The sequence below is a fragment of the Aquarana catesbeiana genome, linkage group LG02 (genome assembly GCF_042186555.1).
Source record: "Aquarana catesbeiana isolate 2022-GZ linkage group LG02, ASM4218655v1, whole genome shotgun sequence".
NCBI lineage: Eukaryota > Metazoa > Chordata > Amphibia > Anura > Ranidae > Aquarana > Aquarana catesbeiana.
The window spans coordinates 59890041-59950988 of NC_133325.1; the positions used below are offsets into that span (position 1 = coordinate 59890041).

The 60948-nt window shown below is 43.5% G+C and overlaps 1 protein-coding gene across 1 annotated transcript; it reads left to right on the top strand.

Moving 5' to 3' along the window:
• Positions 1 to 13284: 13284 nt before the first annotated feature.
• Positions 13285 to 59197, top strand: TYR (tyrosinase). Its single transcript, XM_073612965.1, has 5 exons — positions 13285 to 14227; positions 26776 to 26992; positions 32030 to 32177; positions 44324 to 44505; positions 56387 to 59197. The coding sequence occupies exons 1-5, from the start codon at positions 13397 to 13399 to the stop codon at positions 56605 to 56607; spliced, it is 1599 nt and encodes a 532-aa protein (XP_073469066.1). The 5' UTR covers positions 13285 to 13396; the 3' UTR covers positions 56608 to 59197.
• Positions 59198 to 60948: the final 1751 nt, after the last annotated feature.

Consider the following 60948-nt stretch of genomic DNA (forward strand, 5'->3'; position numbering starts at 1 on the left):
CACATTCTTCACTCTTCAACACTACACCAACCCACATTCTTCACGCTTCAACGCTACACCAACCCACATTCTTCACTCTTTACCACTACATCAACCCACATACTTCACTCTTCACCACTACACCAAGCCACATTCTTCACTTTTCACCACTACACCAGCCTGCATTCTTCACACTCCACCTCTACACCAATCCCCATTGTTCACTCTTCACCACTACACCAGTCGACATTCTTCACTCTACACCAACACTGCACTTCTTCACTCTCCACCACTACACCAACCCACAATCTGCACTCTCCACCACTACAGCAAGGCACATTCTTCACTCTTCACCACTACACCAGTCGACATTCTTCACTCTACACCAACACTGTACTTCTTTTCTCTCCACCACTGCACCAACCTGTACTTCTTTACTCTTCAACTCTACACCAACCCACATTATCCACCCCTACATCAACCCTCATTCTTCACTCTCCACCACTACACCAACCTGCACTTTTTTACTCTCCACCAGTACACCAATCTGCACTTTTTTACTCTTCAACACTACGCCAACCTGCACTTCTTCACTCTCCACCACTTCATCAACCCACATTCTTCACTCTTCACCACTACACCAACCTGCACTTCTTCACTCTCCACTACTACACCAATCCACATTATGCACTCTCCACCACTACACCAACCCACATCCTGCACTCTCCACCACTTCACCAACCCACATTCTGCACTCTCCACCACTCCACCAACCCACAATCTTCACTTTTTACCATTACACCAACCTGCATTTTTCACACTCCACCTCTACACCAATTCCTATTGTTCACTCTTCACCACAACACCAGCTGACGTTCTCCACTCTCCCACTCTACACCAACCTGAACTTCTTTACTCTGCACCACTGCACCAACTTGTACTTCTTTACTTTCCAACACTACATCAACTGGCATTCTTCACTCTCCACCACTACACCGTGACCAACCAGCACTTTGTTATTCCCCGCCACATGGACTTGCACTTCTTCACTCTTCCCTACTATACCAATGCCTACTTCACTCTCCAATACTATGCTGATGTGCACTTCTTCACTCCCCACCTTTACACTGACATGTACTTTTTCAATCTCTGCGACTACACTAAGGCCTGGTTCACACTTATGCATTTTATAGCGTGTTTTCAGTTTTGAAGAAACACACCACAGTCCATATAATATGGTTTCCTATGGATGTAGTTCACATCTGTGCATTTTATGGAAAGGGCCAGGGACGTTTTTCTGGTTTTTGGTTCCATAAGCTTCAATGGATGAAAAGCATGTATTGAAAAACGCAAAATGCACCTGCAATATACAAACTGCAACCTGCAAAAGTGTGAATTAGGCCTAACACACACTTCTTCACTCTCCATCTTTGCATGACACGCACTTTTTTTACTCTAAGCATTTTAAATTTAATGAGATTTTAGTAGCAGGGTTTAGATCTGCTTTAATGCACAATCATGTATACTTGAACACTAATGAACACAATATCCACTGAGGCTTTTTTTTCCATAGTTACTTTTCCTATTTTCTTTATATTGGCTTTTTAACCAATGAATGCATTAATCAGAAAAATGGATGAAAATTTTAATGCAACATAAAAATCTCTGGCAATTAAAGAGTACATTAATCGATTACAGATCCCCACACCGGAGCTAAAAGAGGGACATTTGAGGAAGAATAAGGTACACAGGTATTTAGTGCCTATGTACAGCGGAGATGGGAAGAATATATTAGCTCAGTGAGTGTGACGCTCCAGCCGTGATTCCCAGGCCTTGCAGCACACAGGATTATTGACCTCGTGTCTGTCAGCCAGTCATGTGCTCAGCTGCTGATCCGGGCCAGGCTGCAGGCTTAGAGCACGGGTCCTCCCATGACCAGGCACTGCAGGCCTAAACAGGGGTTTGTTTCATGAGCCTCCCATTCCTGAACACCTTACTCCAGGGTATGTCCATTCTGCTGACATGATATTCCCATGTCCTAGAATTCCATTACTTTTAATGGTCACTTCAAAGAACTGGCTCTCTGGCAAGCGTGCAGTTAATACAACTGTTAGCGAGCTCTGAATTCCAATTAGTAAATGTAACAGGGACATGAAAGAACCTTGTGATGGGCAATTCAGCACTTTTACGTAGATATTTCTGGAAGTGGAATGCTCAAGACAATCCCCCAATTATTTCTATGCCTGGCTGCTAAAGCACAGAAAGTGGGGAGACGAGCAGCAACCTTCTAGCAAAGGCTCAGTCTGTCCAAAATTGATATTTCAAAGCTTGGTGGATGCTAATTTTTTTTCTTCCCCTCAGAGACCTATCAATGAGATTCAGTTCCCAGGTCTGCACACCTACTATGGCAATTATGAGGGTCTCTCACCATTCCTTACCATTTATTTTACATTATGTAAATTAAAGCAGATGGAGGTGGAACACCCAAAACTTCTAGGTGGAACAGAATCTGTAATTTTGGAAGGGGGATCTTACTATTACCTTTCACACGAGGGCGGATCCGCTCAGGGAACTCTGCCATCTCAGCGGGGGGATTGCTCCTTGATCCTTGCTGAACCGGCAGATGACAGTTCTGTCTCTGCTCACTGTGCAGGGATGGACCTGTCAGAGGTCCGTTGTCCTCTATGGGAGATCAGACGAAAAACAGATCCGCCTGTCCTTTTTCTTCTGCCCCCATCTGATCCGATCCGCTGTTCGGATGGCAAACATATCGCCATCTGTCTGTTTTGAGCAGATCTTATTGGATCGGATGGCAGGCGGGTGTCAGCGGACACATCTCCGTTGATATCTACCTGCCCATGGAAGTCAATGGGTGGCCAGTTCAGATCCACCTGAAAAACAGACAGGCGGATCCGAGCAGGCCTATCGTGTGAAAGGGACCTTAGGCTTAGGGGGAGATTTACGAAAACAGGTTCACACAGAATCTGGTGCAGCTGTGCATAGTAATCAATCAGCTTCTAACTTCGGCTTGTTCAGGTAAACTTTGACTATAAAACCTGGAAGCTGATTGGTTACTAGGTATAGGGAAGGCATAAAAATAGGTTGAGGCAGGGCTGTCTGAATATATGGGCACCCCTGGGAAGTGCCCAGGGGCCATAAGTGCATGGGGACCCCATGATAATCTTGCATTACATCCAGGGCCATCTTTATTATTGACTGGACCCTGGGCAAACATTTTCTTGGGCCCCCTCTTCTATGCAATTTTGCTCTCCACATGCTCTGAGACATACAATAAATAGCAGCTAGACTCAAAATCAGTTTACTGAATAAGATCAGGCTAGTGATTGCGATTGGTTGTCAGAGGTTACAGTGTATCATTAATGCTCACTGACTGGCTGCTAGAGGTTACAGCACACATTATGGCTCACTGTCTATTTTCTAGAGGTTACAGCACATGACTTCTGCTTGTTGATTGGTTGCTAGAGATTACTGTACATCAATAGTGCTCACTTATTGATTGGTAGAGGTTACTGGACATCTACACCACTCACTAATTGGTTGCTAGAGGTTACTGCACATTATTACTGCTCAATGATTGGTTCCTAGAGGTTACTGCATATCCTTACCGCACAATGACTGTTCATTACTGATATAAAGGGAACATGCATCAAATGCATTGGAAGATGCACCCTTGGACTTTGATGGCAGAAGTAAGGTATAAGAAATCAAGATAAATAAAAGAAAGGCACAAAAGTGCCAACTTTATTGAATACAAAAATGGTTATAAAATATATAAATATTATATCACATATAGACACGGTGATTTAAAATGTATTGCAATAATGCATCAATGAATAAACATAAACAAGAAATAATTAGTACATATTGACCCAAACTAATAGTCAGAAGATCACTGGCCAGACTGAAAGGAGGTTGGCCAGCTGAATTCTCTAGACATATAAACATGACATGTTTCGGAAATTATTTGTGCAGTGGTATGCATATTCCTTCTTCAGGGGTAGTTATAGAGTGGGTAATTATGTTCTTGTATATCACAGATTCACTGCAAGTATAGCAAGAGATGCTGGACAATACAAAAGAGTATACATGCTGGCTGTAACATCCACCCACTGGCACGATAGGATTAATAAAGACATGTATCCACAGCCCATTAGTCAAGACGTGTTCACAAAAGACGCCTGACAATCGCCAAGGCAACTGGTTGTGCACTTCAAAGAGTAGGAGCATGGGAGATGTGGACACCAAGTGAGCAGCCGGCACACATTATGGCTCACTGTATATTTTCTAGAGGTTACAGCACATGACTTCTGCTTGTTGATTGGTTGCTAGAGATTACTGTACATCAATGCCGCTCACTTATTGATTGTTAGAGGTTACTGGACATCTATACCACTCACTAATTGGTTGCTAGAGGTTACTGCACATTATTACTGCTCAATGATTGGTTCCTAGAGGTTACTGCATATCCTTACCGCACAATGACTGTTCATTACTGTTCACATGCACCAAAATTCAGGGTGCTGTGACACCATGTTATTTTGAAGAAGGGTTCCACCTCCAATTTGCTTACCTTTGCAGAACAGGCTGATGTTTGGCTTAATGACTATAGTTGTGGGCAGGACTTTCAAGCATGCTTCTTTACCTCCCCAGTGGGCAGCATTCGGCAGAAGTGATGGTAGATATGACCTCAGGGGGACATGATATACATATGAAGGGTGCCTCTATTTACATATCAATGTTGTGGTCCACGACTATTTACATATCAATGTAGGTTATTTACATGTAAACACAAGGTCTGCAGGTGAGACATCTGTACATGGCAAAAGGGCAGAGCTGTGCAGCAGCAACAGAACTTTACACTGAGATATTGGGACACAGCACGGGACTAAAACTTCAAGGGATAAGGGAATTTAAACAGGGATAGTTGGCAAGTATGAGGAAGCTGCTTTGGGCCCCACAACAATGATGGGGCCCAGGGCAGCTGCCCCTTTTGCCGTGCCTTAATTACATCATAGTTGCCAACTGTCCCAGATTTGACAGGTCAGTCTCACTTTTTACTAAGCTGTCCCCGGATGGCCACAGCATCCTGGAACCTGTACTGTGCTCTCCTGGGATTGTGCCTTCCTGACTCCTGCATTTTGCCCTTCTGCACCCCCCCCCCCCGTACTGTGCTCTTTGTGTTGATTGGTCCTTGATTCATGGCATGTTTTCTTATTGTTTAAAATCAATTTTATTGAAAGTACTAATAAATATATATTTAATTCTATGAAATATTTAAACTTTAATTCTTCAGAGTAGGTGTGGGGCAGGCTGGTAGAGGGCCCCCATGCATTACTTTACCCAGAGGCCCATGATGCTATTAAGATGGCCCTGGGTTGAGGCGCGTTTTCATTGCCCCAACCCCTTAACTACTTAAAAACCGCCCGCCATCATTGTACGTCGGCTGTTTGAAGAGGAATACCATTGTTATGGCAGCAGCTAGCTGCCATAACCACGGTATCCTCAAGAGCGGACGGTCCTATTTCAGATAAAAGTGGTCTCAGTGACAGATCCGCTGCGAGATCACTTTTATTGGGCCCCCCTCCTCTCCCGCCATGCTTCGGTCGTCTCTGCCACTTACCGGAGCTGTCGGTAGCGGCGGAGACGATTGAGTCCTCTCCCCTCACAGACTGGATGCCAAGTGAGGTAAAGATGGCCCCCGCTCGGCTCCATAACATTGTAGGGCGGAAGCGACGTCAAACGTCACTTCCGCCCTCCAGTCTTAAAGGGGAATTTTTTTTTCTTGCAAAAAAAAAAAATGTCTTTTTTTTTTATTGCATTTTAGTGTAAATATGAGATCTGAGGTTTTTTTGGCCCCAGATCTCACATTTAAGAGGTCCTGTCATGCTCTTTTTTCTATTATAAGGGATGTTTACATTCCTTATAATAGGAATAAAAGTTACCCATTTTTTCTTTAAAGTACAGTGTAAAAATAAAAAATGAAAAGTAAAATAAATAAGAAAAGAAAAATATTAAAGCACCCTGTCCTGGCGAGCTCACGCGCCGAAGCGAACTCATACGTAAGTTGCGCCTGCGTATGAAAACAATGTTCAAACCACACGTGTGAGGTATCACCGCGATTGTTATCTAGCACTAGACCTCCTCTGCAACTTAAAACTGGTAACCTGTAGAAATTTGTAAACGTCGCCTATGGGGATTTTTAAGGGTAAAAGTTTTGTCGCCATTCCACGAGCGGGCGCAATTTTGAAGCGTGACATGTTGGGTATCAATTTACTTAGCGTAACATTATCTTTCAGAGTATAAAAAAAAAAATTGGACAAAGTTTACTGTTGTCTTTTTTTTTTAAGTCAAAAAAGTGTGTTTAAAAAAAAAAAAAAAATTGCGCATGTAAGACCGCTGTGCAAATATGGTGTGACATAAAGTATTGCAACGACCACCATTGTATTAAAAAAATATATAATGTTTGGGGGTTATAAGTAATTTTCTATCAAAAAAAAATATTTTAACTTGTAAACACTAAGTCTGAAAAATAGGCCCAGTCCTTAAGTGGTTAAGTTGCAAAGGCAGTCAGATGAGGGTGTACACATGCAAAAACAATCCCCCTGTCATGTTCAGCAGGCATTACCGCCCACCAAACCTGACCCATTCAAGTGAATAGGGCCGCGCCATCACCTGTCTGCAATGCGCCCGATTGCACTGAAGTGGTGCAGACTGTTAGGAGTTAAAACGGGGGGGGGGGGGGAACATAATGCCTTCTCACCACCTGTCAAATGCGTCTGAAAAGCAATCAGATAGAGATCACTCTTCAGAGGGCAAAGCATGTGTAAACAAGCCCTTAAAGTAGTGTTAAACCCAAAAACAAACATTTATTACATTGCAGCTTACCAATTCTTAGATGTGATGGCTGCATTAGTATTTTTTTTAGGCTTTCTTTCTTCTATTTTCAACTTGTGATCTAGCCAGTAAGTCTGTTTTTTTAAAAGCACCAGTTCTCCAGGAGAATGTATCAGATTAGATGCATGGGACTGACAGGGTGTTCACAATGATCAGCTTTTATTTATTTATGTAAAACCTTTATGTAACACCCTGGGGTTTGTCAGGGAGCTCCTCGCCAAATTCATTGTCATAAGTAGCTACTGTAGTTAATTATTAGGGATCCATTGACTTCTGCCTAAGTTTGGCCTGGTTGTACTTTCCTCTTCTACCACCAGGTGGCCGGGCATTTGGAGGTATTAGATTGAGAAGGACAACTCAAGGTCAGGTTATGGGTATATGGAGTATCTCAGCCAATGGACAGGGATTTAGTTAAATCCCTTGGCCTGCTGGGAGAGCCTATATATTCGGGTGAGGTCAGGTGATCCAGGTTCTTGTGTGCCACCCAGACCGCCATCTGGGTGGACAGGTGTCGCCTGCCCCTGGCTGCTAGGCTAAAGATTGGGCCTATCCCAGGGGCATCAGGCTGCCAGGCTGTTTGAGGGCCTATCCAGAGTAAGAGGGCAGCGCAGGGTTGGGACTGTGGCTTGCAGTCCAACCAGAAGTGACGGTTCTGCCGGACGGAAAACCTGTCGTGGTCAGAGGTAGAAGGGAAGCTATCGCCACTAAGGGACCAACCACCATTACCAGGGACCACAGTAAGTAACTGAAGCAAGTACTGGAACCATACTCTCACCGAACGGGCACAGTGAAGAATCAGGAAACTTCAGGCTGTGATCAAGTCAGGGACCCAACCAGCGGAGGTGACGCTGGCAGAGCAGCCTTATGTGCCAAGCCAGGGACCGAGCCGGTCAGCAGGGTCGATGCTTGAAGGTATCCGAAGTGCCAAGCTAGGGACCCAGAAGGGAAGCGTGGGTGACGCTTGAGGGAGAAACCACCGCAAAGGCCTTGAGGAGCTCACAGGGTTCAAAGTCAGTGAATCAGAGGATCTAGTGAGAGACCGGGAGCTCAAGGGGCTGAAGAACTACACGGAGAAGTTGTAGTACAGCTGAGAGAACTGTTACTTTGAGTTATAAACTGTTTAAGTACTGTTACCATAGGACAGTGATGGCGAACCTTGGCACCCCAGATGTTTTGGAACTACATTTCCCATGATGCTCATGCACTGTGCAGTGTAGTTGAGCATCATGGGAAATGTAGTTCCAAAACATCTGGGGTGCCAAGGTTCGCCATCACTGCCATAGGAGAAAGCAATCCTGCATGTGCAGAAGTGGCACCTTGCTGGGGCCTTTCCCTGTACGGCTGTCCTCCTGTTGAAGTCTTATGCCCCGTACACACGGTCGGATTTTCCGATGGAAAATGTCCGATCGGAGCGTGTTGTCGGAAATTCCGACCGTGTGTGGGCTCCATCGGACATTTTCCATCGGATTTTCCGACACACAAAGTTGGAGAGCAGGAGATAAAATTTTCCGACAACAAAATCCGTTGTCGGAAATTCCGATCGTGTGTACACAAATCCGACGGACAAAGTGCCACGCATGCTCAGAATAAATAAAGAGATGAAAGCTATTGGCCACTGCCCCGTTTATAGTCCCGACGTACGTGTTTTACGTCACCGCGTTCAGAATGATCGGATTTTCCGACAACTTTGTGCGACCGTGTGTAGACAAAACAAGTTTGAGCCAACATCCGTCGGAAAAAATCCTAGGATTTTGTTGTCGGAATGTCCGAACAAAGTCCGACCGTGTGTACAGGGCATTAGAGTCCACCAATGAAATTGCAACTAATTAAGGGTTTCCTGGCCCTAACCCTCTTTCCCTTTCAAAATATAAAAAGGACTGTCAAAGAAATAAAACCTCTTTACATCCAAGAAGCGTCTGGCGCCCAATGACTTTTACCACCTTTGCACCCACTATGCCTTACAACCCACCACATATTGAAGGTTCTCATTAGACTGGAAGAGGTCAGAGATTCTGCTACATTTATCCCAAAAGAAAAAAAAAAACTGTTTGCTGTAACTGCTTATAAAGTGTTAGCTGGAGTTTGACAAATTTAAATCTGCTAGTGCTAGTGCCACTCCACCAGTGGCCTGGGGGGGTTGTTTGCCGCCCCCCCCCCCCCAAAAAAAACCCACCAGCCACCACTGGTGTACACCCCTACCCACTGCCTCTGTTGCTAAAGAGGGTAGCAGTTAGTGGGTGGTAAAAACAGCTGAACCATGGATTTTACCACCCCCAAACTCACTTGTGAATGAGCGATAAGGACTCGTTCACACAGGAAATTCATCATAGGCAGCGAGTGTATGCGCAGCTGCCGGGCAGGAAATTGCCTCACTGCCTATGAATGGCGGTGAGCAGTGCCGGCTTCCTGGCGGGTTCCATCTGGACACACCCGAGCCCATCACTTCCTAGAGGGCAGGGATTGATTTTAATGTAAAGTTCTGCATAAATTGTCATTGCTTTTATAAATATCCGTAGTAAATTATGAATTGCTTCCTCTACCCCACCGTGTAAAAATCAAAATGCTAACCACAACATACAAGGCCATTCACAACATCGCCCCTATCTACATCACCAACCTCATTTGCAGATATCGCCCAAATCGTCCTCTCCGCTCCTCCCAGGACCTCCTGCTTTCTAGCTCCCTTGTTCCCTCCCTTTCATGCTCGCCTTCAGGACTTCTACAGAGCCTCTCCTATCCTCTGGAACTCCCTGCCCCAGTATGTCCGATCAGCCCCTACCCTGTCCACCTTTAGGAGATCCCTGAAAACTCATTTATTCAGGGAAGCCTATCCCACACCCACATAACTGTGCCTGAGCCACCCTCATCAAATCATTTTCTGCAGCGATTACCTTTTGTACCACCACCCCCTCCCTTTAGAATGTAAGCTCTACGAGCAGGGCCCTCCTGTCCCTTTTGTATTGAACTGTACTGTTATTGTATTGTCCCCCCTATACATTGTAAAGCGCTGCGTAAACTGTTGGCGCTATATAAATTGCATATAATAATAAAAATAAGAATGGCTTTGAGGGCCCATTAGCATCTATGCATTGCCATGGACTTTGAATTGCACCCAATGTATTAAAGTAGAACTTTAGCCAAAACTTTTTTTCAATTTGGATAGAGCAAGGGAGGGTTATAACCCTTCGTCAGATTTTTTTTTCGTCATCTGTGTTCCATTATGAGATTTCCCTTCACTTCCTGTCCCATAGCCGAAACAGGAAGTGAGAGGAAATCTCTGCAAATTAAGGGAGCTCCTTGGGGACCCCCAAGTCACCAGAACTAGTGTCCCCATTGCATACCTCCCAACTTTTTGAGATGAGAACGAGGGACATCTATCAGCAAAAGTATGTAAGCATAGGACACACCCCTTGCCACGCCCCCTTATAGGAGAATTATACAAAAAAATTGTTAATTAAACCCACAAGTGCTTTTTTTTTTTTTTTTACCACTACTCTTCCTTTATATTGGCTTTTGAAATGTGCAAATGCAGCAATTTAGAATTTGGATGAAATGTTTAGCACTGGGAAACACTTTTTGAAGATAAAAAGTGCATTTTATATACAACTATATGGATCAGACCAAAATGAGCAAACAAATGAGTGGGAATGAGGGACAGAGGGACATTGCTCCACATCAGGGACAGTCCCTCGAAATCAGGGACAGTTGGAAGCTATGTTCATTGGAAGATTTCCCCTGTATTACTTTTCTGGGGACAACCCAAAATTTGTGATTTTCTTTTAGGCTACTTTCACACTGAGCGCCTGTGCCGTTAGTGCTTTTTAATGGTGCTTTTACGACGCTTTTCGGCCGCTAGCGAGGCGGTTTTTACCCCCCCAAAAAAATGGTAAAAAGTCCAGTTTTGTGGCGATTTCAAAGCGCTTTTAAGGGGCTTTGGAAGCGCTGCCCATTCATTGCAATGGGCAGGGCGTTTTGAGAGCGCTATTTACAGGGCTCCCAACCCGCCCCAAAGAAGCTGCTTACAGGACTTTTCGTAGCGTCCCGCAAGCGCACCGCTCCAGTGTGAAAAGTCACACTGCAATGAATGGGAGGCGATTTTCAGGTGCTTTCCAGAGGCTATTTTCTAGTGCTAGAGCGCCTCAGTGTGAAAGTAGCCAAATGCCGCGTACACACGATCAGACTTTACGGCATACTTGGTCCGGCGTACCGGATTTCGTCGGACAATTCGATCGTGTGTGGGCTCCAGCGGACTTTGTTTTCTCAAAAGTTTGACGGACTTAGATTTGAAACATAGACTCGAGTCCGGTCGAAAAGTCTGCTCGTCTATATGCTAGTCCGACGGAAAAAAAAACGACGCTAGGGCAGCTACTGGCTATGAACTTCCTTGTTTTAGTCCGGTGTACGTCATCACGTACGAATCCGTCGGACTTTGGTTGATCGTGTGTAGGCAAGTCCGTTCATTCGGAAAGTCCATCGTAAAGTCCGTCGAAAAGTCCGCCGGGCAAAGTATGCCGTAAAGTCCGCTCGTGTGTACGCGGCATAACTTTCACTTTCAATGATAACGGTAAACAGGACAAATAGAGAGGGTTGATCTCCCTAACAGGGACACAGACAGCAATAGAAACTGACAGGGGTTCTAATCCATCTCTGCTCTATCCAAAACGTTAAAAAAAAGTTGCAGATTTTTGGCATGTTTGGGGCGTTGGCGGCCAATAATTTTCAATTGGCTGCCTTACTGCAATGTATACTAATTGCTTTCCATTAACACATGGCACATATGTAATAAAGGCCTGTACTGTTTATTGACTCACCACCCCTACCGGGCGTCTGTTCCACACATCAACTACTCTTTCAAAAAAATAATACTTTCTAGCTTTTCTTTAGAACTTTTTTCCCCCTTGCTTTATTTAGGTCAAGCCACTTCATTCCTGACCCCAGCTGCCTCATTTGCAACACAATAAAATTAAACAGCTTCAATTGAGGAAGCAGTCAACAAGAAGTTACTAATTGTTTAAGAATTTTACATGTAGCCGAACGTTCAAATCTCAGGGTACGTTTTACAATTTACCTATGGACCTTTGTTATTTGGACTTTTTTTCCCATTTTTTTATATTTAGCATTTGCACTCTCACATTTGATGCACAATTTAGATACGTGCTGGTAGATGCACCCTAGTTCAATTTTTGGTCATTTATTTCTGTTATCAATTTGTGTTATGGGTTGTTTTTGTCACTCAATATCTTAGCTTATGCCCATCAATTTATATTACTCACTGATTAGCGTGACTTCTTGCTTTTTATATATCTTTTTGGTGTAGTATAACACTTTTTAGTCGCAGCTCCTTTTGTTTTTCTATTTTATAGCGCAGTATTCATATATTTATTTACGTTCACACCCTGAACGCAGGTTTGAAATTGTGCGAGTTCGGCTCTCAGTGCGAGTTTGGGGGGGGGGGCGATTTGAAAGACATACATCTGTGTGTGTTCCTGCACAGATGTCCATTGAAATTGCACCTCGAAGTTACCAAAAGTAGTACAGGAACTACTGTTGGAAATCAGTCCACAAAGTTGGTGTCGCACCGATTGGGACAGTGCCGTCGCCAGCAATAGGCCGCGCCGATGTGAACGGGGGCTCATACAAAATTACAAATTACAATTGATGACTACAGCGAGCAAAAAAAGTCGCTTTCCGTTTTTGCATGTTTTTTTGTAAAATAAATACTTAGTTGACGCTTGGAACAGACTGCCAGCAAAGGTAGTAAATCAGTCAACAGTAAGCGAATTTAAACATAGATCTACACTCAAAAACGATAAAAAGAAAAAAAAAAAGGGGGGGGAGGAAAACTCAATAAACCATTTTGTCTTTTTCTACTATAACTCTTCTATGTGTTGACTTTTGTGCTTTCACTAAAAATATTAGCAGAATGTCATAAGAAGATTTCAAGTACACTTTCATTTTTATTTTATAATTCAAAATAAAGAAATATAGTAAAAAAAAAAAAACAAAAAAAACCCGTCAAATTCACTAAGTTCCAAATCATAGTTTTATCAGTACAACTTTTAATGAATAAGGACTGGGAGAGCCTTGTCACATGGCAACCTAATAAATTAATTAGTTCCACTTTTCCTACTGTGCTGATGTAATTTGTCTTTTATTATAATAGTTTGCACTATTTTAATTAGAAAAACAAACAGTCATTCAAGTATAATTTATTTATTTATTTATTTTTGGACTACTAAATTCCTTTTGCAAAAGTTGACATTAAAACGTTTTTCTAAAATGTATGAATGCATCTCTGAATATTTTTTTTTTTAAGTCACTCCTTTCATTCATGTGATCATCACTAGTGCTAATGAGGGGTGGGATTGTAAATGTTCTTCAGTGGAGTGAGGAGGGGGAAAAGTGATATAAGCCTGAGCATGTGATTAGCTCAATTAATAAGTGAGAAGAGGAATTTTTTTTCCCCTTGGTTTGTTTGAGAGGTCTGAGGAGGATCACCAGGATGGAAAGTACTACAGTGCTTTTAGCAGCTAGCACCCTGCTCCTGGTACTCCATGCCTCCTACGGACAGTTTCCCAGGGCTTGCAGCACAGCACAGGTCCTCTTAAGCAAGGAATGTTGCCCAGTCTGGTCAGGAGATAATTCTTCATGTGGAGAAGTTTCAGGCAGGGGATTGTGCCAAGATGTAGTCCCCTCCAACTCCTCTGTGGGTGCCCAGTTCCCTTTCTCGGGCATCGATGACCGAGAAAACTGGCCCATTGTCTTCTACAACAGGACATGCCAATGCCAGGGTAATTTCATGGGCTACAACTGCGGTGAGTGCAGGTTTGGCTACACAGGACCAAACTGCACCGTTGGACGCAACATGATCAGAAAGGAGATCTTCAGGATGACCACAGCTGAGAAGGACAAGTTCATCGCCTACCTCAACTTGGCCAAGCGTACCATCAGCCCAGACTACGTTATTTCCACCGGCACTTACGAGCAGATGAACAATGGCTCCAATCCGATGTTCGCAGATATCAATGTCTACGATCTGTTTGTGTGGCTGCATTACTACGCCTCCAGAGATGCTTTCTTGGAAGATGGTAGTGTGTGGGCCAACATAGACTTTGCCCATGAGGCCCCAGGCTTTCTGCCTTGGCACAGGTTCTTTTTGCTGCTTTGGGAACGGGAAATCCAGAAGGTGACAGGGGATGATAATTTTACTATTCCCTTTTGGGACTGGAGAGATGCCCAACAATGTGACCTCTGCACCGATGAGTTTTTTGGGGGTACGCACCCTACCAGCAACGTCCTCCTCAGCCCAGCTTCCTTCTTCTCCTCCTGGCAGGTAAGTTCCACCCTTGTCCTGGAGATGGGCCATGTCTCTTCTCCTTTACCTTGCATGCATAGTTGTCAAGTGTAAATCCACCCAAAACCTTTTTTTTTTTTTGGGGGGGGGGGGGGGGCGGGTTGGATAGAGTGGTGCAGGATCAAAGATTTTCCTTCCCTTACTGTTCCTCAGAAATTCTGTAACAAGGGCACAGGCAATGATGAAAATCTAATAGGGTTTCCTGGTGTCCCTGTTGCAGATTTTTTTTTCCTCACTTCAAGTCTGATAAAACTATTCTCACTGGATTAGTAAGGGCCCATTATTAACCCTCTATTGGTAAAACATGGGGTAACACGGCTTTTATTGCAATGCAGGGGCACATTGCAGTGCCTATCATTCTGAATAGTCCTTAATGTAACACACCTCAATGCACCCGCACGTTCTGTTGGTTGAGATGAGCTATGTTGGAAAAAAAAATAGCATGAGCTTTCCTTGTGGTTTATTATGAATGGGCTGCCTTAAGGCAATGCACACTTGTGAGCTACACAATGCATAGAAAAGACAGATTGTCCCTAAACCCGCCCATAGATGGTTCGAATCATGGCTGGCTCAACAGGGACTGGCTGAGATTCGAACCAAGTATGGGCAGGCTGAATGTAGACAAGTTGATAAGACGTTACATGTGATTATTGTCCCGTGACAATTGCTCCCAGGAGAACACAATGGCTCCGCGGGAGGGATTCCCCCATCAACACTGACTTTGATGGGGGGAATAGAGCGATTTATTTATTTAATTTTTTTATTTTTTCTCCCCCTGTGGTTGCAGGAAAGAAAGTTGCTCCGTCTATGGCCGGCCGTAGTGAAAAGATATCCAATGGGGCTCCGAATATTAAACCCTAACAGGGGTTCCAACTCTTTCCCACCCAAGAACACTTGTGGCTGGACAGATACTTTAAGAGCAGTCCACCCAAAACCGATTTTAGTAAATGTTAAAGTGTAACTAAAGGCAAAACTTGTTTTTTCAATTTTGGATAGAGCGCAGAAGGATTAGAACACCTGTCAGTTTTTATTGCTGTCTGTGCCCCCATTAAGGAGATTCACACTCTGTCCTATTTACCATTATCATTGAAAGTAAAATAAAAAAAAATCCACGTTTTGGGTTGTCCCCAGAAAGGTAATAGAGGGGAAATCTTCCAATCAGGACACTAGTTCTGGTGACCTGGGAGTCCCCAAAGAATTCCCTTAATTTGCAGGCTTTTTCCTCTCACTTCCTGTTTGGCTATGGGACAGGAAGTGAAGGGAAATATCTGCAATGGGACACAGATGGTGGGGAAAAAAAAAAAATCTGACGGGTTAGAACCCTTCCTTGCTCAATCTGAAATGGGGGAGGGGGTTCCCATAGTTCTACTTTAAGAATTAAGCCACCCAACTGTTAACTGGGTTGGGTCACCTGCTGTGTAACCTCCCTGCAAGGAATTCTTATTTTAAATTTTGGAGAATGTAACAGAAGGAGCTGTACCTCACACATGTGTTGGAGACCTTCCAAAACTTTCAGGTGGATGGGAACCAAGTCGGGGTTTATGACAAGATGCATAAGACGGGTTGACTCAACCCAATTGCTCCACCTGGAACTAAATATTACTTTTGGGTGGATTGGCCCTTTAAATTGTTTCTAAACTCTTTACAGTTTAATGCCCTAATAGGGCTCTTTTACATTTGCAGTAGCCTCATGAAGATTGATCCGTGGTGGATTGCTTTTCAGAGGACATTTGATGGGGGGTAAGAATGTGTTTATATCCTGGTTTTAAGCATTAAAAGCTTGCACCATTGCAACCATGTGCATTTCATGAGGTTGTAGCATGGTGCAATTCGCTTCACTTGAATGGTTTGCGTTTGGCAGGCTGTATGCGATGGGGATAATTTTTGATGTATTGAAAATCATTGCGGCCATGGCATGTGTGTGCCTCTGTTGCAGCTTAGGGGGTAGTTTAACCACTTCCGGACCAGCCGCCGCAGTTTTACGTTGCTACTTTGAAGAGGAAGACCGTTGTTATGGCAGCAGCTAGCTACCATAACCCCGGTATCCTCTTCAGTGAGCGGTCCGCATCAAGATAAAGGTGGTCTCTGCGGCGGATTCGCCGCAAGATCACTTTTATCGGCGGTGGGAGAGGCCCCCGCCACTTACAGGAGCCGTCAGTAGTGGCAGAGGCGATCGGACCCTCTCCCTAGTCTGACATGGAGATGAGGTAGAGTTACCACCTCATCCCTTTAAACCCGAACACATATTACACAGGTTCTGAGGCCAATTTGATGCGGATAAGTGAGTTTAACTACCACCTGCCACAGAACCTGTGTAATATGTGTTCGGTTTTAAAGGGATGAGGTGGCAACTCTAAGATGAGGGGTAGATGGCCCCCACCCGTCTTCATATCATTGTAGGGCGTAAGCAACGTCAAAACGTCACTTCTGCCCAATGCTCTTAAAGGGATTTTTTTTTTTTTTAAATGACATAAAAAAAAAAATATTGCATTTTAGTGTAAATATGAGATCTGAAGTCTTTTTGACCCCAGATCTCATATTTAAGAGGTCCTGTCATGCTTTTTTTTTTTTTCTATTACAAGGCATGTTTACATTCTTTGTATTAGGAATAAGTGACCCAATTTTTTTTTTTTAAAGACCAGTGTCAAATTTTTAAATAAAAGGTCAAATAAGAAAAAAACTATTTTTTTTTTTAAACGTGCCCCGTCCCGCCGAGCTCGTGTGCAGAAGGGAACACATATGTGAGTAGTGCCCACATATAAAAATGGTGTTCAAACCACACCTATGAGATATTGCCGCGATCGGTAGAGGGAGAGCAGTAATTCTAGCCCTAGACCTCCTCTAACTCAAAACATGCAACCTGTAGAATTCTTTTTAAGCGTCGCCTATGGAGATTTTTAAGGGTAAAAGTTTGTCGCCATTCCACGAGCAGGCGCAACTTTTGAAGCGTGACATGTTTGGTATCCGTTTACTCGGCGTAACATTATCTTTCACGATATAAAAAAAAAAACTGGGCTAACTTTACTCTTATCTTATTTTTTTCTTAAATTCAAAAAAGTGAATTTTTTTCCAAAAAAAAAGTGCTCTTGTAAGATCGCTGCGCAAATACGGTGTGACAAATAGTATTGCAACGACCACCATTTTACTCTCTAGGCTGTTAGAAAAAAAATATATATATAATGTTTGGGGGTTCTAAGTAATTTTCTAGCAAAAAAAAACGTTTTTAACTTGTAAACACCAAACCTCAGAAAGAGGCTCGGTCCTTAAGTGTCATGTCTTAACCACTTTTGTGGTTTGGTGGGATAGTTTGGTTTTTTAAATAGAGGAAGAGACTTGATATAATAAGAATGGACACTGGTTGGCTTTAAAAAGGTCAGGTGTGAAGTCCTAATTATAGACCTTATTCCCAAGGTACAGGAATCACTTTTTTTTTCTTTTTGTAGTGCTGTCATTCATGTAAAATGCAGCACAGCTCTGCAGTGGACAAACATCACCAGACAATAGTATATCCATTGTGGTTTTTATTTTTTATTTTATTTTTTTTACAAGGGGGACAACGGTTACAGAGCTGAATGGCGGTTACTGTAAAATAAAAAAACCCAGCCTTTATAAAAATGTAGGTTGCCTCTTCGGATAATGCTATTTGCCTGGCTGTTATGCTGATGATTTGGCTTCAATACTTTGAATCCAGCCTGAGTTTGGCAACCGCCATTTTATTTTCTACAAAAAAACAAAAAAAAACTCTATTCCACCTGTATTGTGAAAAGGTGGAAGGGTCACTTCAGTTTATTCCCCCTCTCCTGGGGGCTCCCCAGTTATCCTTAGGGGATTCCCTTAGTCATTGGCGGACAATGGAATTATGGGACAAAGCTGTTTTGGAAAGTGGAACTGTGCTTCACCCATACTCACAGGCGTGCACACAGGGTGTGCCAGCTGTGTCTGGGCACACCCTAATCACCCCATGTGGTGCAGATTCCCCCCTGTTATGATTGATTAGCAATACAGCAAAAATTATCCCCGTAGCATACAGCCTGCCAAACGCAAACCATTCAAGCGAATTGCACCATGCTACAACCTCATGAAATGCACATGGTTGCAATGGTGCAAGCTTTTAATGCTTTAAAACCAGGATATAAACACATTCTTACCCCCTATCAAAAGTCCTCTCAAAAGCAATCCACCACGGATCACTCTTCACAAGGCTACTGCAAGTGTAAATGAGCCCTGATAAGGTATTAAATTGCAAAGAGTTTAGAAACAATTTAAATTTTGTCTTTCTCTCTCAATGAGCCCTGGTTGATTGCGGTACGGGAAAGGCACAAGATTTGCGCGTTTTTTTCATATCGCACTGCGTAGCATTTGCACGGCGTCAATGCGATCTGCTGCCGCTGCTGGGGGGGGCAATGTCAGGTTAACGACACCTTGTCACAGACTGAAAAACGCAGTGCGATTTGCCAGAATTGCATTGCATGGGTGTTTACACCCATATGATACGATTTCAGGTGCAGGGAAAAACAAAAAGGGTCCTGCCCCATTTTGGTGCGATTTGGGCCATACAATTAATCACATGCAGTGTTCCGCACGCACCAGTGTGAACCTAGGCTGAAAATGCTTCCTATTCTCACACTGGTTTTCTGTGCTGACAGAGCCAAGTATGTAACCGCATAGCTGTGCGCAGACTATTGCATTAGGGTGTGCACCCCGAAGCTCAAACATGCATGTCTTTCTCTGCAGCCTCAGCTGCACTGGACATTCAAAGAATGGGAAGTGCTCTGTGCTGGGTGGCTTCCTGTTCAGTCACAAATGGAAGCATAGTAAACAGTTTTTACTATGCTTCGGTCATTGAATACAGTGAGCGTGTTCATTTAGAAAAGGAAGGGGCCGGTAAATGCATATTGATTCGCCCCTTCCCCTGCTCTCCATCCTGAAACATCCCCAAGAGCAGCCGGGGGAGAGGAGAGTAAAGGATGGGGCTCAACAAGGGGGGGAAGCCTGGGCAGTAGGGGAAGTCTGCACCACACAGTGATTAAGGTGTGCCCAGGCACAACTGGCACACCTATGTGTAACAGCCACAACTCTTATTAGAAGAGGCTTCACATAGACTTGTTCTGCAAAAGAGGGGGAGGAGGGGATGGTTATGTCTTTCTAGTTGTGTTGCTGAGTGCTGACTACTGACTGCACTAGGTTGAACACTACAGTAATATTTATACACCATGTGCGATTGCTGGCTTTGACCATAAAATTGAAGGTTGTTGGTAAAATTTCCAACTGCATATCCTTTTTCTGACTTCAGTTGTGCTCCATGGTTACACCCTTGTGACTCCTCTATAAAAAAAAAAAAAAAATTTTTTTTTCATTGTTTTTTATTAAGATTTTCATATTAACAGTAAAACAGTACAATACAATACGTATATAGATACAGGTAACATTTCTTGGTTCCTTCTATAAATGCTTCCAGTATGTAAATCTATATATCTCGGTGTACACTTTATATTAACCTTTTAACTGAATTAAATTGAGTATTTCAAGCTATTTTCATTAATTAACAAGAACAGGACGGGGACTAGGAGTCACCCCCCCCGCCCCAGACACCCCACCTGGGAGCAAACTGCGTCTGGGGAGGCCCCCCCCCCCCCATTCAGTAGCGCAGTCAAGCTTATAGAGTAGTTGTTTCATGGAATTCTCAATTTTACTTCATATTTTTGTATTGCAAAAAAAAAAAAAAAAAAAAAGGTTTTATTGCTTAGATCTCCTCCTCTAATCATCTGTGAGTGTTCTCATTCGATGTGCTTAATAGCAGAATAACCTCTGGCCATAGAACTCACTTGACATTTCCGCTACGTCAATGTGTTAATTCATACGAATTTCCAAGCTTTGGCAATGCTGATATCTATCCCGATTAAATATTTTGGGATGCTGCATGAATATGTAGTTCCTCTATTCCAGTCTGATCGCTCTTATATTCCACATATCTTGGTAGGACTTTGAGTATGGCCTTCTCCTTTTCCCTGAAGCCTACTGAAAGCTAAACTCGTGTCATATACACTCACCAGCCACTTTATTAGGTACGCCTTGCTAGTATTGGATTGAACCTCCTATTGCCTTCAGAACTGCCTTCATTCTTCATGGCATAGATCCAACAAGGTGTTGGGAACATTCCTCAGAGATTTTGGTCCATACTGGCATGATAGCATCACGGTGCTCTATTGGATTGATGACTGCTGGAAGGAGCGATCAGAAGATGGGTACACTGTAGTCATAAAGGGATGGACATGGCCAGCAACAATACTCAGGTAGAATGTGGTGTTTAAATGATGCTCAATTGGTACTAAAGGGCCCAAAGTGTGCCAAGAAAATATCCCCCCCACACTATTACACCACCAGCCTGAACCGTTGATACAAGACAGGATGGATCCATGCTTTTAGGTTTATGCCAAATTCTTACCCTACCATCTGAATGTCGCAGCTGAAATTAAGAGTCATCAGACAAGGCAACATTTTTCCAATCTTCTATTGTCCAATAGAAGATTGGACAATATTGTCAGTTTCCTATACTTACCTGAAAGGAGTGGCACCCGGTCTGTGCTTCTGCTGCCGTATTCCATCTGCTTCAAGGTTCTTTGTGTTGTCTGTTCAGAGATGGTAATAAGATAAAATTTATTGTCATTGTAAAACAAATCACAATGAAATTACATTTCTACTCCACACATTATTCATACATCACAATTTCGGCATACCTTGGTTGTAACAAGTGGCTATTTGAGTTACTGTTGCCTTTCTATCATCTTGAACCAATCTGCCCATTCTCCTCTCACATCAACAGGGCATTTTCGTCCACACAACCGCCGATATGTTCTCTTTTTCGGACCATTCTCTGTAAATTCTAGAGCTGGTTATATGTGAAAATCCCAGTAGATCAGCAGTTTTTGAAATACTCAGACCAGCCCGTCTGGCACCAACAACCATGCCACGTTAAAAGTCAAAGAGTTCCGCCGAAAAAAAAATTAAGTCAGCAGCTACAAAAAGTGTAGCTGCTGACTTTTAATAATCGGATACTCACCTGTCCCACGGTTCAGTGATGTGGGCGCACAAAGCCCAGCTCCTCTCCCCCCTCCTTTCCTGGGCGCCACCACTTTTACTATGGGCTCCTGGCTGTGGATTCACAGCAGGGCACACACTGCGCATGCGCGAGCTGTGCTGCATGCTGTGAATGGCCGGGCAATCTCCTGGCACCTGTGACGTGTCCCAGAAGATTGGAGGGAGGGGAGAGGTGAAGTTCCTTCCGGTGTCACGGAGCCCTGTGAGGAAGTAGGAGCTGGATGCCTCTAAAGAGGGTATCCGCTCCCCCCACACCCCCCACACCCCAAAAAAAGACATGCCAAATGTGGGGTGTCACCATCACTTAAAGCGAAAGTTAAATTTTTGGGTGGCACTCCACTTTAAATTCCCTTTTCTTTCATATGCTAAAGCTCAGTTTCACAACGTGGTGAATACGACTTACTGAAGTTGAAACTGAGCATCAGAATGGGAAAGAAAGGGGATTTTAAAGCAGAGTGTTCTCTCCTGAAAAACTGACCAGAGCTAGGACTACACCAATCTAGGCCAGAGACCCGACCCTCTGGCCAGACACGATGCAGCACCCATCCTCACCAGGAGCACCCTTCCAGACGGCTCAGACTCAACCATTGATCGGCCCCCAGTATCTGTCGAGCAGCTTGATGTAGTCCCTGCTGAAACCGCCCCTCCAGGCACAATTGCGCCATTGGATTTTCATAGCTCTCCCCTATGGGAGTAGCACAGCGCCTCGTTTGGCAACTGATAAGATCAAATACTATACTTGATCTTAACCAAAAGGCCAAGAAGCGTGCTGGTTGTGGGGGTCTGTGGGTGGGGAGGCTTATCGAAATCTGGAAGCCCCCTTGAACTAGCGGGCCCCCAGATCTGCCCCCCCCCTGTGAATGAGTATGGGGTACATTGTACCCCTACCCATTCACCCAAAAAAGAGTGTAAAAATAAATAAAACAAGTACACAGGTGACAGTCCTCTATTAAAGTAGTTTCAGTGTGTCTTCTTCCTTGGGTTCTTCTCACTGCGCTGATGTCTTCTTCCTCTGCCGGTTCTTCTGGTTCTTTTCCCGATGCTAGCTCCCACTCTTGTTAGCTCTAGCGTGTGCCATTAAGTATAAAGCCATGGGACGTTGGCCATCTGGTGACTTCATCTGGAGACCCCGCCTCTTGTGATGTCACCGCCCCATCATTCCCGGGCTGTGATTTCACAAAGGTCTCCAGAAAAAGCACATGATACAAATGTTATAAATTGAGTTGCAGTTCAGTGAGTAAAATAAGTATTTGATCCCCTACCAACCAACAATTCTGGCTCCCACAGACTCGCTACAGTATGTGTTCATGTGGTACACAGATTAGTCCTTTCAATTTAAGAAGGTGCTCCAATGACAACTCGTTATGTGTAAAGACCCCTGTCCACAGAATTTTTCTTCCATTCAAACCTCACCATCATGGGCAAGACCAAAGGACGTCGGGGACAAGATTGTAGACCTGCACAAGGCTGGAATGGGCTACAAGACCATCAGCAAGAAGCTTGGTGAGGAGACAACTGTTGGAGCATCTATTCACAAATGAAAGAAATACAAAATAACCATCAATCGCCTTCGGTCTGGAGCGCCATGCAAGATTTCTCCTCAATTTCGAGATCAGTCCAGAAGTACATGGGGGGAGCTTGTGAATGTTTTCAAGGCAGTTGGGACCACAGTCACCAAACAAACCATTGGTAACACAATACACGACCATGAATTGAAATCCTGCAGCGCCCGCAAGGTCCCCCTTAAGAAGGCACATGTACAGGCCCATCTGAAGTTTGTCAGTGAACATCTAAATGATTCAGAGAAGGCGTGGGAGAAGGTGTTGTGGTCGGATGAGACCAAAATAAAGTTCATTGGCATTACCTCGACTCGCTGTGTTTGGAGAAAGAAAAATGTTGACTGACCCTAAGAACACTATCCCTACATTCAAGCACGGAGGTGGAAACCTTATGCTTTGGGGCTGTTTCTCTGCTAAAGATGGCCGACTTTTTCCGCATTGAGGGGCCAATGGACAGGACCATGTAATATAAGAACCTCCCTCAGCCAGAACACTGAAGATGGGTCATGGATGGGTTTTCCAGCATGGCAGTGACCCAAAACCTATCACCAAGGCTCCAAAGGAGTGGCTCAAGAAGTACATTAACCTCTTCGCACCCACGCTATAGCGAAAAGAGGCTAAGGCTACAGCGTGAGCCTAAATTGCCCAATAAGACTCGGCTGAGCACAGATCGGAGTAAGAGGACGATCCCGACCCCTTACCACGTGATCAGCTGTCAGCCAATGACAGCTGATCACATGAAGTAAACAGAAGATCGTAATTTGCTTTTTTTTTTTTTCAGCGTGAGGAGAAAAAAAAAAAAGCAGATTACAGGCTTCTGTCAGGGACATTGGTCCTGCACACGGACACCCACAGTGCCTATCAGTGTCGCCCATCAGCGCACATCAATGAAGGAGAATAATTACCTGTTTGGTAAATTTTCTAACAATCTATGAAACTGTTTTTATAATTTTTCAAAATGTATGGCTTTTTTTTTTTTAAGCAAAAAATAAAGAACCCAGCAGTGATTAAAAACTAACAAAAGAAAGCTTTGTGTGAAAAAATGATAAAAATGTTGTTTGGGTACAGCGTTGCATGACCGCGCAATTATCTTTCAAAGAGTGACAGCGCTGAAAGCTGAAAATTGGCCTGGCAGGAAGGGGGTTTAAGTGCCCAGTAAGCAAGTGGTTAGGGTCATGGAGTGGCGTGGCCAGTCCCCAGACCCTAATTCTATAGAAACTTTATGGAGGGAGCTGAAACTTTGAGTTGCCAAGCAACAGCCAAGAAATCTTAAGGATTTAGAGATCTGTAAAGAGTGGACCAAAATCCCTCCTGAGATGTGTGCAAACCTGGTACCCAACTACAAGAAATGTCTTACCTCTGTGATTGCCGACAAGGGTTTCTGCAACAAGTACTAAGTCATGTTTTGCTTGGGGATCAAATACTTATTTTACTCACCGAATTGCAACTCAATTCTATAACATTTTGTATTGTGTGTTCTTTCTGCATTTTTGGTTGATATTCTGTCGCTATCATTTAAAATACATCTATGATAGAAATTATAGACCCTTCATTTCTTTGCAAGTGGGCAAACTTACAAAATCTGCAGGGAATCAAATATCTCTCCCCCCCCCCCCCCCCCCCCCCCATTGTATATACTGCTGATGAGAGAAAGTATTTAGCAGTTTATATTTACTAAAACTATTGTATTTCCATATACTGCGGGAGAGCAGATATAGTGAATGTAGGGTCCTAGGTATAGTAACACTTTAATTACAAATATCTAACACCGGATCATGTAAGTAATCCTGTATTCTATAATTTTTTTTCTAAAATGAAGATGGTCTACAAGTAATGAAACAAGTGAAATACAAAATCATCTTACCCACTTGTAAAACATTCAGAAATGTTTAACTTGACCAATAACCATAACCTTTCAATTACATAGCAAGTGTTGGATTGGAAGGGGAGTGATCCATTGTGTATGGGTCACTGGCAATGAAGGCTTGCCATGGGAGAAGTAATGGAACATGCTGCAAAGTCTTATTATTTTGTTGTAAATTGCCAACATTTTTCAATAATAACTAAAATGGACAAAACATTCCCACTAGACATGTGGAAATACAAGAGACATTTTAAGAAAACGCCTTATCAGATTATGATTTCCCTGTCAAGCCACTGCTGAAGGTGTCTGTGGTCTGCATCTTCATAGGCTGAACATAAATGGAGGGCATTACGATTCTGACAGCCTTCCCCTGTCTATATTGGCCTTTGTGTTTTGGGAGTTTGGTTTACAGTTACAGAGAATGGCAATCATGATCATCTGCTATAAACATTAACACGTTCAAAGGTTTGTGTTTTTTGGTTTGTGTTTTTTGGTTTGTGTTTTTTGGTTTGTGTTTTTTGGTTTGTGTTTTTTGGTTTGTGTTTTTTGGTTTGTGTTTTTTGGTTTGTGTTTTTTGGTTTGTGTTTTTTGGTTTGTGTTTTTTGGTTTGTGTTTTTTGGTTTGTGTTTTTTGGTTTGTGTTTTTTGGTTTGTGTTTTTTGGTTTGTGTTTTTTGGTTTGTGTTTTTTGGTTTGTGTTTTTTGGTTTGTGTTTTTTGTTTGTGGTTTTTTTTCAGCATTCACGGTTTAATATCTGGTGATCCTGCCTGCCTTTGTTGAGACTACAGGTGGCGTGTCGGCACATTATGCAAAGGCAAGGTCCAGTAATGTCACTATCAGGTACGTGATCATAGGCGTGTGCACAGGGTGTCTGGGCACACACTAATCATCTCATGCACATTAGCATGATCGCTCTGTGTGCCAGCGAGAAGATGGGCAAGACCTCCCTCTTGCCCTCTCTGCCATAAGTGCTTACTCCTCTTTCACTGTGTTGGCAGGGAGATCAATGTGCCAGGGCCACATATATGTAGACCCCCCCACACACACACACACACACACACACACACACACACACACACACACACACACACACACACACACACACACACACGTGTTTCTGATCTTTAGGGTGCACACTCTAATGCAATAGGCTGTGCACACCTATGTACATGATGTAGAGTATAGCTGTACAGCCAGTGTAGAAGTCATAGGTGCGTGCACCCCGAAGCTCAAACACACATGCATCTGCCTGTGTGTATCTATATGTATAAGAACTTCTTCTCTTATGGCAGAGCAGGTAAGAGGGAGGTCTTTCCCATCTCCCTGTTGACACACAGAGCAATAATGCTAATGTGCACTTGGTGATTAGGGTGTGCTCGGGCACACCCTGTGTGCACGCCTATGGTTGGAGCAAATACAAGTGGACAAGAAGTAGCTAAAAGAAGTTGTAGCATATGATGACAGTCCCATTTTGTACTCGATTTTGCTACTTTAGGTTTTATGGCTCAAACGGCCACTGCCTCAATCTATAACTGGCCTTTGCAGCAAGGAGCACAAGAAAGAGTGACACATGTCAAACAAAACCAAAGAAAATTCCCAGCTCAACTTACCGACCAGTCTGCAACCAACCGAACTATCCTGTCTAACAGTATGCATTAAAAACAGGGGTTTAGTATGCACACGTTTGCAAACACATGCATACGCCGCAGAGCCACTTCTGGGATGTGGCTCTGCAGATTATGAATGTATTTGCAAATGTGTGCATACTAAACCCCTGTTTTTAATGCATACAGTTAGGATTATTTGGTTGGTTGCAGACTGGTCGGTAAATTGAGCTGGGAATTTTCTTTGGGTTTTGTTTGACATGGTTTTTATTGTTATCTGAAATCTTAATATAAAGATCAATAAAGAGAGGTTGTAGCAGCACTGAGATGTAACAACGTTTTAAAAAGTGATTGTTTTGATACAGTGCTTCAGCAAACTAAAGTGGTTTCTGTATCTTTTGTAGGTTATTTGCAGTCAGCCTGAAGAGTATAACCGCCTGGGAGTTATATGTAATGGTACAAATGAAGGTCCCCTACTGCGAAGCCCCGGGCGTCACGACAGAAACCGGACACCTCGGTTGCCCACTTCCGCCGATGTGGAGGCCTGTTTATCCTTAACAAATTATGAGACTGGAGACATGGATCGATCTGCCAACTTCAGCTTCAGGAACACTTTAGAAGGTAGGGATGTATCTCTGCTTGTTCATAGGGACACACAAGATTGAATCCAGACCTTTCCATGGCTGGATGTGAACACAGTTGGCAGCATTTGCACCCCAATTTCTGGGTTTTCTGAAAAGAATGTTACTGTGCACAGGGCAAATCTCAACCTAAACAAGAGCATATTAAAGTGGTGGTAAACCCTCACATATACCCACAGAAGTGACTGGCCTCGGGTGATAGATGAAACCAATTCTCCTACTTAAGCTGTACTTGTTTATCTGCTGCTCTCTCTCCTCTGCAGTCTCCTAAAGCACACAATTTACACAGCATTACTGAGCTCCAGGGGGCAGGGTTTCGACATCACACACTGCACAGCATAGAGTAGGTGTAATCTGACTCCTGAGTGGAGGGAAAGGATACTCTTCCATCTACAGCAGTGGTTCTCAACCTGGGGGTCGGGACCTACTCGGGGGTTGAATGACGATTTGCCAGGGGTCACCAAATCCTGGGCTGTTCCTGAAGCCTGCACCGCTCTCCCAGCCTTTTCGTGGCCACCCAGAAGGGCTGACCGTGGAGCCTGTGACCGCCTAGCTGTGCTGTTCCTGGAGCCCGTGGCCGCCCACTCAGCCTCTTCGCTGCCGCCCATTCAGTTCACGGCTGGGGGGCAGAGACTAGAGGTCAGCTGACTGGTGAGGAATGTGAAGTGGGAGGGGCTGGAGGAGACCCTATCTCCTGATTTCAGCATAGTTGTCACTGCTACGAGACACCACAAAAGTCAGAGACACAGTGAGTAACACTACCTGCGATTATAGTTGCCATTAAAAGTCCCCACTACAGTTCTCAGATCAGCAGATGACCTTGATCAAAAGCACCTAAGTTGGCTGATCAGAACTCCCCCCAGCATTGGAAGGGAGAGGAAAAGAGAGAGGAACAAAGAAAAAGGGAGAGAAAGAATAAGAGAACAAGAAACATGGCTAGAGAGAGGGATGGGGGGGGGGGGGGAGAAATTAGGATAGAGAGAGAGATAAAAGGGAAAGAAAAGAGAACAAAGAGAGAGGGGTACACCCTAAAATGTACCATGAGGGGTTTTAATACTGTACAAGTGGAAGGGACTCGGGGGGGCGGTAAATGTCCGTGGGTTAGGGGCTCAAATTACTTGTCTTGCCTTGGGTGCTGACCACCCACACTACGAAAATAATTTTACTGTTAGGGGTCCCCACAACTTGTGAAATTTTATCGAAGGGTCACGGCACTAGTAAGGTTGAGAACCACTGATCTACAGTCTCATAGGGAAATGTGCACAGCTGAGGTTGTCAATCACTTTCTGTGTGCTGGAGGGGGGGGGGGGGGGGGGAACGACGACTCCTTGTCCATGTTTAACTGGTGTTGGCATAAATAAGGGGTAGGCAACCTCAGCACTTCAGTTGTGGTGAAACTACAAATCCCATCATGCCTCTGGGAGTGATGCCTGTGGCTGTCAGTCTTGAAATGTCTCGTGGGGTTGTAGTTTCACCACAGCTGGAGCATCAGGGTTGCCTACCCCTGGCAGAGATGGTTAGAAATGATTCATGCAGATAGCAGAAGAATGAGAGAGCAGACAGGAATCACACTGGGTGCTTTGGATTGAGGCTAGTATAGAGAAATATGCTTTCATTTTTCATTTCAACCACTTTAACCAGTTCCAGTTTAACCAGTGGTTTGGTTATCCTGACGGCTTGTCAGGATGTGACAATTGCGGGATCATTCAGCGCAATCTCTCACCGGCCGTGTCCATGGGACACGACCGAAGACCAATCAGAGTACGGCTCATCGCTAGTACCATGTGACTGGCGTGACCAATCATAGTAGGTCACATGACAGCTGTATACAATGGATGGCTTCCTTTCATGTCATTCATTGGATTAAAACGGTCGCTAGCTGTCATTGGTCAGTGTGATCATATAGTACTGACAGGGCCAATCGCAGCCCATCTGTACCATGTAATTAGCTCTGGCCAATCACAGCTAACCAAAACAAAATAGACTGACTCATTGTCATTGAGTAAAATGCTTGCTCATAGCAATCTAATGAACTGCTATAAACAAAATATGTTAAAAAAAACCTAGTAGTACCTTGTTACCATGGTAACATTATATTGCTCTGGTTAATGTGTGTTAAAAAAAGAAATTTAATAAAAATAAATTGAAAAAAAGATTTTTTTTTTTAATTTGTACTGTCACCAGTCAGTGTCCCTGATTCCGGCCACATCTATTATATAACGCCGTACTCCACTGGCGACACTATGTAAAAAAGTGTGTATATATTATATTATATTATATTATATTATTTATATTATATTATTTATATTAAAAAAAAAAAAAATTATATTTTTTCCATTTCTTCAATTTCCAAATAAATCTGACAAATTACAACTTCAAAAAACTTGCCATTCCTCTTACGAAATAACTTGGATTGTCTACTTTCCAAAAAGGGGTCATTTGGGGGTTATTTGTACTGTCCTTGTGTTTTCGGGCCTCGAGAAATAGGCTGTCAGTACATCAGGATTGATCAATCTTCAGATATATCCCACTGTTTGTGGACTCTCTACCTTTCCTACAGACTAAATAACATACACTGATTTTGGGTTATTACCAAACAAATATAGCAGAATATATTTTGACCTAAATTTATGAAGAAAGATTATTTGCAAAATTTTATAACTGAAATGAAGAAACCTTTTTTTTATATTTTATTTTTTTTTCAGTCTTTTTGTTTAGCAAAAAAAAAACCCAGTACTGATTAAATACCACCACAATAAAGCTCTATTTGTGTGAACAAAATTAAAAAACTGTAGTTTGAGTACAGTGTTGCATGACAGAGCAATTGTCATTCAAAGTACGACAGCAATGAAAGCTGAAAATTGGCCCGGGCAGGAAAGGGTTAAAAGTGCCCACTATTGAAGTGGTTAAAGTAAAATTCTCATTTGCAGAGTGACAGGCATCAATGCTAAAAGGGGAATCAAGGGTAGTCAGTGTTCTATAGGGAGCATTGGTGAACCAGTCATTTACCATTCAAAAAGGCAAATCTTTAAAGTGGGATTCTGGGCAAAAGCAAAAATCAGACACATGGTACAGCCTGTAACTAGCAGGTTTTGGTTTTCCCACCTTAATTACCGCCTGATCAGCCATAGCGGCGTGCGCACATGGTATGCCAGGTGTGCCTGGGCACACCCTAATCACCTTGTGCTGCACAGATCCCATCCCACCCCCCCACCCCCACACTGCTGCTTGGCTGCAGAGAAATGGGCTAGGGAATCTGTCTTGGACATGTGCATAATGAAAAAAAGTCATTAATCTAGTTTTGTTAAATTTGGTTGGTTCGTTCAATTCGTATTCAAAATGCGAATTCACTGATCTATAGTTTGTTTGAATTTTTTTTAATTCAAAATATTCAATTTGATAAATTTTGAATCTTCTTAATCAAATGATTAAAATGACTCTTTAAATCACTTTTTGGCTTAAGAGCCCTTGCACACTGGGGCGGTTTGCAGGCGCTATTGCGCTAATAATAGCGCCTGCAAACCGCCCCGAAAGTGCCGCTGCTTTCATTCCAGTGTGCAAGCCCCGAGGGCTTGCACACTGGAGCGATGCACAGGCAGGACGGTAAAAAAAATCCTGCCAGCAGCATCTTCGGAGCGGTGAAGGAGCGGTGTGTATACCGCTCCTTTACCGCTCCTGCCCATTGAAATCAATGGGACGGCGCGGCTATACCTCGGCAAAGCGCCTCTGCAGAGGCGCTTTGCGGTGGTATTTAACCCTTTCTCGGCCGCTAGCGGGGGGTAAAACCGCCCCGCTAGCGGCCGCATACCGACGGTAAAACGCCGCTAATAATAGCGGCATTTTACCGCCGACGCCGCCCCCCGCCCCAGTGTGCAAGGGCTCTAACTAAAACCACTTTATTTCGAAATGGTACTCTAAACACACATCCAGTCTGTGACTTCAGCAATCTGTGTACAGTTAGAATTCGACTGGAGTTCGATGTAAAATTCGTTTCGAATTTCCGAAACTTGGATGAATTTCGTTTTGTTGTTCAAAGTATTTGGTAAAAATTGTTTATATTGTAATTTGGGTATTCAGATATAAATCTCTATATAAGGAAAAATTTGTCCGAATATATATTTGAAACAAAATCACACATGTCTACTGTCTCCTGTCCCTTTCTGTCTCAAAAGTGAGACATCGGGTGTGTTTAGACACCTGATATTTCACCAAAGCCCCCCCCCCAATAGGGCTTGTAAAAAATATAGTATTGTAAAATATATAAACTGTAAGAAAGAATAAATATATTGTAAAAAAAAAGTAGTAATAAAAATCTGCCCTACTGACCACTCCTCTACTGTCACTGTCCACTGCCCACACGCATGTGTGTTTGAGATTTGGGGTGCATGCCCTAATGCAACAGAATCCGCAGACCCATGGGGTCAACTGATTATTTATTTCCATTAAGAGGGGCACATTGTTGCATGGTTACATAGCAGGTGAGGTTGAAAAAAGACACAAGTCCATCAAGTCCAACCTATGTGTGTGATTATGTGTCAGTATTACATTACATATCCCTGTATGTTGTGGTCGTTCAGGTGCTTATCTAATAGTTTCTTGAAACTATCAATACCCCCTGCTGAGACCACCGCCTGTGGAAGGGGATTCCACATCATTGCCGCTCGTTGTTCTTTCTGCAGTGAAATCGCTATAATGGTGTCACCCATAGTACAGGGGAGGTTAGAGACACGTGCTATCAGAGAGAAGTTGGATTAGAAGAAATAAGTTGGTAAAGAAAAAGGAGGTTGGGTGGTGGGACCTAGTCCTGGAGGGGAAATTGTAGGTGAACTTGCCACTAATGTATGAGTATGAACTGATATTAATGAACTATTTACCTGGAGTATGGACTTCTTACAGGTTTGAACCCTCCCCTGCTGTTTTGGATGGAATCTGGTGATTAGCTCCTGTTATGGAATGTTGTATGTTAACATGGTGTTTTGTTTTTTTTTTTTTTTTTTCTTTTTCTTGTTTTGACCAGGGTATGCTGTTCCAACCTCAGGAATCGCTAACAGATCACAGAGCAGTATGCACAATTCACTTCACGTCTTCTTGAATGGCTCCATGTCCATTGTTCAGGGATCTGCAAATGACCCCATTTTTGTTCTTCATCATGCATTCGTTGATAGGTAAGTCTTGAGCATTCTGCACAGCGATGTAAATCACAACTCCTTTCATGTAATGGTGCACAAGGTGACGTGAGCCTGTAAACGCCTTGGTTACATTGCCTCATAGCTACTATTGGTTATTTATTTCATTACAATGTTGCTTACGTTGGTGTACAGTGGGGAAAATAATTATTTGACCCCTCCCCTGCATATCTTGTAAGTTTGTCCACTCACCAAAGAAATGAAGGGTCTATAATTGTTCTAGGTGTATTTTAAATGAGACAGAATATCAACTAAAAATCCAGAAAAAACACATGATGCAAATGTTATAAATTGAGTTGCAGTTCAGTGAGTAAAATAAGTATTTGATTCCCCAAGCAAAACATGACTTGGAGAAACCCTTGTCGGCAAGCACAGAGGTCAGATGTTTCTTGGAGTTGGTGGCCAGGTTTGCACACATCTCAGGAGGGATCTTCTCTAAATCCTTAAAGCGATACCAAAGTCTTGTCGTTTTTTTTTTTTTTTTTTTTGTTTTTTTTTTTTTTGTTTTTTTGTTCAAAATAACAAACCTGTTATACTTACCTGCTCTGTGCAGTGGATTTGCAAAGAGCAGCCTGGATCCTCCTTCTTGGGTCCCTCTTCAGTGCTCCTCCCTCCTGTTGAATGCCCCCACAGCAAGCAGTTTGGGAACAGGCTGTGAAGGCTTCACTTCCTTGGTTCCCTTACCAGGAATGGTGGCGGCTGCACTCGACAGCTGATCTGAAGATCAGCTGGGGTGCTGACATTGCAGGTTCTTTGGACGGGTAAGTGTCCACATATATATAAAATAATGCAGCTGCTGACTTTTTTAATATATTTACATTTTTCGTGAGGGGGCTGGAGCTCCTCTTTAAAATGACAGGACTCATCTGTGTACCATTTGAGCACATACTGTAGCCAGTCTGTGGGAACCAGAATTATTGTTGGTTGGTAGGGGATCAAATACTTATGTTACTCACTGAACTCAATTTATAACATTTTGTATCGTGGTTTTTTTTTTTTTTTTTTCTGGATTTTTGGTTGATATTCTGTGTCTATCATTTAAAATACACCTATGATAAAAGTTTGAGCCTTCATTTCTTTGTAAGTGGACAAACTTACAAAATCTGCAGGAGATCAAATAATTTTCCCCACTGTAGCATATAGACAGGATGGGTTTCCATTCAGTGTGTAGCAAAGTCCCGGGCCCCTGAGGCCTAATGGTGACCTCCAGCGTTAAGGAGAGCTGACATCCTTCTGTGTAGAGTGGGTTACGAGGAATGGTGGGTGTAATGTAAGATGAAATGGTGGGCGCCAGATGCTTTATGAATGCAAAGAGGTTTATTGTCTCTTAAACAGCACTGTGGGAGAGAGGGTTAGGGTCAGGACACCCTTGGTTAGATGCAATGACAATTAGCAAACACAGACTTTTATAGGTAGACAGCTATACAGGTGAAGGCCTCCAGCCGGACACCACTTCTGTATAGGTAGGACCGCTGTCTCCTATGGCAACAATCTTGTAGTTACTAACGGCAATTGTATTCAACTATTTGAAACACGAACACTTCTCAGCTTACCCCACAATCACTCACTGTGGGTCTTTGCTTAACGAACTCCCAGTCTTTCACTAGACTTCGGATCCAATAGCCACTGCATCCTCTGAGCTTTTCCACTTCTAGCACTCAGTATCTTCCTCAAGCGCCACCCCCGCTTCCCTGCCGGGTCCCTGGCTTGGCACTCAGATACACTTCAAGCGTCACCCCTACTGACACATTACAGTAGGTCCCTGGCTTGGCACTCACTGATGCTCCACAAACATCACCTCTGCTGTCCCGCTGGGTCCCTGACTTGGCACTTGCTGAGGTTTTCCCACTTCTTCACCGTCCGCAGCTGGTGAGAAGTCTGCTCTGGTACTGTCCTCGGCTTATTCACAGTGGTCTCCAGTAATAAGGTGGATGGTCCCTTAGTGGCAACAGCTTCCCCTTTCTACCTCCGACCACAGTTGGTTCCTTGTCCGGCGAAACTGCTACTTCTGGTTGGACTACAAGCCTGCAGTCTCACCCCGGCGCTGCTCTCCTGCTTCTGGATAGGCCCTCAGACAGCCTAGCAGCCAGATGTCCCCGTGATAGGCTTCAGGCTTATGGGCTAGCAGCCCAGGGCAGCGTAACACACAGCCACCCAGACAGCCATCCAGGTGGCACAGAACCCTGATCACCTGACTCCACATATATTCCTTCATAGATTGGGGGAGGCTCTGGAGAAGTCCTGGAGGCAACCAAGGGAGGAGGTGATAGAGCTGAAGAGCAGGAGGCCTTGGGAGTAGTGACCCCCTGCCTCAATGGTCCTTTTCCGTGATGGAGTGACCTCCATTGAGCAATAGAAGGCTTCAAGAAGTGTCTGGAAACCTTATATAATATATACAGTATCTCACAAAAGTAAGTACACCCCTCACATTTTTGTAAATATTTTATTATATCTTTTCATGTGACAACACTGAAGAAATGACACTTTGCTACAAAGTAGTGAGTGTACAGCTTGTATAACAGTGTAAATTTGCTGTCCCCTCAAAATAACTCAACACACAGCCATTAATGTCTATACAGCTTGCAACAAAAGTGAGTACACCCTAAGTGAAAATGTCCAAATTGGGCTCAATTGGCCATTTTCCCTCCCCGATGTCATGTGACTCAATAGTGTTACAAGGTCTCAGGTGTGAATGGGGAGCAGGTGTGTTAAATTTAGTGTTATCACTCTCTCTCTCATACTGGTCACTGGAAGTTTAACATGACACCTCATGACAAAGAACTCTGAGGATCTGAAAAAATTTTTTTTTGCTCTACATAAACATGGCCTAGGCTATAAGAAGATTCCCAAGACCCTGAAACTAAGCTGCAGCACGGTGGCCAAGACCATACAGTGGTTTAACAGGACAGGTTCCACTCAGAACAGGCCTCGCCATGGTCAGCCAAAACAGCTGAGTGCACATGCTCAGCATCCTATCCAGAGGTTGTCATAGGGAAATAGATGTATGAGTGCTGCCAACATTGTTGAAGAGGTGGGGGGACAGCCTGTCAGTTCTCAGACCATACGCCGCACACTGCATCAAATTGGTCTGCATGGCTGTCGTCCCAGAAGGAAGCCTCTTCTAAAGATGATGCACAAAAAAGCCAGCAAACAGTTTGCTGAAGACAAGCAGACTAAGGACATGAATTACTGGAACCATATCCTGTGGTCTGATGAGACCAGGATAAATGTATTTGGTTCAGATGGTGTCAAGCGTGTGTGGCGGCAACCAGGTGAGGAGTACAAAGACAAGTGTGTTCTACCTACAGTCAAGCATGGTGGTGGAAGTGTTATCTGGGGCTGCATGAGTGCTTCCGGCACTGGGGAGCTACAGTTCATTGAGGGAACCATGAAGCAGAGCATGATCCCCTCCCTTCGGAGACTGGACCACAGGGCAGTATTCCAACATAATGACCCCAAACACACCTCCAAGATGACCACTGCCTTGCTAAAGAAGCTGAGGGTAAAGGTGATGGACTGACCAAGCATGTCTCCAGACCTAAACCCTATTGAGCATCCTCAAATGGAAGGTGGAGGAGCGCAAGGTCTCTAACATCCACCAGCTCTGTGATATCGTCATGGAGGAGTGGAAGAGGACTCCAGTGGCAATCTGAGAAAGCTCTGGTGAACGCCATGCCCAAGAGGGTTAAGATGGTGCTGGAAAATAATGGTGGCCACACAATATTGACACTTTGGGCCCAATTTGGACATTTTCACTTAGGGGTGTACTCACTTTTGTTGCCAGCGGTTTAGACATTAATGGCTGTGTGTTGAGTTATTTTGACAGCAAATTTACACTGTTATACAAGCTGTACACTCACTACTTTACATTGTAGCAAAGTATATATATATAGTAATGACACTTGCCACCTGTGGAGATTTCTCCAGCAGGGTCACAGATATTATTCAAAATTGGGGAAAGGTACTTGACGTTCCTCGTTTCACTGAACAAAATAGATGGGTGCATAGGAAGTGAGGGACTACCTTCCACAAGTGCAATAGCAAACATGGCACTTAGTACTAGCCTCTTGCAGGCCTCAGACTGGGAGGTGGAAGCACCAATCTGGTGTGCTGCAGTTCAAGGAGCCACGCTTATAGGTGGAGAGAGCAGAGTGACAATTGAGCTCACCAGGTGACCCCTGTTTGCGCACATCTGAAAGATCCTAGGGAGGTGAGTGGAGTAGCAACCTCAGCCTGGACTCCGACCAGGCCACGCCCCCCAACGGCGTGTGGATGGGGAAGAAGACCTGTAAAGCTGAACTTTGGGATAAGCTAAATAATGTTTAGATACACGAGTCATGTGTATTCTTCCTTGAATCTTGGTGTTGACAGATGTTGGAGTACACATGGTAAAATCCAAATAGATATTGGACCGCCATGAACTCCTCCATACACTCAAATTTTAATAAAATGAATTATACAGACCTTAATTATTACAGGTATTTACACTCATTGGCCACTTTATTAGGTACACCTGTTCAATTACTTGGTAACACAAATTGCTAATCAGCCAATCACATGGCGGCAACTCAATGCATTTAAGCTTCTAGACGTGGTGAAGATGACTTGCTGAAGTTCATACCATGCATCAGAATGGGGAAGAAAGGGCATTTATGAGACTTTAAACGTGGCATGGTTGTTGGTTCCAGACGGGCTGGTCTGAGTATTTCAAAAACTGCTGATCTACTGGGATTTTCATGCACAACCATCTCTCGGGTTTACAGAGAATGGCCTGAAAAAGAGAAACTATCCCGTGAGTGGCAGTTGTGTGGAGAAAAATGTCTTGAGGTCAGAGGAAAATGGGCAGACTGGTTTTGAGACGATAGAAAGGCAACAGTAACTCAAATAACCACTCGTTACAACCAAGGTATGCAGAATACCATATCTGAACGCACAACACATCAAACCCTGATGCAGATGGGCTACAGCAGCAGAAGACCACACCGGGTGCCACTCCTGTCAGCTAAAAAACAGGAAACTGTGAGGCTACAGTTTGCATAGGATCACCAAAATTGGACAATAGAAGATTGATCTGAGTCTCGATTTCAGCTGTGACATTCAGATGGTCGGGTCAGAATTTGTAAACCTGAAAGCATGGATCCATTCTGCCTTGGATTAACGGTTCAGGCTGGTGGTGGTGTAATGGTGTGAGGGATTATTTTTTTTGGCACGCTTTGGGTCCCTTAGTACTAATTGAGCATTGTTTAAATGCCACGGCCTACCTGAGTATTGTTGCTGACCATGTCCATCCCTTTATGACTACAGTGTCCCCATCTTCTGATGGCTCCTTCCAGCAGGATAATGCACCATGTCACAAAGATCCAATCATCTCACCACTGGACAATGAGGTCACTGTACTCCAATGGCCTCCACACTCACCAGATCTCATTCCAATAGAGCACCTTTGGGATGCAGTCGAACGGGAGATTCGCATCATGGATGTGCAGCCGAAAAATCTGCGGCAACTGTGTGATGCTATCATAGCAATATGGACCAAAATCTCTGAGGAATGTTTCCAACACCTTGCAAAAGAGGTTCCAACCCAGGATTACAAGGTGTACCTAAATAAAGTGGGCGGGCGGTGAGTGTATTTGATGTGTTCTTTACCTGTTGTTTTTTGCTTAAAAAAAAAAAAAAAAGAGAAAAAAATTCCCATGCATGTGTGTGGGTTTTTTTTTTTTTTTTTTTTTTTTTTTTTTTCCTTGGATTTAGTCTTTTGGACTAGAATTCTGCTTTATGGTTTTGCAGTAATGGTTGTTTAATGAGGGCCGTGATTCTCTGTCTGCCAGCTTTTGGCAGGAGCGTCATTTTGTGAAATTGAACCTGACAGTGAGATCTGAGAACTGCCATGATGTTTACAATTTGATGCCGTTCAGAAGTGTCTCCGCTGTGTTTACAATATGCATGTCCCCCCCGCTGCCTCTTGCATGATCGCATTCCTACCACGCGGCTCCCTCCAGACCTGCGAGGAGACGTTGTCAAAATTCCACATGAGATGGATTTGAGTTGCAATGGGAATGAATCCGGTCCCTGCGACGTTTCGTATTGCACACAATGATTTGTTGGTGAAGTTGGATTTACCGGCAGCAAGTCTGCAAAGAGGTTCTGCTGGGAGCAGTTCTTGGAGTACAAATTAAGACCAAAACAATTTAGGAAAAAAATGGATATTTTTCTTCGGAGGTTGGATTTATATAGATGTAAAAATGTGTTTTTTTTTTTTTTTCTAAATATCCAGCTCTACACCTTTTATTCATTGGTGATATTTTATCCAGGAGCCTGGCCAGCTGCTGTATGGAACAGGGTAGCTTTGGGCATTGGTCACTTGACTTGGCCAGGAACATTTTGTTTTAAAACTAATTTTTAGGAAGAAAGGCTCTTGATAACTTTAATGAACAATAAAAAATGAACAGTGGTGGGGGGCGGCCACCTAACAACCCCCCCCCCCGGTCGCTCAATCGTCAGCCCACCAGCTCCTCGCTTACCCCATCTAGGTTGCGGGCAGCGCTTCATCATCGTCGGCTTCACCTACTCGGCTTCCCCTGTGTCTTCTCCTCGGCGGCCAATACGATCACTTCTCGTCTCAGCCAATCAGGTCTCAGGACCCGCTTCCTGATTGGCCGGGATGAGAATCAGGAAGACAATAGCGAATAATCGATATTGTCACACAACTGGGTGGGCTCAGGGTGCAGTGCTCTGCACTCCGAGCCCACCCTTTTTTTAATATGTGAAAAATGTGTAGCGCTCAAATGACCATTAAAATGGAAATAACCTGAAAAGGTAATCAATGCATAAACGAGTATGTAAATACTCTGTACATACGATAAATGTGAAACAATCAATCCGTGAAGTATTATAACATCAAAAAAAATACTGGTTGTGCTAGTGAAACACAATGGAATGTAGAACATAGTCCCATATAGTCACCGCATATAAAATGGAAAGAATTCTTCTAGCCACGTATCAAGATAGGTAGGCTGGAATATGGTCCCGGTAAACCAGTGGGCATGCCTGTAGACACTTCCAAGGAATAAGGCAAGTAAAGATAAGGTACTCTTAACCAGCTGTGATGGACACACATACCGTATGGCAATGAGTCAAAAGGGCTTGTAGTCCTCCTAGGACTATCGCACTAGATACGCTGGTCAGTGGGCGACTCAAAACTGCAGGTGACGAGCGCTACACGTTATTTTTCACACGCACTTTGAACTTTCAGTGTTAGCTGTGTTCTAATTTTACAATTGCACATTGTTTGTTTTTTTGGTTTGGCGCAGTGTTTTCCCCCTTTTTTCTTCCCACTTCTTTTTTTTTAAGCCAATTAGAGCCTCAGATTCCAATCACGTGCTTCTAAACAAAAAAAAAAAAAACCCATTGGAATCCATGCGTCCATGTAGATTAGGGGGGGCAGCACCCCTTATGGATGGGCCACCACTGAAAATGAATAAAAAGTGAAAAGGTTTGTAATGTTTTGGGGGGGGGATTGGCAGTTGCTGCTACACCACTAGAGGGGAAGTGAGGAATTGATCCACAGATCATAGTCCCCTCTCCCACATTAGCTGCCAGAACAAAATATAGCAATGACCTCTGGTGGCCATCTTCGGTGAGCCTGTGTCTGACTGGACATGGGGGTTTCCTGAGATTTCGGGCAGCAACTTTGGCAAAGTAGATGTGTATTTGTGACTACTTGTGTAAGGCGCAGGATGTCTTTCTTCTGAATTTGGTGCTAATGCAATAGATGGAAGATCTCCCCAAGCCAATGTGTTCCCACCTCCCTGCCCAGAGCCGGAAGTGCCCCTCCTCACCACTTCCGCTTTCCCGGGGATCCAGTCAGGTGGAATCCAGTCGGTGTCTTCAGACAGAGGACAGGGTCCTCCCTGCTGCCTGTATACTAACTTTTGGATGGAGCTGCCCTGATCTGCCTGGTTTTCCTGGTCATCCTCTCCCTATATCGCTGATCTTATTAGGACGCCATTACGATTGTGTGCCTGGTCTATTTTACAAGCTGTTTCAAGCTTGCCGTTGGTAAGCATTCAATTAACCTGGTGGTGGATTTATTCATGTGGTGTCACTGGAAGGATCTATTAGCTTCATTGCCCTTTTTTGGACATTTTTTGAATTTTTCATTTGGACTTTATTTCACTGATGTGATATTCCATACGGTTTTATTTTCACATGTGTAGTGTTTAATATTTTTTCTTTTAATATTTATGTAGATCCCTCAGATCTATTTACATTTTACCTGTTTACAGCGCAGTTCCTATTCACCTACTATCTTATTTGATTGTGTATATCCCACAATTTTAGAACTGCTGCTATTTAATAATTTTAACTTTTTTTGTGTTAGCGCGGTAATTTTTCTTTTCAATAAATGGAAATGTGTGGCCTCAGCCAGTGCTGCCCTGGCCAAACCCTTTGACGCGTTTCACCCCGCCCACTGGGGCTTTGTCACTGACCTCTGTGACATTAGTCAGTGGGCTTGGCCAGAGCGGCACGGTCTGTCTGAGGCTACACACTTACATCTATTGTATTAGCACCGGTTTCAGAGTGTTGTCCTGAACCTTACATGCTAGCACTCTTGGAATGGTGAATCTGATGCCTGTTCCAATTTCCTGCACACCGGTAGGGAAATATTTCAGCCTCGACTTGGAGTGGCAATTCAAGCCCTTCCCGTTCATACTGACTGTTCGTTACACAAACAAGAAAATCAAGACTGTCTCGCCCGTCCCTTTAAGCCACAGCACACACACACCCCTATCCTGACTGCAATCCTTAAGTAGAATTGCAACCTAATCCTAACTTTTCTAAAAAAAAAAAATGCCTCCTCTTGCTACCTACAGTATGCTGACTAAACTCTAGATCAGTTGTTCTCAACCTTTCTAGTGCCGTGACCCCCTGATAAAATTTCCCAAGTTGCGGGGACCCCTTACAGTAAAATTATTTTCGTGGCGTGGATTGTCAGCACCCCACCCAAGACAAGTAATTTGCACCCCTAACCCACGGACATTTAGCGCTCCGAGTCCCTTCCACTCGTACAGTATTAAAATCCCTTATGGTACATTTTAGGATGTACCACTCTCTCTTCTCCTTTCTTTCCCTTTTTTATCTCTCTATCCTAATTTCTTGATTTTTTTTTTTTTTTTTTTTTCTTTTCCCCCATCCCTCCTATCTAGCCTTCTTTCTTGTTCGTTCTCTTATTCTTCCCCCCCCCCCCCCCCTTTTTCTTTGCCAACCCCCCCCTTTTCCTCTCCCTTCCATTTATTCTCTATTTTTCCTTCTCTTACTCCTTGGTGGGGGGAATGGGATAAGTGGCAGTGCTGGGGGGAGTTCTGATCAGCCAACTTAGGTGCTTCTGATCAAGGTCATCTGCTGATCTGAGAACTGTAGTGGGGACTTTTAATGGCAACTTTAATCACAGGTAGTGTTACTCACTGTGTCTCCGACATTGTGGTGTCTCGTAGCAGTGACGCCTATGCCGAAATCAGGAGATGGGGTCTCCAGCCCCTTCCACTTCATGTTCCTCACCAGTCAGCTGACTTCTAGTCTCTCTTCCCCCCCCCCAGGCTCCAGGGGCAGCCCTGCTGGGCGGCCGCAAAAAGGCTGGGAGAGCGATGCGGGCTTCGGAGCAGCCCAGGATTCGTGACCCCTGGCAAATCATCATTTGACCCCCGGGGGGGGGGTTCCGACCCTCAGGTTGGGAACCACTGCTCTATAAGAAAGATGTATATACTTATTTTCAGCCCACTCTGGTCCAGTCACATGTTCCCCTGTGTCAGTCAGTGGTGGCTGCAGGGAAGAGGTGATGGCGCTTGGCAACAGCTGGGAAATCTGGACATGCTGACCTCATCCATAAGCTATGCTTCGGCAATTTTCGCCACACCCTCCTCTCCGCTGCAGCAGCCATTGGCTGACACAGGGGAGAGCACCTGATCAAACCGGAGTAAGCTAATAGGTAAGTGTACAGTACATCTTTCACAAGTTAGCCAGCATACTGTAGGTGTTAGAAGGGGGGAGCGAATATATTTTTAAAACCAGTTATGTTTTTAGGCTGGAATTCTACTTTAACCTAACCCTTAAGGTAGGTATTAACGCTACAGGATAACATTTTGTTTGCTAAATCACTGTGTATCCCAAACAATTGCCATACCTTTGTTTAGCTTCCCAACACTGATGTAAACTTTTTCCTATCTTTTGTTGCACCTTGGCACTGCTGATCTCCTGCACTTTGTGGCAACTTCCTGTCCACATGTACCTCAATGTAAGACTGTATATGAATTTTCTGGGGGGTTTCCAGATGATGGCCACAATGGGCCATGTCTGTGTAATATGTATTGAAATGGTGGTCTTCATCGGAAACAGGACCCCAATCAAGCCAGAAGAAATAACTTATTATTTTTTCTTCATTTTCTGGAGATTATCCCATCCTGTCTCACAACAGTTATATAGATGCTGCTAATTCATACCTTCCTGGAACAGTGTCCTGTAGGCACACTTGTACCTAGCAAGGTCACTCCAGGGTTGAAGGAGGGTAGCCTCCAGGCCAGGGTTTATATGATCTGTTTCAGGCTGCCCTTATGATACTCTAGGTGAGCCTTTTTCAACCAGGGTGCCTTGAGGTTTCTTTAGGGGTGGCTTGGCAAAATGCCTACAAATTGCCCCAAAATTGTATAAAAGCCAGCAGGTGACTCAAGCCTGCCTTTTAATTACACAAAACCACTGGATTTTATTATTCACCATTTCAACCTTCCATCCACCGACATCCTAACATCCAGTGATGTCAGTAGTTGATAAGGGTGTTGATCACCTGCATAGCACCCTCATTTGACCCTCCCCTTGCCGTCAGCACTGGGGTAACATTAGCTGAGTGATGGGGAGAAACTGAGGGAGAGAGAAACAATGGAATACTAGTCCCAGTGTGCAAAAGGTGTATTTGCTTTAAAAGAATAAATCACCTCTGTTTAGTGTCCTATGTGTCGATGCTGCTGCATTATGTAAAACAATTAGAATGTTTTTTTACATTTCAGAATGGTGCGCCTTGAGACTGCCTGTAATTTTAAAGGGTGCCTTGACTGAAAAAAGGTTGAGAAACTCTGCTCTAGGTGAATGTGTTTTTTATTTTTTTTATTTTAGAAGGTGTTTTTATTTAAGCTTTTTCTTTAGCATACAAAACCGTTGCCATCTAAACCAGGATGATGGCATTAAAGTCTACTATACAGAGCCCACCAATGATAAGTAGTAAGATGATACAAGGTAAACCACCCATAAGGTAACATAGCCTTTAGCAGGAATAACCGTAATCGGCATTACCGTAGACATGGACAATGTAATTAAGTCAAGAACTAAAGAAAAGCAAAAACAATCGCATGCACAACCACATACACAACGCTCTCTCCAGACCCAGACAGAAGAATCCTATCTGACCAATTTAAAGGGAGAATTGTGAAGAAGCCAAATCTGCCATTTGAGAGGCCAAAATATCCAGCCAAGGTTGACATACTTTAGTACATTTTTTAGAACGGGCACGGTTACAGTTGGTTGGTAAGACCTAGCAGGAACTTGTGTTCTCTTATCCTGGTTAGTTTGTATTACCTTGTGTTGCCTGACCAATTTGTAACTAACACAGACAGTGTTAATCTAACCCGGTGTTCATTCGATTTAAGTGGGGTGTGTCAGCAGTAAAGCCAGTGGCCTAGATACCTAGAGAAGGAAACAAGTTTTAAAGGGCCTGATGTACCAACAGCTCCTAATGGGGTGTGCTACGTTAAGAAAAAAATGGAGGAATTGTATTTTAGGAATAAAAAAAATAGACCTGGCAATTGCTTGGGATACACAATGCTTTAGTGAACTTAACAGTATCAAGTAGAGGAATACTTACCAGTGCAAAGTGTCCCCCACCAAATCTTCATCGTTCAGCTTGGTCGCTATTGGCTTCTTTTGCACAACTGATGGACTCCTGGCAAAAGGTAAGGCCTTTGTTCCAATAGTCCTTGGCTAATTAAATCCTGAATGTGTAATGGGCCATTGATCCAAATACTGATATTGCTTTTGTAATGGTTACATCTGTATTTTTTTTTTTTTTGTATTTTTCTTAGCCTCTTTGAACAATGGCTTAGAAGACATCAGCCCTCACTAGATGTTTACCCGGAAGCCAATGCACCAGTTGGACATAATCGGGATTACAACATGGTTCCATTTATTCCATTGTTTACTAATGGAGAGTTCTTTGTCCAGTCAAGAGACCTGGGGTACGAATATGATTACCTGGCTGAATCAGGTACTACTTTTTTTATTTTTTAACCTTTTATAACAATGAGGGAATCTGTCCAAATTGGATTCACCGAGGGTTCAGCGAATCTGACTGAAGTCTATAGCAGGTGAATCTTGTTAGTAAAGTCTGGACATTTTAGGGTAAATAGGCAAACTACAGTGTTTAAGGGTGTTATGCGACTTTGAGGGCCATTAAAAATATGTAAACCCTTTCAATAACATGCTTGGGGGTGCCTTAAAGTGGTTGCAAAGGCTGAAGGTTTTTTTTTTTTTTTTTTTTTTACCTTAGCACCTTCTTAAATTGACAGGACTAATCTGTGTACCACATGAGCACATACTGTAGCCAGTCGGTGGGAGCCAGAATGTATTGTTGGTAGGGGATCAAATACTTATTTTAATCTCTAAACTGAATCTCAATTTATAACATTTGTATCGTGTTTTTTTTTCTTGATTTTTTTGGTTGATATTCTGTCTCTATAATTTAAAATACACCTGTGATAAAAATTATAGACCCTAAGTGGGCAAACTTACAAAATCTACAGGGGATCAAATAAGTTTGCTTTCAGTCATAAGAAAGTTGCGTGAAACTAGTAACCTTTTTTTTTTTTTTTTTTGCTTAAAAAAACTTTAATAGTGCTAGTTTTAGAATCAAATTAGAAATGTATGGACAACTTGTTTGGGGATACGGTAGGGAAAGGTTAGACACTCTGCAAAGCCTTTTATTACTGCCTGTGCCCCCACTTGGGAAGATGCAGCCTCGCAATTTTTGACCTTTGTCGGTGTTTGGAAATCCAGAATATTGTCAGCAACAAGGAGCGATGGCACATCTTTCAATGCAGACACATGCTTGGTGACCACCAGAGGGGGAATTCCTCACACTTCCGGTTGTGTCTTTAGGACAGGAAGGGAATGGAGATGTCTTTAACAGGGCAAAAAAAAATCAATGATGGGTTTTTAACTCTTCCAAAAAAAAAAATCATATATACTTATAAATTTTCTCACAGCTAACCTGCAGTTTTTTGCCAGTCAATCTGTGTCGGCAATCTCCTCTCCAGAGAGCTCTCTGCTTGTAATGATTCTTGGAGACGGCTGTGGGATTAGAACACGGCTATGAATAATTCTCCAGAATGATCAGAGACTTGTGATTACTTGGCCTGCGGAATGGCACTCATAACGGCACCAGATTGCCGGCAATCAGGGAAATGTACACAGTGAAGTGGCCTGCTGTGCTCAGGCATTGCCAGCGTTAAAAGCAAATGCCATGAACAGGTGAAGTGTCCCCTGTGTATGTACATATGGACATGCTAAATATTCATGAATTAAAGTATATCCAATGCAAAAAAAAAAAACTTCTGTTGATGCAGAAACAAGATTTCCCTCTATTCCTGTGGAAACTCTGAAATTTTGCATTTCCCCTCACTTTCCTTAAAGTGGTTGTAAAGGTTGAATATTTTTACCATCATGCATTCTATGCATGAAGGGAAAAAAAAACATCAGTATGCAGCTCCCCCCACAGCCCAACTTAACAGTTAACCGAGCCCGTGCAACAGAGTGGCTGCTCTCCTGGGTCTCTGCCGCCTCATTGGCTGAGACAGCAGCAGGTGCCATTGGCTCCCACTGCTGTTAATCACCACCAGTGAGGAAGGAGCAGGGGGTGGGGCCAAGCAGGGCTTGGGAACGAGTATGCACGAGTGACCCCATAGCAAGCGGCTTGCTATGGGCTAACTCAGAGAAGAGGAGCCAGAGAGGGACCCGAGAAGAGGAGGATCGGAGCTGCTCTGTGCAAAACCATTGCACAGAACAGGCAAGTATAACCTTTTTAACCAATTCATACCTGTGCTATAGCCGAAAGATGGCTACAGCATGGCTCTCTCCTGCTGGGAAGGCCTCCATGGACGTCCTCCCAGAACTACACCCCCTGGGGCATGCATTCTGTGTGCTCTGTGATTGTTGTGTCATTTGGACACAGCTGATCACAGATCAGGGTACAGGGTCAAAGATGGCAGCCCTTTACCATGTCCATTCACAGCTGATCACATGTAAACAAACTTGCCGGATATCGCCATTCCTTTCCTCAAGCGTTGTCAGTGTGAGGAGAGCTGGTAACCAGCAAGTGTGACGGGGACATTTACACAGATAGTCAGGGCACTGATCATAAGAGCCTGTGTCTTATTAGACATTGAGCTCTCCCATGATTTGGGTAGCCACCTTGGACCCAAAAAGGCTATACATCTATACATACCCTTTCTGAGTAGATTTGGTACACCTCCAGTGCAGGGAGTGTGCAGAAAGAGATGGGTTTGAAGCAGGAAAAGCAAAAATGGTGGTCCAGATTACCCCAGAATTTGGACAGTAAAGCAACAAGGTAGTGAAATTATGCTGAACCTACAGGCAGTAGTATGCTTGAGGAAAGCTCCTTTGACCAGGTACCCTTAAGGGGAAGAACCTTGTTGCATAGCCTCCCGAAAGTATTGATGCACCCTTAATTGCTAGCAGAGTCCCTCCTCTGGAAGGCCACTGCATAAGCCTTAAAGGAGTAATCCTTGAGCACACTGCTGCCTGTAAGTTCTTGTTATTGCCATACTGCCCAAAGTCCTATTTTGGTAAGCCAACTGCATTGTTGTATGGTTTACCATTCGTTCATAAACCAGAAAGTACCTAAAAGACGTCTTGCCTGGTCCCTTTTAAATTACCAAAACGTGGTTCCCCCAAGCACATGTTGCTGCTCCTTTAGTCTTGGGGACAAAGAGGTGACCAAGCTTTGTTGCTTAATTTTAGTAGAGAAAAGTGAGGTCACCTTGTGAAAGGGGTCCACCATGGCCCCCAAAACATTAGTCTGTTATGATTTACTACTTGAAATACGACCACATTTAAAATCTCTAGATGCTCATTGGATGAGTGCTGGCTTTCTCTTCCAATGGTCATTGATGGAGTCACCATTACCCGTGCACTCCCAACTAAGGAAACAAAGTGTCTGGTGCTGGATGGATTTGTGATAAGGTCAACAACCTGTGTGAGCTTCTGTAGCAGAGCTGTGTAAATCTCAGGGCTGTATGGACAGATATGCAAATCTTTTGACAGGTAAAACATCTGCTATGTATGCATTTCAACTGTGTATTTAGCTGTTTAAAATTCAGTGTTTAAAAATAAAATTGACCCAAAGCCATTTTCATTTTCCATTCAGGAAGCCCTATGTGGCCTCCATTTGAAGGTTGTAGAGTTTCGGTTAAAAACACCTGCGAGTACTGAGCAAAGTTTATGAAGCCAGGTAGTGAGATTGGAGCATTGCCTGAATTGAATTAAAACCTTTAGTCTTGTGTACCGGTAAATGGCACTTCCAACTTTTTAATGAAACTGCCATTGATGAAAGCACTCCAATGCACTTCCCTGTGGCTCACACCAGCTTTCTAGCTGCCGGGAAGCAATTGCTTGGCATGCTTAGCGTCACAGGGACAGGGTCCTCGGATGAAGGCCGGCTGCTATTCAGTATGCATTTTGCATTTTTTGTTCGACATGTACAGCTCAAGCAAAGAAACCGAAAAAAATGAACAGACGTGTATACCCAAGACAATGGTAATTACAGCCATTTTATTCATGGCTAGTTTTATTAGGACCATTAATTCTACAATGTTATGGGCTTCATAGCATATTCTCTTTTTACGTGTCCCTCATCTAAATTAGGGCCTTGCTGCTGAATATCATTGAAGAGGCTCATTGAGTATGCGAGGGATAGAAAGAGGTTCATTCTGTATGGCAAAAGGCGGAGGATGGGGAATGCCAGCTGATTTGATTGCTTATAGAGGAAAGCAAGGTCCACTGGACTTTGGCAGAGACATCCACGTTAATGTGGAACATCCACCCATGCCTGTCCTTATCCTATCAATGAATGTCAAATACAACAAAATCATTTTTCATCCAGCTTGGGAGATTTAACCCTTTTGCTTTTTTGTACATTTTAGAATGCGCATTTTAGGCCTGAATATTAGTTAAACCCCCAAAAAACATTTATACATTTTCTGACAGTGGCAGCCATGGAGAATAAAATGGCAGTTCCTATTTATTTCACACATTATTGGTGCACCTGTGTATCAAATCCATATTTTTCACAAAAAAATGCACGAATGTTAATTTTACTGTACATATTATTCAATTTTTTTTTTTTTTTTTTGCATTGAGTAAATAGATACCAAACATGTTAAGTCTTAAAGTGACTCTGAAGTCTACATTTTTTTTTTTACTTAATTTTCTGCATTAACCACTTCAATACCAGGCACTTAGACACCTTCCCGCCCAGCCCAATTTTCACCTTTCAGCGCTGTTGCAATTTGAATGACAATTGCGCGATCATGCTACACTGTACCCAAACAAATTTTTTATCATTTTGTTCCCACAAATAGAGCTTTCTTTTGGTGGTATTTGATCACCTCTGCAGTTTTTATTTTTTGCGCAACAAATAAAAAAAGACCGAAAATTTTGAAAAAAAACTAGTTTTTCTTTGTTTCTGTTAAATTTTTTTGTAAATAAGTACGCTTTCTCCTTCAATAATGGGCACTGATATGGCTGCACTGATGGGCACTGATACGGCGGCACTGATGGGCACCGATGAGGTGGCACCAATGAGTGGGCACTGATAGGTGGCACTGGTATGCGGCACTGATGGGCACTCATAGGTGGCACCGATGGGCACACATAGGCGGCACTGATGGGCACTCGTAGGTGGCATTGATTGGTATATATGTGTGGCACTGATGTGTGGCACTGATGGGCACTGACCGATGGGCAATGACAGGTGGCACCGATGGGCAATGACAGGTGGCACCGATGGGCAATGACAGGTGGCACCGACAGGTGGCACTGATAAAGCATTGCTGGGCAGATCTGGGCATTGCTGGGCAGATCATTGACATAATAGTGCCAATCAGTGCCCATTTGTGGGCACAGATTGGGCACATGTGGATGGCCATGGGGTACATACCTGGCCATCCACGTTGCCCCTTCCCTGGTGGTCCTAGTGGCATCCCTGGTAGTCCAGTGGGGTGATCTGAGGGGGGGCTGCACTGATAAACAATCAGCGCAGACCCCCCCCGCCAGGAGAGCCGCCGATCGGCTCTCCTCTACTTGCGTCTGTCAGACGCGAGTGAGGAAGAGCCGATCAACGGCTCTTCCTATTGACAGCGTGATCAGCCGTGATTGGACATGGCTGATCACGTGGTAAAGAGCCTCCGCCGGAGGCTTTTTACTAAGATCAGTGGAGCGGTGTGTCAGACTGACACACCGCTCCACCGATCGCCGCGATGCGTGCCCCCGGGGGCGCGCTGTGGCATGTTATCCTGCTGGACGTCATATGACGTCCAGTCAGGATAACAGAACCACTTCCCGGACGTCAATCCGCTATAGGGCGGGCGGGAAGTGGTTAAAGGAGTTGTAAAGTCTCAAGGTTTTTCACCTTAATGCATTCTATGCATTAGGATGAAAAAACTTCAGTGCTGCAGCTGCCCCCAGAGCCCCCCTTTTTCTTACCTGAGCCGATCCGTTCCAGCGCCATGTGCGAGCCCAGGGACTCCAGCCCCTGTCTCCGTCCTCATTGGATAGATTGATACCATCCGAAGGGCCTGGTATGGACCTATACCGTTTTTCCTTGATTTTTAAAAATTTTTTTTTTTTTCATCTATATTGCCGAGAGCCGGCAATACATTACAGCCGCGAGCAAGTTTAAATTACATTTTTTCCTTTTAGAAATTTGATTAATGCTGCGGCACTGTTCTACACATCGCACACATGCGCCACTTTACAGGCAGACTAAGGAGATGGGCCCCCCCCCCCCGGGCATGATATTTAACCGGTTCAATACAGGGCAATTTCACCCCCTTCCTTCCCAGGCCAATTTTTAGTTTTCAGCGCTGTCGCACTTTAAACGTCAATTGCGCGGTCGTGCGACGTTGTACCCAAAAAAAATTGACGTCCTTTCTTCACCACAAATAGAGCTTTTTTTTGGTGGTATTTGATCGCCTCTGCGGTTTTTATTTTTTGCGCTATAAACAAAAGAAGAGCGACAATTTTGAAAAAAACACTATTTTTTACTTTTTGCTATAATAAATATCCCAATTTTTTTTTTAAAAACACATTTTTTCCTCAGTTTTGGCCGATACGTTTTCTTCTACATATTTTTGTTTAAAAAAATCGCAATAAGCGTATATTGATTGGTTTGCGCAAAAGTTATAGCGTCTACAAAATATGGGATAGATTTATGGCATTTTTAAAAAAAAAAAATTTTTTATTTTTTTTAGCGGCGATCGCAATTTTTTTTGGTGACTGCGACATTATGGCGGACACATCGGACACTTTTGACACATTTTTGGGACCAATCACATTTATACAGCGATCAATGCTATAAAATTGCATTGATTACTGTGTAAATGTGACAGGCAGTGAAGGGGTTAACCACTAGGGGGCGGGGAGGGGTTAATGTGTTTCCTAGGGAGTGATTACTAACTGAAGGGGGAGGGGACGCACTAGGGGAGGAGACCGATCAGTGTTCCTCCGTTCTGGGAACACAGATCGCTCTCCTCAGAGCTGACAGGCTGTGGATCTGTGTGTTTACACACACAGATCCACATGCCGGCCCGGTTAACGGGCAATCGCGGGTGCCCGGCGGACATCGCGGCCGCCGGGCACACACACCGGGTCCCGAGGAACGCGGCGGGCGCGCGCCCCCTAGACGCCCGGGAATCCCAGGACGTCATATGACGTCCACCCAGGATGGGAGATCCCATCTGGGGACGTCATATGACTATGGGCGGGTAGGGAAGTGGTTAAGGGAATATTTCCTTTTTATTGTTTCACTTTAAGCATTATTAAAATCACTGCTCCTGAAAGTGTGATTGTTTTAGAAACTTTTTTTGCATCAAGGGCATATACTTTTTATGGAAATAACTTGCATATACGTCTTTAAAATTAGCACTTTTGATTTTTCATGTTCGTGTCCCATGCAAACTGAACCGGGGGGTGCTCAGCCCATCCCTACTGATCACTCACTGTGTTCATTCAGAAAAGGGGCTGGTAAATTACATGTTTACCCATCCCTTTCCCAGCTCTCAATCCTGAATAACCCCTACATCAGCAGGAGAGGGAGCTGGCAGCATTGGGGGGGGGCACACAGCAGGGGGCATCAGATGTGGGCAGGATAGAGAGGATGATTTTTGCAGAGGGGTGCAGTTACAGGAAGTATGCCCTGTGTGTCTCTCCCTGCAGCAGCTGAAAGGCTGGAAGTAGAGGGGGAGAAACCGGCTTTCAGCTGCTGCAGGGAGAGACACATAGGAGCACCACTGCTGCGCCAATCATTCTCTGTCCTGCCCATATCTGATTTCCCTTGGTGCCTGGGCCCTCTACAGGAGGACTGGTGGTATCCCCTTCTCAGCGGCCCTGCGTGGCTGTGTCAGGTCTCCTCTGCCAGACGAGCCTGTGCTGTGTAGCGGAGCTGTGCAAATCTCAGGAATGAATGGACAGAAATACAAATCCATTGTCGGGTCAAGCGGTACTCCTATATAGTTTGATCTAGCCATGTGCCTAGAGAGCAGATTTAAAGAGTACGTCACTGGAAAAGGTGGGGGTCAAACTGCTTCAGGGTTACAGTGTAGTTTTCTGTCCTGATGATCCATTGTCTTCACTCTTTCTAAATAGCTGACCCCGAAAATGTATGCAGATCAGGAGCTATGGCCAGGATGCCCACTAACTCCCTCTGGGTCAAGTATTGGAGCCAGGGGACCAGTATGACGGTCAGCAACAACTGTAGCATTTTAAAGGTGGGATTGGAAATGGCTGACTACATATATCCTCCCATAAAAGTTTCCCTTGGAGAGCCATCATTCCTTTTGCCTTTTTCATTATTTCCTATAATCCTTTCTTATAAAAAATGTAATGTTTCTGAGACTGGCCCCAGTGCTCTTAAATTATTTACAAGTAGACACTTTCCGGCTTGATTCAGTATCTTCAGTCTTGTGTTTGAGTACTTGCAAAAGCCGTATTTGTTGATGGTGTCATTACACCTTCACACATTTTCTTGCTAGAATTTAATCAATAGTGTTTGTGCTGATACAAATCTCACAATACATCATGTGTTATTGATACAGTAACTAGATAAACGATGGATGTAGTACATGGTGAGGATTGCCTGGATCTACAATTCCTGGGGGGACCATGTAACAACTGTCTGTTGGGCCACCGATTTCTTGAAAACAAGATTGTCAATGGAGATACTTGTATATGCAGGGCCGTTTTTTAAGGCAGGGCAAAAGGGGCAGCTGCCCTGGGCCCTGTTATTGTTGTGGGGCCCTAAGCGGCTGCCTCATACTTGCCAACTATCCCGGGTTAAATTCCCTCCTCCCTTGAGGTTTTAGTCCTGTGCTGTGTCCCAATATCTCAGTGTGAAGTGCTGCTACTAATGCTGTCCAGCTCTGCCCTATTGTTGTGTACAGATGACTCACCTGCAGACCCTGTGTTTACATGTAAATTACCGGCATTCATATGTAAATAGAGGCGGCATTCATATGTGAATAGCGGCGGCCGGCGGCATTGATATGTATATCATGCCCCCCTGAGGTCATATCCACAGTAATCTCTAGCAACCAATCAACAAGCAGAAATCATGCGTTGTGACCTCTAGCAACTAATCAGTGAGCCGTAATGTGTGCTGTAACCTCTAGCAACCAGTCAGTGAGCGGTAATGATATACTGTAACCTCTGGCAACCAATCACAATCGCTGCCTGATCTGATTCAGTAAACTGATTTTGAGTCTAGCTGCTATTTATTGTATGTCTCAGAGTAGGCGAAGAGCGAAACTGCATGGAGGGGGGGGCCCCCCCAAGAAAAGTTTTGCCCAGGGTCCAATCAATATTAAAGACGGCCCTGTGTATATGTGCATACAGTATGTTGTATATTGATGTATGAATACGTGAGTAGGGTTCTCTGAACAGACTAGATTTCAATCTTATTCCAGTCTGTGCATGCATTCATTATATGGTTTATCCAACTTTCTCCTTAAAGCCCAACACTCCCTCCACCCCCTTTTTTTTCCAGAGTGCATCTCTGCATGTATGAAATCCTGACAGGTCTCCCTAATCCCCATCATTCTTTCCTTTGTCTTTCTACCCATCTCCCTATTGCTTTTCTTCCATTCTTTCTTCTGACTACCTTACTACTCTGCTAAACTCCCATAGCCCATTGAGCCCTGGATCTGGCACAACGGAAATAGGTTGACATATAACAATGGTATTCCAAATTCCTATTTCTCTGATAGCAAAGAAATGTTTGTGCGGCATATACTTGATATTGTAACATTGTAATATTTCTTTGTACTTTCTTGTAATGAAAGAGCAAATGGGACAGTAATATTTATCCCCAATATCTCCCAGGATATATATGTAAAGACCTATTATTGGTTTGTTTGATTCTGAACTCAACATGTTAATTGAGTGAGCTGATCACTTTAGCCTCCAGGACTGGCTAGAAGACGAACAGTCTACTCCTACTATAAGTGTTGATGACTAGGCTGAGGAGGGGGGAGAACACTGTTTGTATTGTTAATTGTAATTAGCTCCTGCTATTGTGAAAATGTCCTGTGGTTGTACTTATGATAATGTATAATGTACTGTGTGAAGCTCGGTGACCACAAGTCTGGGCAAAAGGTCATGTTAGTAAACTAGCTCATGTTAATTAGGTTAATTAGGTTACAGGTGTATTGTTAGAGTAATATGAGCAGCAGGTATACACCTCCTCTTTTATTGTATAAAAGAGCCTGTATTCCTGTCAATAAAAGAGAGATTCCTGGTTGAACTTACATACAGCCTGCCTGGTGTTTGTTCTGAGCTACACAACTGGATTAGAACGGCACATAGCTGTAGTTCTAGTCCCAGAGCATCGGATGACTGAACCATCAGATGCTGTGATCTGCAATCTGATTCTATAGCCACAGAGGAGTGTCGGGACAGTGGAACCGAGCGAGCCATGGCTCGTTACACATCCCTTCCCCACTTCAATCCAAACAAATTGCAGTACATATGGTATATGAGCTACTTAAAGAGGAGGGTTGGGACTTTAGAAGAGATGTATGAAGAGGCTCAACAATGTAATATGTATGTGTTTATTGTCTAAAACACACAGCAGTAACATGCAGCATTGAGTACGTACAAATATAGTAAACACGTAAAAAGAATGTTGCAAACCATAAACTTGTAAATATCAACTTATAATGGCATTGTTAAAAAGGTGGTCCTCCAAGAGATGGAATCTTTAAAACCCAAGGTTTGGTCCTGAAAGTAAAAAACTATTATACTAGCCCATGTGCTCCAGCTTACATACCATCACATGCTGTCAATAAGTCATCTAGGAGATGAATATCTTCATCTCCATGTCACTGTTAACCATTTTTGGGTTTCATTTTCAGACTTTGTGATATGCCCATGTCTCCATGACTCCATCCCATCCACCTATCCATAAGCAAAGACTAAGCTGCTTATTTTTTGGGTTTGTGGTGGAAGTGAGGATGGGTTAAATACCTGAAAGTCTGTTATGACAGTGCTGCATTTTACAGTACTTTAAAAGATGGGCTTTTCTGTTGGTTTTCAACAAAACGTTCTTGGCTATACTGTTCCATTAATTAATCTAAAATGCTAGGGTTAAGAATTGGACAGTATGGCTTGTGTGGAGCAGACAGTTGCCTAGTACTTTATAAAGGTTAATAAAACTTCCTACACTAATCCTAATAAGACCACAGTTCCAAGATTTACAAGCCAATAACTTGGTGATGATGATTTTATACAAGTGAGTAAAGGCAACCAAATAATAACGTTTTATGAGAGGTGTACCAAAAGCAATGCAAAAGTGTTCATAACTTTGTCAACCTAGGCCATTTAGAGTTCAAATGTTGTTAGAGTAACTTATTATTTTTCATTGCAGGTTAATATTGGATTACAAGCAGAAGCAACGTTCAGTCATTGAGTCCTTGACAAAGGATGGGTAAAGGCTACAGAATGTTTACGGAGCTGACACATTGACGAGAGTCACCAATGACAAGACCATACTTTTGTCAATGGTGTCATCCATAAACAATCTGTAGCCTTCTGTAGATGTCAGGCAGCCTGTACCCCTTCATCAAGAACTCAATGATGGCACATTGCTTCTGCCTGGAATCCATTCTTTACCTGCAATGGGGAAGAAGAAGAGGTACTATAGAGGAAGATTAACTCAACCACCGAGTGAAATTTGAATGACCTGTGTAGGTTAAAAAAAAGTTATGCCCACTTTTGCATTAATTACATTACAGGCCTCATATATCTGTATGGAATAGACGTTTCGGTTGGTTGCATTCAGTTGTTTTTCCAATCAAAAGTTGGCTAAAATGGTTTGAAAATAGCATTGTTTTGCCAATATAGGAAACTGCTTTTTATTGAGGACTCTGTATAAGGAAATGGTTACCTCGCTATAGGTTATTGCTGCAACAGCTCACTGTTGCCATAATTATGTACGTGCCCCTCCAAAACTACATCACTGAAGCTGGTGCTTGTCTGGGGTAACTTATATTCCTTTGAAAATTATTAAAAATGTTTTTGTACTGGAGGCAGACATGGCAGGGTTTTTTTAACCTAACTGGTAAACCTGTCCAGATTATTTTTTTACTATTTCTATAATGGAAGAGCAGATCAGTGATTGGCCATATTGGGTTGAGGGTAACCACTTGTACAATGTCTAGGAATCCCTTTAGGTGCACAAACTCCCAGTTGATCATAATTACTATTTTTTACAGAACCATTTGCATATAGAACTATTTTACTATAAGAATAATCATGAACCTTTTACTCAAGTACCAAGTTCAATTTCTTCTTTCAATCAGGTTCTATTGAAGACTTTCTGTTGCCCTATTTGGAGCAAGCAAGACAAATCTGGCAGTGGCTTGTTGGAGCGGCAGTGGTCGGAGGGTTGGTCACCGCTGTGTTTGCAGCCATCATCAGCTTAACATGCCGAAGGAAACGGAAAACGAAAATCTCAGAGGAGACCCGGCCGCTTCTCATGGAGGCTGAAGATTACCATGCCACTTACCAATCCAATCTATGATAATGCATGAAAGCAAAGCAGAAGTTTTAACGTGTACCAGGGTTTTTGCTTATCCATGTGTCGGCTAATTTGAGGGCTATGAACAAACCTCTGGGAAATCACTCTACTCACGCACTGAAAGGGACATCCATGTTTGGGTTACTTAATGGCTGCCCTCAGGGTTCAAGAGTAACTAAAAAGGCTTTAATACCTTTTTTTTAATGGGTTTTCATTTATCTCCATGATAATGTGTATAATGTTACACATCCACAGATAACTATGGTTGTGTAATGCTCAACAGGCAAGAAGGGCAGGGGCCATCAGCCTGTAAGATTTTATTATTGCCTGAAAAAAACCTTATTGTGTTGCCTTTACTAACCACTGTCCCTTTAACAGCGCTATCTAAAAAAAATTATATTGTATAAAACAAAACCTTGTCCTAATGGACAGCTATAATGTCCATAGTGTCCTCATGGATCATCTGTGTTGCCTCTAGCTTCCTAGGAATCTCTTTGGAAGCTTGGATGTTGTGCATTCAGATGCTTTGATACGTTCAGTCAAACATTTTTACCGGATTTTAGGCCCCAGTATTTGTCCCACTGCTAACCCTTTCTGGTGCAGTTTCTACTTTCCCAATGAATAGATCTGACTAGGATTTTTGTAAGAATAAGTTTAAAGTAAATCTTCCAAGAAAGAAATTCAGGGGCTTCTAGTTACTTACCTACTATGCTGCTCCATTGGCTTCAATCCCTAATCATTCACTGCAGGTCATTCTGCAGTCCTTATCTGCATACTTGCTCCTGAAAATACCAAAGCCAGGGGTTTATTGTAATGGCTTAAGGCTAGGTTCAGACCTTTGCGTGTACAGAACGGTGCCTTCCCAACTCAGAGAAACAAGCTGCCATTTAGCGGACAGTGGTGCCATTCATTCTTAATCGTACCTCCATGTACCTGCAACTGGCATGGCACATTTTTAGAAAAGAATCGGGGAATTCACTTCTGTGTTGCTTCTGCATAGGGCGGCCCATTGAATGAAGGAAATGCGTGTAAGCTTGGTCACACCTGTGGGTGTGAACCAAGCCATCGGAGGAAAGAACTGTAATGGCAGCTTCTACGTTTCCTAAGTAACAGTATTGGCTTGATTTGCAATGTTGTGCTGCATTAGTGCATGCACCTTTATGGCATGCATTAACATGCAATACGTTAGGCAGCCCATTCAAATTCATTTACTGCCTTAACGCACCGAAAGCACAAAGATGCATGCACTATTTTTTTGTAAAGCAGTCATAGGCGTGCGCACAGAGTTGCCAGGTGTGCCTGGGCACACCCTAATCGCCTTGTGTGGTGCATATTCCCCCCTGTTTAGACCACTGATATTTCATCCCCCCCAAAAAAGTTATAAAAGAAAATAATTTTTTTTTTTTAAATAAAATAAACAAAATTACACTGTCCAGTGCCCTACTGACACCATCAGTACATATACACATGCATATGTATTTGAGCTTTGGGGTGCACACCCTAATGCAAGAGGCTGCGCACACCTATGAAGGCAGTGCACCTCAATGCACAGTGATCTGTTGGTGTATAAATAGGCATATCTAATTTTCTTTTCAAGCAAGTGTGTGAACGCAGCGTTAGGCTCCATGCCGTTAAAAAAAAATTATAAAAACGCCAGTAGCTTTGCAGTGAGTCTTTCAACGCTTCTGCATTAGCATTTATTCACGTTTTTAGCGTTTTTCCGCATTTTTTTTTTTCCAATGGTTTAAAAACTTTAAAAAACGCTGGTGAGCCACTATTTTTAGCGTTTATAGACGTTTATCAGCGTTTATGAGCGTTTGGCGTTTTTACCATTTTTTTTTTTTTTTTTTGTGGTAAGAAAAACGACTCCTGAACGTGATTTTATGGCGTTCAGAAAACAGCCCATAAACTCCACTACTGATAAATGTTCAAAAACTTCCATGTGTGCATGGACACATAGGATAACATAGAGGGGAGTTTATGGGCTTTAAAAAAAAAAAAAACGCTCAAAAACAGTTTGTGAGCTTCAGTGTGCATGGAGCCTAAGTGTTCATTCACCTGAAAATGCAGTGCGCTACATTAGGCAGCCTATTTAAAATGAATAAGCTGTCAATGCCCAAGAAAACAGGTCCTGCACATTTTTCAGTACAGGTCCACGCATTGGATAGAGCATATGTTTGTGTATAATGCACTATAATACAGGTGTGTTGTAGCACTCAGATGTAATGACCACAACTAACATTGCACTGCAGCTTGCTGCAATGCACATCTACATTTACTGAGGTGCCACATTATATTGTGTTATATTGTGAAGGACCCTTTGGAGAAAACCAAGTAATTTGTCCTGAAGCCAAAAGTTATCTAGCGTACTATCAGTGGATCTGACCAGTTGCTATAGGCAACACCACTTTTCCTGTGCTCCAGTATATGAAGTAGAATCCATAATATGCTCAGTGTGTCCCTAAAACATATTGTGCCATAGAATGTGTACATGTCCAGTAGCTAGTACTTTTGAAAGATATAGGTTTCATACATATAGCCGGTTATGATGAATTGTCTGAAATGGGACCAAAAATAAAATAATTTTTAAAAACTTGGGTAGAATGGAATCTATTTTTTGGTTTTTTTTTCGTGTATGGATGTATTGGTCACTTTGCATGTGTAATACAATTTGTGGATCATGAATTTTCATATATAGTAAATTTTTGTGAGCTAGAATCTATCTGTGGTCTACCACGGATCAAACTGTGAACCCTATGCCAAAAAAGTGTGCCCCTAAAATCCAAACCCTAATCCAAGCATGCAGCCTGGCAGGACAGGAAAGGGGAAGGCCAGCACAGCTGTACCATAGCAGGTCATGTGCCATTAACATCGTGGGGTGACCATGTTGATGAGGACAAAAGCTTCTTTTCCACAACCCTGGCCTGGTGGTGGTTTGAAGTGTGAAAGGAGAATTGTTTATCTTGAAACCCCTTTCAAGATAAGGGCACCCAGATATCCACTTCCCACCACCAGAATGTGAATGAGAACCCCTACTCATTCACAAAAAAAAAAGATGCTCTCCCATGTCCTTTTTAATATCCACTTGTCTACTGGCCACTTTCACCCCCTTCCTGCCCAGGCCAATTTTCACACTGACAATTGCGCGGTCATGCAACGCTGTACCCAAACAAAATTGTTGGCTTTCTTTTGGTGGCATTTAATTACCACTGTTATTTATTTATTTATTTTTTTTGCTAAACAAATAAGTTTTTTTTTTTTTCTTTTTCTGTTATAAAATTTTGTAAAGTACATTTTTGCCTTCACTGATGTGCGCTGTTGAATCTGCACTGGTAGGCATTGACAGGTGGCACTGATGGCGCAGTGTCAGTGCCCTGATTGTCAGTGCAGATATCCCCACTAAGGAATGCCACTTACCGACTCTCCTGTCCTCACATGCTGTCAGCATGAGGAGAGGAATGCCGATAGCCTACATCAAAGGCTCTTTACCATGATCAGTGATGCGCCGTGTCTGAAGGACATGGTGCACCACCAATGGCCGAGAATGATGTCCTCCCAGAACACGAGTGCACCAGGCCATCATTTCGCTATCCAGCAGGTGGGAAAAAGCTTACAAAAAAAAAATAAATAACTGGGGGGGGGGGAGCGCTAGGGAGGCATAGAGGAGGGCGCTGCAGCTGAGTACCTATCCTTCTGCATCTGCCTTCTCCACTTCTACCACCTCCTGGTGAACTGCCGTACCCCCCCCCCCCCCCCCAACTTCATGATTCTCAGCATGCAAAAGCACATCATATAATCTGGAAGACAGGCATCCACACACAGGTGTAACATTAACCTTCCCTGGCACTCGTTCTCCTGGTCTTTCCCTCCCCCGCTCTCCATCTAGATTCCCACAGCAGCAGAGAGGATGGAGAGCGGGGGAAGGAAAGACCAGGAGAATGAGCATCAGGGAAGGTTATGTTACACCTGTGTGTGGCTGCCTGTCTTCTGGATCGTATGATAAGCTTCTCCATGCAGAGGATTAGGTCTTTATTCAGCCCATCCACATACTGCACAGCTATTTAGGGAGAGGTCAGTGCTGGGGGGGGGGGGGGGGGGGTTCCAGAAGAGCACGGGGGAAGGGACAGACATCTGACTCAACAGCTATGGCCTGGGAGTTTCTCACTTTCCTGACTAATTGTGTACCGTTACGGGGTGAACTGATTCTTTGCCACGGGTAAAAGAATGTCTAGCTTCGCCACTGGATGTGTCTGTCCAAATTTTGTTAAATTATCAAGTTCACTGGCAAGCTGGGTCCAACTGTGGCACCTAATGGACTGTGCAGCCATGTTTATTCATACTATG

Bases quoted from the DNA above. Each gene is read 5' to 3' on its own strand.
- TYR (XM_073612965.1), top strand. From the start codon at position 13,397: ATGGAAAGTACTACAGTGCTTTTAGCAGCTAGCACCCTGCTCCTGGTA. The intron at 32,178-44,323 runs GTAAGTCTTGAG...TATTTTTCTTAG, and splicing joins CATCATGCATTCGTTGATAG to CCTCTTTGAACAATGGCTTA. The intron at 44,506-56,386 runs GTACTACTTTTT...TCTTTCAATCAG, and splicing joins TGATTACCTGGCTGAATCAG to GTTCTATTGAAGACTTTCTG.